This window comes from Monodelphis domestica, chromosome 4 (assembly GCF_027887165.1).
Source record: "Monodelphis domestica isolate mMonDom1 chromosome 4, mMonDom1.pri, whole genome shotgun sequence".
NCBI lineage: Eukaryota > Metazoa > Chordata > Mammalia > Didelphimorphia > Didelphidae > Monodelphis > Monodelphis domestica.
The window spans coordinates 439,544,299-439,616,387 of NC_077230.1; the positions used below are offsets into that span (position 1 = coordinate 439,544,299).

The 72,089-nt window shown below is 40.1% G+C and overlaps 2 protein-coding genes and 1 pseudogene across 3 annotated transcripts; 1 reads left to right on the forward strand and 2 right to left on the reverse strand.

Annotated features, from left to right (window-relative positions):
* Positions 1-15,202: 15,202 nt before the first annotated feature.
* LOC130458844 (olfactory receptor 2L8-like) lies at positions 15,203-20,618 on the reverse strand. Its single transcript, XM_056825795.1, has one exon. It carries the CDS (start codon positions 19,451-19,453, stop codon positions 18,503-18,505), a length of 951 nt encoding a protein of 316 aa, XP_056681773.1. The 5' UTR covers positions 19,454-20,618; the 3' UTR covers positions 15,203-18,502.
* Positions 20,619-34,280: 13,662 nt separating this feature from the next.
* Positions 34,281-45,570, reverse strand: LOC130458846 (olfactory receptor 2AJ1-like; annotated as a pseudogene).
* An 11,015-nt stretch (positions 45,571-56,585) lies between these two features.
* LOC130458845 (Golgi-associated RAB2 interactor protein 5B-like) lies at positions 56,586-60,401 on the forward strand. Of its 2 annotated transcripts, XM_056825797.1 has the most exons (9): positions 56,589-57,926; positions 58,020-58,183; positions 58,383-58,540; positions 58,611-58,824; positions 58,904-58,931; positions 59,014-59,248; positions 59,400-59,455; positions 59,542-59,606; positions 59,692-60,401. In XM_056825797.1, exons 1-9 carry the CDS (start codon positions 57,659-57,661, stop codon positions 60,322-60,324), a joined length of 1,821 nt encoding a protein of 606 aa, XP_056681775.1. In that variant the 5' UTR covers positions 56,589-57,658; the 3' UTR covers positions 60,325-60,401. The 2 variants fall into 2 exon arrangements, with proteins under 2 accessions (XP_056681774.1, XP_056681775.1); XM_056825796.1 differs by having other exon boundaries at positions 56,586-58,183.
* Positions 60,402-72,089: the final 11,688 nt, after the last annotated feature.

Sequence of the window (72,089 nt, forward strand, 5' to 3'; positions counted from 1 at the left end):
AAGATGATGGACATCACTATGGTTACAAAGAAAATGGGAGTGTTCAAACTACACTGACAGGATACAATCAAGCTGGGGAAAAGAATCATAGCTAGAAGCTAGGGTTCAAGAGAAAGGGGGCTGCTTAATAGTTACTAAAGGATGGTTCCTGCCCAGGTCTGACCTTCCTGAGAGAGGTTCTAATACAATAGGGGACGCTACCCAAAACAAAGGATGTCCTTAGCATATGCTTATCTCACCCAACCAGGATTCTCATTTCCCTTCAGGGTAGATTCTCATGGGAATAGGGAACAAGGACAAGTTTTGGGGTCTCCAATCTACAAGCTAAATCTAAAATTGGGGTTCATCAGACCCCACTAGATCACAAATTTGGGATTCCTAAATCCCATGTTGACACCCCCCCCTTTTGGTCAAGACTGAATGTCGCTGACCAACCAAATGGACAAATGGGTACTGCTGTATCAGATTGGACTCCATCCCTAATGGTGGGAAAGCTCGGGGATACCGGTTTGGGGAATTGGCATTTGGGGGCGTTCCCCAATGCCTCCGACACATTGACATTTGAGCCAGAAAGGCAGAAGGCAGGTAGTGTGCCTTTGGAGAGGAGAGTAACTAACAATCAAAATGCGATGCCATTTCCCAAAGTCTTAAGTCTTTCACATCTGGTGGGTCCTGATGATGCCTTCAGCCTCCTCTCTGACTTCTGTCCTCCTGCAGGCTCCTCCTTTGGTGTCAGCCAGCTTCCTCCCTGCTGCAAGTGAAAATTAAGGGAAATCCATAAACACATTCTTTAACAGGACTTGATCTATTTGCTTACTCACTACAAGGATTATCCACGCTGCTAACCTTAAATCTGCCACCCCATCTCTTTATAGTCTAGCAACGTCTTTTCCACACACATTAGAAAATTAGGTCATTTACATGCTTGATCAGAAAGACTGCCTCACTTTACCTAAATAAAAATCCTACAAACTGCAGAAGTATAAAAGCAGAAACAGCATCCACATCACAGGTTATTCAGGACTTGGTCAATCTGGAAATGGCCCTACCTCCTGTTTGTGGCCAAAAATTAATATTTTGTCTACCACCAAGTCATATTCTAACTAGATATTCGATCACCCGAAAATCCAAAACCACATTAGAATGACTTTCATGGCAATTTCAGCTTCAAAACTATTTTTAAAGTCAAACTTAAGTTTCAATATTGAAATGAACTCCAAAAATTCTCATGATTAAAAATGCTTCCAATTTTCCTTAATTTTAAAACCTCCCACACACACCTCCCACACCCCCCTTTGGGGAGGTTGAGATGCTAGGGGTTTTGCAACTGTTTTCATTCACCTTTAACTACTCAACAACCATAACCTTGCTGAAATAGCTTAGGTTTTTTACTTCTATTAACTATTACCTAGTATGAAAAAAAATAATGTGGCAACTGAGTCAGCTAATGTAAAGTCTGTAGATAAAAATTTGTTAAAATAATTCTCCTGACAGTTTGGGGTACACATTTCATTTTCCTGAGTATTTATTCATTGGCAATAAGGACTCATTTACTATTGAACTTCTACCTAAATCTATAGGTAAATGGATTAGCTTTCCCAGTCACAAAGGTTCTTTTCTTATCTCCCTGTTTCCTGCCTTGAGGCTTCAAAATGTATAAAGTTTTCTGGTACTAGGGAGCCATTCAGTGTTCTATCAGAACCTTGTTTATTAAAACTGCTGCTTAAAATCTACTCCTTATGTGCTGGGCCTCCCCCCTTTTGGCACTGACATTTTGCCAGGTTTTCCTTATGACCCAAAACTCTTCTTTTTAAGAAAAGGGACCTCTTTGAATTTGCTTACTCATTCAGAATGGCTAAACATTTCTATCTGCCTCCACAATTTCCATAGTCTACGCCTTGCCTTCCTGAGGCTCCTTTCACCATGTAGAAAATTTGCTATTAACAGAAGAAAAGTGGGAAGTCACTTCAAATGAGGGAGAATTGGCCATGATCAGCATCACCTGTAGAACGTGGCATTAACTCTGCCCTTCCATTCACCCTTGTGACTGTACCAATAACCAATTTCCTCCATAGCTTTTCTTTTTCCCAATTATCTTCCCCTATAATTCACTATTAGATGGCAATTCTCTAACCAGGCTCCAGATTTAAAATATTCATCTTCTGTTACTAACAATTCTTTCTAGGCTCCATCATTCTTCCCAAGTTCTTCTGATGCTACTTTGAGACAAACTAGCACTCTGGAATCTCTGCTGCAACTTCTCCAATGAACAGATGTTAGTTTCAAACCTCTTAACCAGGTAAAATGCTCCGATTTAAACTTTCCTACTTCAACTGGATCTGGGGACTAGCTCTGTCCTTTCCAGGTTCTCTACTGAAAGGGACTTTGCTCCAGGGAAATAGAATGGCCAGTGTTATGTCTGCTACAGAAACATTTCTGAAGTCAATGAAAATGACGAGAAACAAGACTCATCCGTATTCAGCATCTTGGGGCTCCTTCGGATTTCTCGCAGATTCTTCTTCAGGAATTCTCCAGATTCGAGGCTGCAGGACAATCTGGTCCAGGCTTTTGGCTCCTAAGAAACGTCTTGAGGTAAAACTTTAATAGGCTTTAATCACTTCACCCACACTCCAGAGCTGGGGTGGTCAATCCAGGGCATTCCTAGAAGTTTCTTAAAAAGTTTCCCAGGTGAGAAATTCCTTTCTCTCTTAGCTGTCATGTGCCAAAGATCATCAGAAATAATGATCACAAAACCATTAGTTCTCTCCACTCAAAAAGTAAAATTAGTTATCAGTATTCACTGGACTTTAAACAACCACTTTTCTATTGTAATGGTTGCCCTCTGGAAATTTACCTTAAAAACTAAAACCTGTCACATTTTTCTCCAAACACAAAACGTAGGATTACTAAGAAAGCTTAAAATTTATTTTTAACTCTGAAGACCTCTACAATTCCTTTCTTTCTTTTTTTTTTGCTCTAATTTACTTTTGGCTCCAAGTTTCCCTTTCTCTTATCCTTGCCTCAAGCCACTTTGGCCCAAGGCTAAAGCCCCTCCTAGAGGGAAATTTGTTGGGTCAGTTTAAAATGTTCCGGGTTTCCTTACCATTTAAAGCACTGCCTTTTCCCTCAATATTTCTTGTCATTTACAACTCAATAACCCATCAGGTCTGCAGTTGACCATCCTAAAATGAACTTTCTTTACTCCAGAACTCACGCCTACCTCGCTATTGGAAAATAATTAACAACTTGAAAAAAATGTGAAATTCTAGCACTCAAATAAGCAGGTTAATACCTAGAATAAAATGCATATGAAGTAGCCCCCAAAAGACCGAAGATGGAAAAATTACCCCTGTCCCATTTTTAGGGGACAGACCTGGCTTCCCCCCAACAGGCGGTCAAGCTGTTTATGTAGATAAAAATCTGGCAGGAGACAAGGAGGAATTTCAGGAATATCAAAGAGTCAGGGAACTGTACAACCCCAAGATGGACTTCTTGTCCCCAAAATGAAATCCCTGCATTAAGGTCTGTTTATTGTCAAGATAAGAACCTGTATGTGTAACTTGTATCTAGGAACCTATATAACCTGTTTCATAATCTACAACCTGTGCAGTTTTCCATTAGGGAATTCTTCCCCAGCTGGTAGATTCTTTCTTTCTCTCTTTTATTAATAAATCATGGTTCCAATCATCAATATTCTAGGTGTTTGAACCCATTTGTGAAGGGTCCCACTTCACACCTTGTCACCAATATTAACAGCACTTGATCCAAACTAAAACTTTGGGAAGAAAAATGAGACCTTAAAGTTAAGAATTTCTGGACCTCCCTTTGCCTCCTGGCGGATGTTCCCGTGCCCAGATCGCAGCTCCAGGCTCGCCTCTTCAGCTTTGGGGAGGAATTTCATTGTTAACACAACTTTCAGGCATTATTTGCTAGCGTTTAAATCACCAGCATTTGAGGTTATTAGCTAAGTCTTCGCCTAAGAAAGCCATGAGACATATAATACAGGCAAAAACCCACTGAAAAAAATTGCGAAGAAATCCAGAACTTCAGTTCTTCAGCTTCTATGAGAAGCTTTTTTACAAAACTTTATAGCCATTTAAACCTTAAGCCAAGGCATCTCAATTCATAAAGAAACTTTCTTTTAATCCACTTAAAGCAGTTACTCAGACCCTCAATTGAACACTGAGGCTCTCACACTCCAACTTAAGCTTCTCATTCGAAGCTTTCAGCCAACCTTTCACGCCTCTGACCTGTACAATCCTCGCTCTTCCTTCTCTTTCTACCATTCGCAGGTACGTGGTCCATCACGTATGGAACATGAACTCAACAGCGGTCCCATTGGGGGGTTTGCTGGGGCATTCATGGAGACGTGGTTGCCCGTTTGGTTCCTGATTAAAGAGAGGTTCGTTTGCCAAGAGTTTGGCTTACCGGAACGAACTGCCCAGCTGACTCCTGACTGAACTCAATGGGTTCTTGTGTGTCCCTCACGTCGGTGGTCAAGCTGGGTGGAGGTTTAGGCAGCCATAACTTCGGCAGTGGCTGCTCGCCATATGTTAACTTGGAAATAACCCAGAACTATTAACTAGTCAGAAAAACCAAGTCTTGAATCAGGAGAGGGATGAGTCCAAGTTGGCCCTTTACTCAGAGTCGATGCCACAAGCTTTTCAGGGTGCAAACCCTGGACTCTGGGGGTGTTATCCTTACGGAGCGCCACAAGGCTAGATGACGACTCAGAGGAACAAAAGAACTTGGAGAACCTCTATACCATTTGGGAAAATGAGGGGCAGGGAAAGATGATGGACATCACTATAGCTACAAGGAAAATGGGAGTGTTCAAACTACACTGACTGGATACCATCAAGCTTGGGAAAGGAACCCTAGCTAGAAGCTAGGGTGCAAGAGAAGGGGGCTGCTTACAAAGTTACTAAAGGATGGTTCCAGCCCAGGTGTGGATCTTCCTGAGAGAGGTTCTAATATAATAGGGGATGCTACCTAAAACAAAGAAGGTCCTTAGCATATGCTTATCTCACCCAGGGTCATCATTTCCCTTCAGGGTAGATTCTCATGGGAACAGGGAACAAGGACAAGCTTTTGGGGTCTCCAATCCACAAGCTAGTCCTGAAACTTGGGTTTCATCAGATCTCACTAGGCCACAAGGTTGGGGTTCCTAAATTCCATGTTGACAGATCTTGCCTTTGGACAATCTGATGGAGTCATGGTAAGAACATGACTAAATATTCGTATTCTTTGAATCAGGGAGTCTATAATACATACTAAAAACAAAAACACATACAAATGTACCTATAGGCATATATAACATAATTAATATACTAACTATACAGACACACATATATGCAACATAAACACAACATACCCACATACATATATTATATTCCTCAAGGTGGTCAGTTACAAACAGAAGCTCTCTTTTACACCCAAAGTTTTGTGGCAGCATGTTTTATGGTGGCAGAGACCTTTTTAGAGAGAGAAGTGATATCTCTCAGTTAGGGAATGGATAAAAGATTTGGGTAATTCAATATAAAAGTAATCCATTATTGTATGAGAAATGGGGAATGTGCTGAATGTAGAGAAGCATGCAAGGAGGTGCATAATGTGATAAAAAAATGGAATAAACATAATGAAGAACACAACAATTCCAATGGGATGAACAGTAAATCAATTGACACTAATACCAACCTTATCCCCATAGATGTGGTGCTTTGGATGTCAGACCTGGAAAATAATGACTGATTTTTCTTGGATGTTGGTTAAGTTTGATTTACATTTTATTCTTCACTTTGATGCTCTGTAATAAAGAATGGTTCTTTTTTATAACAGAGAGTATGGGTGATAGAAAAATAGCAATAGGTATTAAAACAAAGAAAACAAAAGTATGTTCTTCATTAAAAACCCTCCAAATTTGAACAATGGAGCATAGGAAAACATATTTTTAGAAAAAATGACCTTTACAAAAAATAAATAAATAAATCTTGTTCTCTTACTGTCATTCTAAACTTTAATTCTGTTATTTTTAATTGAAAACATCCTGGGTTTCATTTTCTTGTGAGGGAGGCCGGAAAATGGCCAAACTTGAGGGCCTAACAAGCTGACCTGTCAGAACCGTAAATATACCAAATCCTAGCAGGAAGGCCTAATGAGCTGGTCAGCCTTGAGAAACTTATCAGAACCGTAAATATGCCAAACCTCCAGCTGCAGTAGGTACCAGATAAAGGCCAGGAGGACCCCAATAAATATGTCAAACAACAGGTCAGGGGGACCCCAACAATATAGAATTGTCAAAGCTCCAAGAATAGTAGGAAGCAGATAAGGGCCATATGTGCAGGCAAAATTCCAAGGATGGTAAGGTACCTACAGAAAAGTATAAAAAGCCCAGCCTGTCAGAAGCAACTCGGAACTCTGATGATAGAGCTTCCCACTGATGCGCGTATCAGTTCAATAAATGGCCTTTCTCTGCCAGTTTGCATTGTTCGTGGACTTCCATGGTGGTGGGTGAAATCCTGGACCTTAACACTTGGACACTGGAATTTATTTAATTCATTCTTGAGATCTCCTTTTCCAAGTTGTTTTAATATCTCAGTTAACAGTGCTTTGTCAAATTGACCATCTATTGTCACTGTTTAGATTACTAAACCACCATTAAACTGGGTGTCCAATGGGTCTAAGATGCAATACACGTCCTTGACAAACAAACTTATGTCCAGATTTTAGTTGTAGCCTACTTGCAGCTATAGTTTTAAGTCTATTGACTCATGAAAATGCCTGGTCCACAACATCTGCTCTTACTACACAGCACAGAACCCTGGACTTCAGCACCTACTTTATAAAGAATTACTGAATGGAGAAATAAATTCTCTGCAAATATGGCAGAGTTTAGGATGGGCTAGATCTGTACTTTTATTTAATCTAAAAAATAAGAGGATTTGGTGCCTGGTGGGTCTTCCGAGATCTTAGAATCCTTGAATACATTAACTTTTATTTCCTAGTTTAAATATTACTCTCCAAGACTCAGAACTAATTGGAAGCAGTTTCTTGTATATTTACACTATTTTCTGTTCCTGTCTCTCTATCCTAAGTATCTCTGCCTCTGTCTCTCTTTGTAATCTCTTTCTATGTATCTGTCTCTTTATATCTCTGCGTGTCTCTGGCTCTCTCTGTTTCCAGCTTCGTCCCTCTGGCTCTGAGTTCTCACTGACTCTGGGTCTTGATCTATTTCTGCATCTGTGTTGATCTTTCTCTGCCTTTTCTCACCCCCTCCCCAGCATTTCAAAATACCATCTCTCTTCCCTAGGAATTCCTGAGGCATGAAAGATATTTCCTTTGCATCCCTTAACTGAAGTTTCCACAGTGCAGTAGATTTTTTTTTCTTTCTAAAGGGATGGATTTCTGGCCTCTGATTCTCAGTTCAAGTATCTCTTCCCCCCCCCTCCAGGAATACATTTAAAGATATGTTGGGCTTATGCTACATGGAAGAATCCTTGGATTCATTAAACTTATTTGGGTTTTGAGGATAAAATGGATCCATCGTTTACAATGAGGTAGATGTAGATAACTGGAAAGAGAACATTACATATATAAAAATGGAGATTTGAAACCCGGGCCTCAATTCCCAAAAGTCCTTGGTAGTTCCCAGAATTCCCTATAATCCCACAGGAGATACCCACCTAGGCAAAGAACAAAGTGGTATCTAAACTTACTGTACCACCTACCTCTCTCTCTGCTTCCCATTCTAAGCACACACACCTCTCAAGATGTAGTACGTGAAATTGAATGGGCTTTTCAGCCCTCCACACGTGCTTTCTTATTTTGCATTTTCTTTATATTTCTCAATTCTAATAATCTTTAATATAAAATAAAATATAATACTCATAAAATATAATACTTTTAGCAGAGAAACTAAATTTAACTGTTACACAGAAGAGACAGAAGGCAAAAGATGAAGCCACCTTCTTCCTGTTTCTTTCTCCTGTCCTGAAAAGGCTCCCAATGGACATCTTGGAAAGGGCAGGGATCTGAGAGTCAGAAAACTGCACCTGTGCCATCTTGGGCAAATAATTTCACTTCATTCATACTAAATTTTCTCATTCCTGAATGGTGGCCATTCTTAATTCATGGGGCTGTTCAAGGCTCACATGGCATTTTAGATATAAATAGAGATGCATATTCAAAGTACTTCGTACCCATAAAGCAACAAATTTAAATATTCATTGGGTGGTTTCGTAATTGCTAGTGAAAGTTTTGGTCATCCTGTATTGCAGGTGGACATATTGATATGATCCTTTGGCATTTGACAAAGGATGTGAAGATTTGTTATTGTTTTTCCATTGTGTCATTGCAGCGATAAGTTGGACAGACATGTCTGTGTCTACTGTGTGGATCACTTGCCGGTCCTCATCTGCCCAGAGAACTGAGTGGCATGTTCAAATCTAGACTGTCCAAGATGCACAAAAGAAAGCCTTGATACAGCAGTTTATTGTAACAACCCGATATTTCATACCAATTCTAGTAACATCAACAATAATAACCAGAACCAAAGAATCAAAGTAATTCTCTAAGTTGACTTGCAAGCATTTGGCTTTAGGCAACTTCCACTCAAATGAAGAAGGATAAAATTCAAGAAATCTGGGATGGTCGTTATGAAGCAATAGATTTCAGTAGAATTAGTTCTTTAAATATGAGCTTTTGCTGCTGCTGCTGCTAGAATTAAATTGTGGAAAGGTGGGGTCAAGGACAGCTTTGGGGGTCATGATTCAGGTCCTAACTAGTTCTGTTAGGCTGGGCACTTACAACTTCTGAGTCTATAGTTACTTGGGTAGAAGGTTTGCACTGGTAGAGGGATTTTCCACACCAGAAGACCCCTAAATGATGAAATATTAAGTGTAGACAAGAATAAAAAACATGGCCATCATTATGGTTTTGGAGTTGGAAGACCTAGGTTTGGATCCTGCCTGTCCTCCTTCCCCTCCATGTATGCCACAGATTCTAGTTCCACTAATTGAGTCTGATGTTCTCTATGGTCATATCATCCTATAAACATTAGACTTTCTCCCCCTCATTTGACTAGGACTTTGGGGTGTGATGCTGAAATACCTGGTCAACCGAGTCACGGAGACTTTAGACTTTGACTTGAATATCAGTCAGGGCCTTTGGGCAAATACCACAAACGAATGGATGGAGAGGTCTGTTCCATCCATTCTACTCCATAAAAATGCAAACTGAAGTGATTAGAACTAATTCTTAATAGTGATGAGTAAGTGATAGCTCAGAAGTGGAGAAAAGTCTGTCTGGTGAAAAGAATGTTAGGCAACGTAATAGATCCTCCAAACTAAGTAATTATGTCCGGATACTCTGATGGCCTCCCCTCCTGCAACCCTCCCACACCACACACATGTATGTGGGCACATGCAGAAATAAATGCATGTATGCACAAAAAGGGAGTACACAGACTCCAGTCTCCTGTCCAGCTCAGCAGCTGTTGAAGAAGCAAGCCCTTCCTGATAGTACATCGGTTGCCATCAGCTTCCCTTGCTTTCATGGAAAGGAACTAATGAATTGAAGCCTGGAGTTTTCTCTATTGGGATGTTCAGTGATCATTGTTAGCCTTGAAATTGCTCAGCAGTCGTGGTACAGGGCTTGAAAATCAAATGCAGAATGCCTGTCTCTCTTGGTGTGAAGCTGGGGATTGGCGGTCCAGTGCGAAGAACAGAGCACCTGCATCCATGCCCCAGGTAGGATGGCTCAGAAGATGGCGGACTGCCTTTCTCTCCAAGGTCACCCTAGGATGCCGCCATATTCTGATTGACACTTCTTCTTTTTGCATCTCTGTCTCCCACATCCCACTCCCATATTTTCACACAGGACTGCAGAGCTGCCCATAGCCTCCTCCGTCCCTTGATTTTCTGAGCCCTTGCCCACGTGTGATGTGCCACCACCAAATGTCTCTTTCAAACAATCACAGAGCCCCCACCTGGGAAGGGGCTCTCCAAGCTTCCTCCTTTCTGTATTGCAGGTGGGCCATGGCTACCCTATTCCTGACAGAAGAGTCTGTTCTGTTTTCTGACAAATCTCTGAGAAGGGCTTTACACGGACAATTTTAGTGGCTTTTCAGTCATACCTGGGAATGTGCCCTTTTAAATCTCCGTGAAGGCAGCATCATATGAGGGAGAGAATTGATCCGAAATGGTCAAACCTAAAACCCTGGCTTCAGGCAACTGCTACAGCTAAATACACTTCTCTGACTTCTCCGAGAGCCATTTCTCTCCTTGTTTAACTGGGTGCAAATATGTGGACTTTTTACATTAAAAGACTGTTGAGAGAAAAGTGCTTTGTCTCAGGAAAATGCTCTGTAAATGGGAGCCGTCTTAGTGTTTAGCTGTTGGAGCATATTTTATATATTGTCCTTAATGGAAATGGGGAATGACTTTGTGCAGATATCCCGACCTCCCCCATTTTCTTAGCATAGTGGACTTTGGGTCAGAACGACTTGACTTTTCATTCTATCTTGGATAGTCACTGGTCCTGAGGACCTGGACAAGCAACTTAATCTCGCCTGGACTCAGTTTCTCCATCTGTCAAATAAGAAGGTTGGACTTCATGATTTCAAAAGATTCTTCCTACTCTAAATTACTCATTCCCAGTATCCCCAGCTGTCTCACCTCTACAAATGAGGGCTGCCAAGATGGTGGTACATTGCTCAATTGGTCCTGATGAAACTGAAGGTAGCTGATGTAGGGAAAGGCAGAACCCAAATCATTTATATGTTCTCTGATATAATCAAGTTTGCTGACATCTCTTCTGTAGTGACTATACTACCCAAGTTCTCAGAGACCACCTCAACAACCACCCTGCTTCCCTGCCCCAAATACTGCACCTGGACTCATTTATTTGTACACCTCTGGCTCTGGAAATACAAACACCATATCAGACATACACCACCTTCTCTCTGGAGATAACTGTTGGCTTGCACATTCACCAGGATCAGGCCATGAGGGAATATTGTGACACTCAATCCCTGAAAAATAGTTTTGGAAAGGAATTACTGAACTGACCATAACTTTTAAAAGTTATTTAATTTAATCCCTTCACTGACATATTTTAAGACTGGGGACATCTATGTAGTTCGGTATAAATGGAACCAGCCTAGAGATGGGAGGGTCGCAGGTTCAAATCTGATCTCAGATACTTCCTCGCTGTGTGACCCAGGAAAGTAACTTAACTGACATTGTCTAGACCTTAGAGCTTGTCTGCCTTGGAACTGATACTTAGTATTGATTCTAAGACAGAAGGTAAGAGTTAAGAACATTTTTAAAGACTAATTTCTAGATATGAGAAAGGACTTGGGCAACCATCTTGGCAATCATCATTTGTAGAGGTGAGACAGGCATCAAAACTAGGATCCTGGGGTTGACATATTTAGTGTAGGAAGGAACTTTATAGATCATCAAGGCCAACCTCCTCATTTTACAGATGAGGAAACTGAGGCCAGGTGACATGAAGTTTCTTGCTCATTGTCCAGTGTCCTTAACATTGTGGGCTCCTGGTATAGTGAGGTGAGCAACCTACATGTCTGACCATGAAGATACTTTTATAATTGTCTCATCAAAGGGGAGCTTTTAGAAAGGGAGTTTTAGAATTGGAAGCTTGGGTGGGCTAAAGCCATCTTCAACTGGATTACAACTGAACTGCTACATATCTGGGCACAAGTTATTGTTTTGATGATTGCTTACACTTAAAGTGATGGGAAAATGCTAAAAATGTAGATTCAAATTAAAATAATGCCATTCAGACTTTTTTTTTGAGAGTCTGTTGTAAACTTTTTTGTTTTTTGCTTTTATCATCCTTCACTGGAAAGCTCCTATCTTTTCATTTCAGGAGAGATAGTTTGGCCCAGTAGCAAGAATATCAGAACTCAACATGAAAGACTTGAATCCAGGAGTTGTCCAACCAGCTAAAAATTCCTCTTGTTTCTCAGTTCCTCAGAGAACTCATCAGACCACTAGGGATATTTATAATATATATACACTGTTTACTGTTAGGGGTACTATGGGAAGAAATGGCAAGCCCTCTACTTTTATTATCCATTGAGCTCACTGCTCCCCCAAATCTATTGTGGTTCCAAAACTACTGGGATCTTTTGATCTTGGTCAGTGTCCATGCAAAATTGCACCCACAAAATAACTTCATAGTTTTTTTTTATTCTAAAGAGAAATATTTAATGGAGATGGGTAGAATATAGACTAGAGAATGATGTTTTACCCCATGAATGAATGTGCCCATTTCATTCAAGTGGAGTCACCAAGCATGTAGTCCATTGAGGGAATTATGTACTTAATATACCAAAATATAGCAATAATAATAATAATAATTTTATAGCACCAGTCATCCTTAAATATTCTATAAATATTATAATGTATATTTTAGTAATTATAATATTTTTATAATAAAATTATTCCTTTAAAGAGGATTAAGATGGATTGATTTAAAAAAAAAGAAAATCCATTCTATAGAGAATTGGACCTGTCTGGATGACAAAGGAAGTGGGGGGAGAGAAAGAAAGATACAGAAGACAGATGGAGGCAGAGAAACAGAGAGACAGAGGCAAAAAAGACAGATACATAGACACATAAAGAGACACACAGAGAGAAAAAGAGACAGAAATTCACACATAGAGACACAGAGACAGAAAACAGAGACAGAGATAAAGATAGAAAAATAGAGATGGAGAGACAGATAGAAGAAAAGAAAAACAGAACAAGAAAGAAGTTGAAACAGGACAGAGACAGATACAGACAGATGGAGAAGGACAAGAGTCAGGGTGTGGCCCTTGAGCTAAAATATAGATTTGAAAGGAATAAAACAAATTAGAGCAAAGATTGAGGGGGAGGAAGAGTATTTCTGGCAAAGCTAGTAAAGTTTCAGCTAAGAAGATCATATTTCAAATTTTATCAGATCCCTTTAAAATCTCTATTATTCTTGCAACTCTTCACAATATCCCAACTCTGTTCTCAGTCTTTTTTTTCTGCACTGACTCCTATGCCTGGTATACACTTCTTGTCTCTTTCATGCACTTTATGTGTTTTCAATGCCACCTCTTAGAATCTCAGTTTCCTTGGGAGCTCAACTCAATGTAGCCTTTTGTGTAAGGTCTTTCCTGATCTTCCCAATGGTTAGTACATTTCCCCTTCCCCATCTCTTATTTATGCATTTACTTTGGTTATGTTTATATGAAAGGGTGGAGTCAGAAACTACCTTACATAGATGAGAACATATCTTAATCAATCATAGGCTTTATACTAAGTATGAGAAGTCTTTAAGAACCACTGGATAAAATAAAATGAGACCATACAAAAAGTCTTTTCCAAGAGACTGAAGGATGTCAGTGCTCTCCAGGTTTTGTATAAGACAATCAGCGAGTTTTGAAAACTAGAGTAAATGTGTCCTTCTATCACACTTCTGAGAAGGATTTGCATGGGGATGAATGGAGAGAATCCTTAAGTTGGTCCTGAACTGATCTCTACCCCCTCCTTGCCCCACTTTGGATAGAGGATGAATGTTTGATAGAATTCATTTGTGAATCCATCTGGTCCTGGGGATTTTTTCTTAGGGAGTTCTTTGATGGCTTGTTCAATTTATTTTCTTGATATGGGATTATTTTAATATTCTATTTCTTCTTCTGTTAATATAAGAAATTTATATTTTTGTAAATATTCATCCATTTCACCTAGATTGTCATGTTTATTACCACATAATTGGGCAAAATAGTTCTTTACAATTACCTTAGTTTTCTCTTCCTTAGAGGAGAGAGCACCCTTTTCATCTTGGATACTGTTAATTTGATTCTCTTCTTTCTTTTTTGTATTAGATTAACAAGTACTTTATATATCTTATTTGTTTTTTTTTTCAAAGTAACAGCTTCTAGTCTTATTTATTAGTTCAAAAGTTCTTTTACTTTCAATTTTGTTAATTTCTCCTTTAAGTTTTAGGATTTCCAATTTCATTTTTATCTGGAGATTTTTAAATTTGTCTTTTTTCCTAATTTTTTAAGTTGCAAGCCCAATTCATTGATATCTTCCCTCTCTATTTTGTTGCTATAGGCACTCAGAGATATAAATTTTCCCCTAAATACTGCTTTGGATGTATCCTAGAGAGATTTTGATATGTTGTCTCCTCAATCTCTTTAATGAAGCCCATATTTGTTTCTGTGATTTCTGTTTTGACCAATCAATTTTGAGGAATTAGATTAGTTTCCAATTAATTTTAAATTTGCCTTTCCATGGATCCTCATTAATTATAATTTTATTGCATGATGATCTAAAAATGTTGCATTTATTATTTCTGTTTTTCTGCATATGTTTGCAATATTTCTATTCCCTTGTACATGGTTGATCTTTTGATATGTACCCTGTTCTACTGAGAAGAAGGTATATATTCCTTTATTTCCTTGTCCAGTTTTCTCCAGATATTAGCTCTAATCTGTCTACCATTTCAGTAACTTCCTTTACTTCTTTCTTGTTTATTTTTTGGTTTGATTTATCTAGTTCTAAATGGGGAAAGTTGAGATCCCCCACTAGTATTGTCTTACCATCTAGTTCCTCCTTAAGCTTCTTTAATTTTTCCTTTAGAAATGTAAATGCTATCCCATTTGATGTATACATGTTTAGTAATGACATCACTTCATTGTTTATAGTACCTTTTAGCAAAATGTAATTTTCTTCTTTATCTCTTTTAATCAGATCAATTTCTACTTTAGCTTTGTCTGGTATCATGATTACTACTCCTGCTTTTTTTTATTTTAAATCATGCATATTAAACTCTGCTCCAGCCTTTTGCCTTTAATCTGTGTGTGTCACCCTGCCTCAAATATATTTCTTGTAAACTACATATAGTAGGATTCTGACTTTTAATTTACTCTCTTATTCACTCTGTCTTATGGGTGAGTTCATCTTCTTCATATTCACAGTTATGATTACTAACTATGCATTGCCTCCCATCTTATTTTCCCCTTTTGATCCTGCTCTATTCCCTTTCACTCTATTCCTCTTCACTAGTTATTTTGCTTTTTGTCACCCCCTCCACTTCCCCTTCCCTTCAATTGCATCCCTTTTCCCTTGTATTATTCCCCTACTACTTCTGTGTGGGGTAAGATAGAATTCTATACCCCACTGAGTATACTTGTTTTCCCCTCTCTGAGCCATTTATAATGAGAGTAAAGTTTAAGCATTGCTTGTTACCACCCTTATCCTTCCCTCTCTATAATGATTTTTCATACCTCTTTATGTTATATAGTTTGCCTTATTCTATCTCTCCCTTCCCTTTTCTCTTTGTGCAAGCCTTTTTAACATATTATGCCATTCATATGCATGCATATCCTATCATATATACATATTGTTTCATATCATCACATTTATATATACATCATATCATCATAATCAGATTATTTCCCTATCCTTTTTCCCCCAATTAAATTCCTTCTATTTTCTGTACTACAAAGAATAATTTTTGAGAATGACAGAAATACTATTTCCAAGTAGACATATAAACATTTTGACCTTAATGAGTCCCTTAAATTTTCTCTTTCTAATTTACCTTTTGAGGCTTCTCTTGTATCTTCTTTTAGACTTCAAATTTTTTGTTTAGGTCTGGCTTATTCCTCAGGAATGCTTGGAAATCTTCTATCTTGTTAAATGTCCATTTCCCCCCTGAAAGAATATACTCAGTTTTGTTGGTGACTCTGTGTTGTAAACCCAAATCCTTTCCCTTCCTGAAAATCATATTCCATGCCTTTTGATCCTTTAATATAGAAGTCACTAAGTCCTGTGTAATTCTGATTGTTGCTCCATGGTATTTGAATGGTTTATTTCTGGCTGTTTGAAGTATTTTTCTCCTTGGCTTGATGGCTCTTGAATTTAGCTATTACATTCCTAGAAGCTGTCATTTGAGAATTTCTTTCTGGAAGTGATTTGTGAATTCTTTCAATTTCAATTTTGTTTTCTTGTTTGAGGATCTCTGGGCTATTATCTTTGACAATTGCTTGTAATATTATGTCCAAGAATTTTTTTTCTAGATTATGGCTTTCAATCAGTCCAATAATTCTTAAATTGTACCCTTAGATCTATTTTCTAGGTCAGTTTTTTTTCAATAAGATATTTCATGTTTTCCGCTGTTTTTTTTTCATTCCTTTGATTCTACTTTATTTTTTCTTGATTTCTCATGAAGTCATTAGTTTCAAAATGGTCAATTCTGACTTTTAAGGACTTTTAAGTTTTTGGTTCTCCTTTTTCAGTTGGCCTATTTCTTCTTGCATCATTGTCATTTCTCTTCCCCACATTTCCCCTGCCTCTCTTAATTCGTTTTTGAAGTCTTTTTTTGAGCTCTTCCAGACTCAGCATCCAATCCATATTTTTGTTTTGGACTTTGCATGTGTTTTCTTTGCTTTCAATGTCCCCTTCTATATCTGTACCTTATTCTTTGTCACCATAATTTTTTTTAGAGTTAAGTGCTTTTTTGTTGTTTGCTCATTTTTTCTATCTAAATATAGGTAGGCTCTCTCTCTCTTTTTTTTTTTGAAGTTTGTGTACCCTCTTTAATTTCAGTTCTTCCTTGATGTTATTCTCAGCTAATTTTCCAGGTTGATAGTAGTTTACCTGATGGTCTGAGGGCTGAGAGCTCTGAGAGTCCAGTCCCCCTGCTTATTCAATTGACCTTTGAGATGCTGATAGCTTAAAGATTCTCCTCAGGCTTGTGTGTAAGCTTTTTATCTCACTCTGAACTTGATCAGGTCAGGGGAAAATCAAATTCTAGCCCTAGGCATAGGTTAAAGTTTTTGGTCTCATCATGTTCTTGATCCAGTCAGGCACACCCTTGATTGCTCTTTCCTGGAGCTCTTCCCTTAGTTTTGGGTAAAAATATCAGGGGTGGAGAGGGCTCCCCCTGTGAACTGTGTCCTCATCTCAAACTGTGGATTATGTTCTCATCCCAAACTCAGACTGGGACTCCTGGATTTGCTCTAGGCACACATGAATCATCCACCTTTAGCCCAGATTTCCCTGGACTGAGACCCTGAACTTCTCCATAGGTTTGAAATTTCAAGGGGTGTGGATTTGCTTGGACCAGGAAGGATCTCAGAGTCTGAATGCTATCTTGGGCTTAAGTTTGGAATCTGTGACAACAGATGTGGAGTGAGTGTATATGTTTGTGGGGGGGGGGGGTTCTCTTGGTTTGCTCTTCACTCTTTGCTACAGTCCTTTGCTGGCTCTGCTCTCCTTTCACCCCAGTACCCCAGATGTTGTCTGCCTACCTTTTGGGATTTTTATTTCTTGAAAGTTGTTTCACTCTGTCTCCTTGTTAATTTTTTCTTTCCCTCCTGTATTCATTTTGTGGTGATATTTTAATCTCAGTTGGAGAGGATTCTCATGGTGACTCTGAAGCTGCTTCTCTAGTTACTTCTCCATCTTTACTCCAAAAACATTTCAATGAATATTTCTTAAAAGCCTACTACTTAGGAGAAATTGTGCCATGTGTATCCCACATCTAAAATCTGCTTTATTTTCCATTGATCTAGTTTTACTTACGTCATCCACATGGCACAGTGCCTAAAGCACTGGACCTGGAGTCAAGAAGTCTCATCTTCCTTAGTTCAAGTCTGACCTCAGATACTCACTAGCTGCATAACCCTGAACAAGTCACTTAACCCTGTTGTCCTCCATTTACTCATCTGTAAAATTAGATGCAAACTCTTATGATATATTTGCCAAGCAAATCCCAAATAGAGTCGTAAAGAGTTGGGCACAACTGAATTAACCTCACAGAATTTAATTTCAGCTTCATGCCTTTAGTGTTGTCATGGTTGTAATTCTGGATGAACTAATATTTCATCTCTGAACTTGTCACTCCCTTGCCCAAAGCACTCCAGTCAGTCAAGACTAGCTCTAGTATAAAATAGAAACTGTTCTCTTTGCCATTTAAAAACCTATACAAAATGTGTCCATCTATCCTACAATTTGAAGAGTAGTTCCCACTATTGCCATGTCCTCACACTATCCTCCAACCACACTGGCCCTCTTGCTATTTTCCTCCCATGAGACTGTATCTTATTCCTCCATGCCTAGAATATTCTCTATTCAAGGCTCCTTTCAAGGCTCAGCTTATATGACACTTCCTGCTTGATTCATATCCTTTGAGTTTACAGTCACTGCTTTACTTTGGATACAGCTTACCTAATCTGCAAACATGTTGTACCTACCCATTAGGATTTAAACTCCTTGAAAGATGGGCCTCTTTTTCATTAGCATTCTCTATACTCAGTATGGGATCTAATATATGTTTAGTGCTAAATAAATATTGGTTAATCCATTAATTTCAGGAACACAAATTTTCCTGATGTGGGAATCCTATTGTTGGTAGAATGATAGAGCCTCAGTGATGTCAAATAAGGGAGTCAGATTCCATGATTTCTAGAATTATGTCTATTTCTGTTTCTGTGACTTTATAAGCCAAGATCTTCTTTCTTAGGTAAGGCTTTCCCAAAGACTCTCCTCAGGGCCCCTAAGACCTCCTTATTTCTTAGGCTGTAGATGATGGGGTTAAGCATAGGGGTGAGGATGGTATAAAAGACAGCCAAGTTTTTATCCTCTTCTGGGTAGCGGAAAGCTGGGGGCCTGAGATAAGTATAGGTAAAAGGGGCATAGTAGAAGGTCACCACAGTGAGATGGGTGGAACAGGTGGTGAAAGCTTTCTTCTTCCCTTGTGATGAGTGCATATGGTAGATAGCAAAGAGAACTCGACCATAGGATGTCATAATTCCAATGAATGGGACCAAAAGAAATATGTTGGTGCTAAAGAACACAGTGTACTCATAGGTCTGTGTATCCATACAAGCCAGAGGAAGCATGGCTGGGATGTCACAGAAGAAGTGGTTAATAACTCTGGATTTACAGTAGGGAATACGGAATGCGTACACTGTGTGTGATATGGCATTGGCAGATGAGAAGACCCAAGACCCTGCAATCATAAGCAAGCAAATTCTCTTGCTCATGAGAATAGGATAGTGAAGGGGGCGACAAATGGCCACATAACGGTCATAGGCCATGCCTACTAGGAGTAGAGCTTCAACCCCTCCTGTGAGTAAAAAACAGACACTTTGAAATCCACAACCCACAAAGGAAATGGAATTGTTCCCAGATAGGAAGTTCACAGTCATTTTGGGAACCGTACTGCAAATATACATTAGGTCCATAAGGGAGAGATGACTGAGTAGGAAGTACATAGGAGTATGGAGGTGGCGATCCACACTAATGAGGAGAATCATGATGGAGTTACCTAAGAAGGCAATCAGGAAGATGAGGAAAACAAGAAGGAAGAGAAACAGGCGAGCACTTGTTGGGGGAAACAATCCCAGCAAGAAGAAACCAGTGGTGGTTTGATTCCATTCCTCCATTGGGCTTTCTGGAATTGTTTTCCTGTAAGACAAAATAAGTGAATGACAAGACTATGGGTGGTCAAGGAGAAAAATAATTCATGCTTTATTTTCCAGTTTTCTCTAATCTATTGAATCCAAAAGATTTTCTATTTGTTTGGGCATTAATTTTACTCTGAATACAACCATGTTCCCAATCTTAAGTTAGTTTGACATTGGTGTCAGTAGTGTTACAAGGGAATCACTTTAAAAGACTGATATATATTAATTTAAGGTCGCCAAGGAATCAGCTATGTAATTCCTAAATGAAAAACTCAAGTCAGCCGTCAGCCTTTTTTGGAGTTTAATTACAATCGGAGCAAGAAAGGAATTAGAGATATATATATAGAGAGAAAGGGGAGAGAAGGGAATAGGGCTTAAATACCCCTTCTGTTTAGGCTGGGCCAAAAGGCCCAAGCCCTTAGATAGCTGGGGCAAAGAAAAGAGATCAGTCCCTTTCACTCACGTGTCCAAAATGGAGAAACAGTCTCAGAGGCCCCCACCTTCAGCTTCCTTCAGAGCAAGCTTCCTCAGAGCCCAGGAACCACACCGACCAAAAACTCAATCCTCTTCCCCGAGTCTCCAGACCCTCCTATCTTTAAGGACACCATCCAAGTTGCCTCCCCTCAGTCCTCACATCTACCAATCACTCTTCATCAATTTCCCTGTCAATGGAGGCTCTCGCTTAACCCAGGACCGCCCAGAGGTTTCTGGCTTTTGCACATGTCTGTTGAAGGTCATATTTTCAAATGATTAAATCTTTACTCCTTTGTTCCAGCCCTTTCTAAATCCTGTTAACTTGAGTATGGTAGAGATTGGAATAATTAAATTTTGATCTAGGCTGCAGCCCTTACTCAATCCTATTAGGACTGAATAGGGTGGAGATTGATTCCAAGTATCTCCATTGTATCAATTCTAAATCAATCAAGACTCAAAGAAATTCCTGTTCTATGCTTAAGCATAGGTCAAAGTCTTTTCCATTGTTCAGCAAAGGGTTTCTGTCCTAAAGTAATCTTAAGAAGGGAAGAGAAGGAACCTCCCATGCCAATGGAGTTCCCATTCCAATAGACTATCAGTAAGAAATTTTCCAAGTATGAAATATCCCAATGGTGAAATTTTCAACAATTATAAGTCTAAGGAAATTTGAGGTTTACAGTAGGGAAAGGAGATAGCTATCTATCCTATCTTCATTAACAACATTAGATGTGAGGGAGACCTGGAAATTGTCAGGACAACTCAAAGACTCTTTTTGAATTGTAGTTACTGTCTAAATTTCTCCCTAAAGTCACGGGCATTGAACTAGCAGTGAATGAATACCTGAACTGGTAACTCTGGGAAGCTAAAGGAGCTAGGCTGCACCCTGTCTTCAACCATATTTATCAGATTAAAATAAAGAAAAATAATTGGAGAATATCACAGCAATATGGTTGCTGGAACTTGCTCTGAGGATATAGTTCAACATTTATTTAGTATCATCCTATCATTTCAACTTTGTGCTCTACTTACTGTTCTCCCAGATCCCAAGAAGCATGACTTAATTCAGTGGGCAAAGGGTTGAAACTTTGGAGCCCTGGAATTCTCAGTGCCTTGTAAAGCAAGGAACAGTGCAGCTCGTTAGTCTTCTGGAACATAGTAGTGATCTGTGAGTCTTGAAACTTGGATTATCCTGATCCTCCTTGGCCACTAACTAAACTTGTGACCTTGGACAAATCATTATACTCTCCATAAGATAAAGCAAGTAGACCAGATGTCTCACATGGCCTGTGATTGTTAAAGTACAATTCTTTAAGGTTTCCAAAGCACTCTGTACAAGATATCTTGTGTGATCCTCATAGCAACCGAGGCAACTAGATGTTATCACTATCTTCATTTTACAGAAAAGGAAAATCAACTCAAAAAGTTGCATTGGTCCAAGTATCATGGAGAACTAAGTGTTCAGACATTATTTGATTAATGTTGTTCCTACTCCTAACTCTAGCTCTCTTTCCTCTGCTTACCCTAACTGCCAACAGGGTCCACAGTTCCTTTCATAAGAAAATAAAAGTAGACTTGAAACCATAAAATGTGTAGGAAAGAATTCCCAATCTCATAAGAATTTCTAGGAAAACTGAGAAATAGTGGCCAAAATTAAAATGAGAACTTCATCTTCTACAACATCCCACAATTAACTTGAGAGGAATGTGTGACAGTGAACACACACATCTTTCTCTGTCACTAGACACAGCTCCTCTGGACCCACGAGAGAGCATAAGCAACACCTGCATGAGGTTGTCCTTGGACTGTCACCACCAACATGGCCACCCACCAGCTCACTTTTCTTGGCATCTCTGAAAATGCTGGACTGCTGGAATTAATAAAAAATCTGAATTTTGTTGGTTAAGTAGTTGCTTCCAAGGGATGACAAAAGCTCTGAGAGAAGCTGGTATCAGTGTTAGATACCATAGAGATATCCACACTCTTGTTTGCATATCACTGATATTATCCAGACCACTTTTTATCCCACAGTAGTCTACATTGTCAGGCACCTCCCTGATTCCTTCATGAAATCTGGAGAATTCCCCAGACTCATGGAACACATTTATAAGTCATCTGTTATGTTGAGGGATTGGGGGGATCTGATTAATGTTAAGCTGTATTATATTGATGCTTCTTAGCTTTCATTAATGGTGGTTGATTTTCTGACTCTTAACCCTATCTTTGCAAAGGTTTTATAGGAATTAGGCACCTTTTATTCATTAGGAGGTGATCTAGCCGAATTCAAAGGGAGGAACATAATAGAATCCTTTCCAGATCTTTCTATTCATTTTACCTGTGTTGTCTTGAGAATGATACTTTAAGTGTAAGTAACATGAGGTCTTGGGAGAGCATCCTGGGAAAATAACAATATATGTTATGATAGAATATCTGACCAGGAGCCTAACTGCCCTTCTTAATAATATTATGTTCTAGTTCCATTGTTTCTAGAAATTTTATAAAACAGAAAAGAAAATCAAAACTGCAACAGAACTTTATGGGGGTAAGTATTAATGCCTTTTGCTAAACTGCACACACACAAAACAAATAAACAGAAAGGGAAGTCCTTTAACTGGGGGCAAAATGATAAAAAAAAACCATATATTTGATGAAGGTATTTTTTGATTTGAGATTCTAATGCCAACTTCTTAATCAAGCTTTCCATATACATCAGGACTCTCATTAAATTTCTTCATCTAATAGTTTAGATTACATCTAATTAGACATATAGAAGAAAGTAAAATAAGACATTTTGTTCAAAAAAAAGGAAAAAGGGAATACTGTCAACTTATGTTTCTAAGCCTCACATCTAAGTTACATGCATGGAAATAGTGATTTATGAATTGTTGAGGTAGTGTGTTTTATAAAAGAATATAAAATTTTTCAAAAGAATTATCTAATATGTTACCGAAATTCCCCCGAACGCTTCAGTTGTTTAGTTTGAGAATGGAGACTTTTAATGTTGTAATATTGTAGTTCATGAATGTAATGGAATATTATTGGACCATAAGAAATGGCAAATACAGAAAAGTGAAATACTACTATGTAGTAAGAAATGATAAGCAGGTTAATTTAAAAACAAAACAAAATATGGAAAGATTTACATGAAATTGTAAAGAGAAAAATGAGAATTATTAGGAGAACATTACTTATAGCAAGAGAAATATTTGAAGAATGCCTGTGAATGCCCACCCCAAGAGTACGAATTGATAAACAGACGTATCCATGACTTAGTTTTATAAATACACATTTTTTTGTCATGGGATGTCTTCTCTAGTGTGAGGATGAGAAATGGAGAGAGATACCCCCCCAAAAAAAACCAACCCCTGAATGCCAATAAATTGTAACAAGCAAACTTGAACCCAAAGAAGAAATGAGAATGCATCTTGCTCCTTTCTTTGTACATGGTATTGTGAAGCATGAGATTGGGCTTGATTGATGTATTGAATTGATTTTTGCTCTGGAATGGGGAAGGGGCAAAGTTTAAGATTAAAATTGTACTGACTTTTCTGATATCCTGTATTGGGGAAGTAAATAGAAATAATATTAAAAGAAAGGGTCAATAACATTTAAAAAGGTAATTTCAGTTATTGAAAGTGTATTAATATTGTTGTAAACAAATGTGATTCAATGTGAGCCTCTCTCAAAGATGAATTCTGACATGAATATTCAACAGTATACTATTAAAATATATACATTTTAGAGTAAGGTCAGGTACTTTTTTATGGGTAAATTCTTTTTATTTACCGCATTAATTATAATGTAAAGAAAAATATAGCTTAAAAAGAAACCATGAAAAATAAAAAAAAAAACATTTTCAAAAAATATGCTTTGATTTGCATTCAGCCACCATCAGTTCTTTCTCTGGATGTAGATAACTTTTTTCACTATAAATCACTTGGAATTATCTAAGATCTCTGTATCGCTGAGGATAGCTAAGTCCTTCACAGATGATCATTGTGTAAGCTTGCTGTTATTGTGTACAATGTCCTTCTGTTTCTACTCACTTTACTTTGCATCAGTTGATGTACGTCTTCCCAGGTTTTTCTGAAAGCATCCTGCTTGTCATTACATTGTCATGGTCAATAGTATTACTTTACCCTCCTATCATTGCCATTTTTAATAATATTCCTTTAGGATTCTATATCACAGTTTGTTCAGCCTATTCCCAATTGATGGACTTCCCCTCAATTTCCAATTCTTTTCCATCATGGGCAAATTCTTAATGAAACAGAGATAGAGGATGTTACCAAATAGAAAAGTTTTATTGCATTGAATTAAAAAAAATATTTTACGGAGGCAAAATTAACACACCAAAAAGGATTAATTGGTGGGTTGGGGTGATTTTGTAAGGTTTTCCTATCAGGGCAATGAGGTGCTGTTTGTGAAGGGAGAGAGAACTGAATTCTAAATCAGTTTTAGATATTTAGTAGTTGTCCGAATCTGGACAAATCACTTAACATCTGTCTCCTCTAGTTTCCTCGGTTACCAATTGGGGGAAATAATAGCATCTATCTCCCTAATTGGTTGTGAGGATAAGATAAGATTTCATTTGTAGAGTACTATGCAAACCTCAAAGGACCATAACAATTCTAGCTACTATGTGGAAATGATCAGTGTTGGAAGGATTATGGGAAGATGGGCTCACTATTACATTATGGACTCAGCTGTGAAACGATCCTACCACTCTGCAGAACAAGTTGGTCCTGACTTCTCACTATGGTCTTGGGGTCAAAACTGAACATGTAACTTGGAATCAAGAAAGTGACTAAAATGTCCATTCCTTATGACCAAGAGATACTGTTGTTAGGCATATATCCGAGGGACGTCAATGACCAAAAATTAGTAGAAAAAAGAAGAGAGAAGAGAAGATTATCTCACATTCAGCAAACTATTCACATTAGTTTTCTTTTCTGTATTAGAAAAGCAATGGAAATAAAGAACAAAATAATGCTTCTCAGTGAATGAATAGGAAAAAATAAAGAAGACCATTATAGAAAATTCCTTTAAAAATGGAATGTTTTTGGAATTTAGGGAATATGGTCTAAAATGAATAGAGACCAGCAGTGGAAACATGAGAAATGGTACAACTATAAGTAAAAAGAATCAGTAAAATGAATTGATGACAATAATGAAAGTAGGAAAAAAAACCCCAGAATCATCCAATAACGTCACCTGGAGATGCTAGGTGATATACTGGCTAGAGTGCTAAACCTAGAGTCAGGAAAACTCATCTTACTGAGTTCAAATCTTACCTCAGACACTTACTAGCTGTGTGAATCTGGGAAGGTCACTTAATTCTGTTTGCCTCAGTTTCCTCATCTGTAAAAGAAGCTATAGAAGGAAATGGTAAACCACTCTAGTAACTTTGCCAAGAAAACCCCAAATGGGGTCAGAAAGTGTTAGACAAGGCTGCAATGACTGAACTACAATAAATAACAATACATGCAAAGTTCTTTATACACCTGAAAGCACTTTCTACTGGTTGGTTATGATGAGAATTCCAATTTGATACAGTTATATGATGATGGCCAAACGTATTCCTAAAAAAGAAAGGAAGAAAGCTACCTCCTTAGCTTCTTTGAAGAGGAAGGACATTGCATATAATGTCAGACTTTTGCAGAATATTGGTTAGTTTTCTGACTTTTTTTCATCATGAATGGTTCTCTGGGAGGTGAGAGCAGGAAAAGTAGAGGCTATAAAAACAGAAATATCAATAGGATTTATTTTTAAGTGCCAATATATAATCTGTTTATATTAAGAAAATAGCAAATTTGAATAAAGGAAAATATCTTTAGGAAATTTTTAGAAGAAAATCACAGATGTGTTAGCCCATTCTGTCTGTCCTTAGGTACTGCTTGAGTAATTTATTTCATTAGGTCTGGGCCTTCTTCATTATGGACATCACCTTCACAGAAGCAAATGTTAATCCTTGACCCCTGCTTTATTACTCTTCAAGATGGAGTTGCTTCTTCTGTTGGCAACCATGTGAGTCCATCTTCATTACTTCTCATATTATGATTTGACTAGAAATGCTACAGCCCTTGAGAAGCTCCTCTCTAGACCCATTCAAGTCTTAGCAATGCCCTAGGCACATTGGATTTCTCACTGATTGGGTCTCCTCACTGTCAACACCTCACATTCACCTCTTAATTTGTTTCCATTGACTGGTTTTCAGAGACATCAGTCTGGTGATTGCAAGTGGAAAATCTATATCAGATTGCTTACTGTCTCAGGAACGGGGGAATGTTGGAGAGGAATGAGGGTGGGGATGAAAGAAAATTTGGAACTCAATTAAGATACGAATGTTCAAAATTGATTTTACACATAACTGGGGGAAAATACAATATTATTAAAAGTGTTGAAAATGCTTTGTGACCACACCATGGCAATGGCTATTCTGGCTTAGAACATAACGTGGCTCTGCAGCTCTTTCATAATCCGGTACTGTGGAACCAGATTTAGAATAAAATTGCTTTCTTAACCCTAAAAAAGATTTAAGTAATATTAAGATATTATACCGGCTCAGGTCACAACTTCTAGTTGGCATTACTGGCATGATGTGGCAGCCTGCTTATGCCCACAGGTTTAAGGCTAACTCCCAAAGTGAATTAAGTTGGCAGTATTATCAATGTGCAATTAAAATACCTAACTAATAAGTGCTTAATGGACTTGAATGAATACATATCCATATGCATGTGTAAATGAATGAATGAATGAATGAATGAATGAATGAATGAATGAATGAATGAATGAATGGCTTTAATGATAAGAAAGCTGATTCACCAGAAGGGATGGGGAAGCTGAGCAATATTCACACTCTCATTCACTTAATCTAAGCATCATAGACCATCATTTGAGGGATTCCATGGATCATCTAATCCATGGATCCATTTCATTTTTATTCAGTTTTTTTATTTTATGTTTTGATTGTCCTTGGCCACAATATTCATTAGAAGTCCATTTCCAGCATCCTCACACTAAGATAGCAAATAGTTCTCTCTTGATCTATCTCTGCCTCTTCCTTTTTCAATTTCTTTATCTCTGCTTCTCTCTGTCTCCTGGTCTTCATTTCCATATGATTTCTGGGATGAAACAAATAGTCTTTGTTGCCCCCGTTATATATGAGTGATGAAAGAATTCTTTTTGTATCCCTTGCTTTAAGTTTCTACATTATAATGGAATTTTTTTCTTTGCTGAGGGGATGGACTTCTGGCCTGCATCCACAGCTTATTCATTTTCACTCAGAATATTCTAGGCTTTGGTTACAAAACAAAATCTTGGAGTTTCTTAGTTATTTGCTGTGCAAATTTTAAGCCTAATCATTCTTTATAGTAACTTTGATCTGAATAAAGTAAGGGGGGGGGGCTATGGATGGCAAGGGAGATTCAGAATTAAGGAACTAATACCTGAAACCTATTCTCTATTTCTCTCTTTAGCAGCAAAAATGAACTCAATGGAGATCCCATAAAGGGCTGAAAACCTGGACTAGAACCCAGGCTTGACCATGACCTACCTCGATAATCTCAAGCAAAGTCTTTCCACTCTCTCACATTCAGTTTCCTCATTTATGAGAGGTTCTTTTTTTATTCTTGAAACTTTATTCTTCTTTAAATCCAGTTATTCTATAAGTATTAGACATGATTATTTTCGACAGGATCTTGGTGTGAACTACCTGGAGCATCTTGCTCATCTAATTCTGCCTGCCCAGGAAGAGCAAGCAGGTTTTGTGAATCGATTATTCTCCTTGAATTAATAGATTTGTACAGTCTATCTAAGTTAATCCTCAAAGTTGAACTGACCAAAAGAACTTGCTTATTCACATTGATGAGTAGATTTTGTCTCAGAAATATAGAATCCATTTGGTTAGAATGTTAGTCATCCCAGTTGTTAGAATTCAATTGGTCAGTTTGGGCAGCCTTTTGTCACTTTCCCCTTCTTTGCTCCATCTTCTCTAGGCACACATTCAGGAGGTACACATAGATGCTGAAATATCTCCTACTCAACAGCATCTGGAGAAAAGATCCCTTCCTCATCCTTCCTTTGTCTTTATCTCAAATCCCCTTTGCCTTCATACAGACCAGAGCCACAGTAAGGAATTAATACTTTAATCATGATATTTTCTCTTCTTTTCCTACACATTCCCAGCCCTAGTGAAAGTAAATATGATTTTCAAAGTGAATTATGTTATGACAACCCCCCCACACACACACACCCTTTTGGAAGAAGAGTTGGGGAAGAACTTGCCAAGATCAGAATTTCCTTATATTACTGTTATGAATTTGAGTGTCCAGTGAGATCCACGAAGCAACCATGGTCAGTTCTAGAACCAGGGCAGCTCAGAACATGTTCTCCACCATAGAGTATCTGACGATGCTCTTCTCAGACATATGGTGACTTCCATTACCTCCACCCAATCCATTCCTATATCCATGCACATATAGACACAAATACACACACAGACCTTGGAGATCAGACTTAAACACAGGAAAATCTAAATCTTTTTATCTTTGTTCCATCATCTCTGGCAGGGTAAAAATCACCCTCTCACCTTGTGTGAAGGCTTCTAGTCCTTTTCAAAGTTCATCTGGATCTGCCTTCAAGCTCATCTTTTCTCTCCATACTCCTCAGAGCACCAACATGTACATTATATGTAATTACCTACCACCTATCTCTCTGCCTCTATAGCAATCATGGATTCTTGGTTTAGGGAGGGCTTTTAAAAGGTTACCTCCTCCTGCTTGTAAGGAGAACCATGCCTACTCTTTCCTTGGCAAAGGAGAATCCATTATCCTCCTGAAAAAGAGATGACAGACTTCTGTGATTACATGATCTCTCGCATTCATATCTGGGGGTTGTCCTTTTTTCTGATCAAAGTTTCAAGGAAGATAGGATGGCATGATGGGGAGAATAGACTGCAAATGACAATGAAACTGAAACTTTAGCCCCATCTTTGCCACTTATTAGAGTCTTAAAGCCTTGCCTTTTCAGAGACTCAATTCCTTCATCGGTAAAACGAATTCTAATACTTGGTCTGTTACCATCAAAGGACTAGTTGAGAGAAGAATTATCTTCCTACTGGAAAGTGCTAATAAGGCAAGGATTAGGGTGTTGGACTTGGAATCAGAAAGACTAGAACTGGAATCTTGCTTGTGACACTTTCTAGCTCTATGACTCTGGGCAAGTCCCTTAGATCAGAGTCAGTTTCCTCATTCTTGAGGACCAAATGGAATCTTATAGTTATAAAAGACTTGATCAGTTGGAGTGCTTTATATATGCTAGTTCATTACTTAAATATAAGCAGTATTTAGCTCCTGAAGTATCTCCTATGATTGAATCCTCAATGGAAATAGGGAATGGCTTTGCATGGACCCTCCTACATGGTCCCCTGCAGATAGAGCATGTGGAGTAAGAAAGACCTGTATTTTAATCTAGGCTATGACACTTTCTGCACTTACTATTAAATGTGTCTTTCTCTAAGTCAACTACCTGCACTGGGCCTCAGTTTCCTCATCTTTAAAACAAATTTAGATTTGATCTCAAATGTTCCTCTTAACTCTAAAGATATGACCTCTGATCTAAGTTTTGATATCCTCACCTCTACACATGACGCTGATGTGCAGCTTCTTTGGATGCCATTATTTAGCTGGTCATGATGCAATTTCTGAGGTTGTCTTCTGCAGGGAAAGGCAGAACTGGAATTCTATATATGTTCTCTGACATTATCAATTTTGCTGACATCTCCTATTTCTGTAGTCACTGTGCTCTCCAAATCTTCATGGCCCTCCTCTATAGCCATCCCCTCATCGTTCCCCAAATATTGCATCTGAATTTGTTCATTTGGGCATTTCTTTAATCCTGGACCCACAGACATGCTATCATCTTCTCTCCAGAGATCACTGTTGGCTTGCATATTCACCAAGAACAGACCAAGAGGGAATTCACTGAGATTGAATAATAGGATGAGGAAAGAATTTCTCATTTTAATCCTTAATTTAAAATGTATACAGGTTGATTTCCATAGAAGATAAGGAACTTCCTCAGCTTAACATTGGGGACCCATGGTGGTCATGAGTATAACCTCCTTGTCTGGAAGTGAGCAGTTTTATAGTCTTTTTCTCATAGGGAAAACAAGGGATTTTTTAAATTGGAAGATCTTTTTCTGTTCAGGAGAGAAAGCTTTGTTCAAGCTGATGTCCTTAGGATATAGATTTTGTAGCTAGGTGAAAAGGTGTATACAATTTAATAAATTTGGAGATATAGCTATGAATTCCTTTCTATACTGGCTGAAGGAGTTCACAGTTCCACCAATTACATTTACATAACCTCCCAAAGCACCTCTGGAATTTGTCAAGTGCCTTTTCTTGCAACTTTTCCAACCTTATGGATATGATTCGGAATCTCATATTTCCTTTAATTTGCATTTCTCTAATTATAAGTGATTGAAGCATTTTTGATACGGCTATTGATAGTTGAAAATTTTCTTCTAAAATAGCCTTTTCAAATCCTTTTATGGTTTATCAATTGGAAGATAGCTCTCATTCTAATAAGAATTTATTCATTTCCTATATGTGTTAGTATTGGGACAGTTATCAGAAAAACTTTCTGCAAATACTTTTCCCATTCACACACTTTCCTTCTGATTTTTACTGCATTGATTTTGTTTATGTAAAAAGCTTGTAGATTTAATTTAATAAAAATCATTTATTTGTTTTCTTAGACCCTCTCAGTCACTTCTTTTACTGTGAAAACTTTGTTTCCTTAGATCTGAAAGACATCTTTTTTTGCTCCTATAATTTATTTGAAATTCCATCCTTTATGTCTAATTAATAAAACCACTTGACACTTATCTTTGCATTTGATATGACATGTCAGAATGTACTAATTTCACTAGACAACTTTCCAGTTTTATTAGATGCTTCTTTAAAAAAAATGAGTTATATCTGCTAAGCTAGGATCATTGGATTTATCAAACATAATGCTACTGTACTCATTCATTACTTCCATATATTTTCTAAGAAATCTGTTCAATTGGTATATTCCTCGATTTCCTTTATAGTTGTAGTTTTCTTGGCAAAGATATTGGAGTAGCTTGTTTTTTTTTTCCTTTTTTTAGTCCAGTTTTATTAGATGCTTCTTTAAAAAAAATGAGTTATATCTGCTAAGCTAGGATCATTGGATTTATCAAACATAATGCTACTGTACTCATTCATTACTTCCATATATTTTCTAAGAAATCTGTTCAATTGGTATATTCCTCGATTTCCTTTATAGTTGTAGTTTTCTTGGCAAAGATATTGGAGTAGCTTGTTTTTTTTTTCCTTTTTTTAGTCCAGTTTTATTAGATGCTTCTTTAAAAAAAATGAGTTATATCTGCTAAGCTAGGATCATTGGATTTATCAAACATAATGCTACTGTACTCATTCATTACTTCCATATATTTTCTAAGAAATCTGTTCAATTGGTATATTCCTCGATTTCCTTTATAGTTGTAGTTTTCTTGGCAAAGATATTGGAGTAGCTTGTTTTTTTTTTTCCTTTTTTGAGTTCATTTTAGAGATGAGAAAACTGAGGGAAAGAGGATTAAGTGACTTGCCCAGGGTCAAATAGTGACTGAGGCCAAATTTGAATTCATGATGATGAGCTTTCTTAACTCCAGGCTCAGTAATTAATCACTGAATCACCTTGGTACCTTCTTTATTTCTTATATAATACCAAATTGTTTTGATCATTACTGTGTTTAAATAAGGTCAGTAGACTTCATTTTCTCCCATTTTTTGCACTTTGCCTCTGGAGATTCTTGGCCTTCTGTACCTCCAGATGAATTTTGCTATCTTTTTCTTCTAGCTCTATAAGGTAGTTTTTTGGCAGCTTAATCCAGTGGTTTAATTGGGATTATAAGAGCCATTTGTGATGACATTAAATAAGCATATTAGTTGAGATAGTAAAGGTATCTTTATTATATTTGCTCATCCCATCATGAGCAGTCAATATTTCTCCAATTTCAGATTCTGTTTTTATTTGTGTAATGAGTGTTTGGTGGTTTTAGCCTCTCAATTCCTAAAAAAATTATCACTCAATTTTGTTCATTCATTCAATAACTATATTAAATACCTATCATGTGCCACCCATTGTGCTAAATGCTGTGAATATGCTAAACACTCTTTTTAGAGGCAAAAGATAGTACCTGCCCTCAAGGAACTTACAATCTAATTGGGAGATAAAATTCAAATAAATGTACCTAAAGGCAACTATGTCCATGTTAAATAGAAAATAACTAAAAGAAGGAAATCAATGGCATTAAGAGAAGTTGAGAGAAGCTTTGTGTAGAATGTGGGATTTCATGAGAGGTCAATAGTCAAAGCAGAGGAGGGAAGAGTATTTCCGAAGGGGGAGAACAAGAGAAAATGCCAGAGTCAAGAGGTAGAGCATCTTATTTGTGGAGCAGCTAAGAACCCAGTGTCACTAGATCAAAGACTATGTACTGTCATCTTTTCAGGCTATTGTGCTTCCACTCCTACCACAGAGATGTGAGAGGTTGCATGGACCTTAGCAGTCATCAAATATGACTCACATCCCAAAGAAACCCTCAGTAACACATATCTAAGTTGTGTTATTAGTCCAGCCTCCATGTGAAAATGACAGGATGGAGGTAAAGTCACCACTCAAAGCAGCCCATTCCAATTTGGAGTATTCTATTTTTCAGATGTGGGCAGCTAGATGTTATAGTGGATAGTCTTGGACTTGAAGTCAGGGAAACACCTTTTTGAGTTCAAGTCTGGCCTCAGAAACTAGCCATGTAATCCTGAGCAAGTCATTGAACCCTTTTTTGCCTCAGTTTCCTCAGTTGTAAAATGACCTGGAGAAGGAAATGGCAAACTACTCTAGTATCTCTGCCAAGAAATCCCCAAATGGATGCATGAAGGGTCAGATATGACTGAAAGGACTAGAGGGATTATCCTTGGTAAAGATTAAAGCTACCTCATCAGGTGGGATGGAGTAAAGGAGGAGATAATTGGAAAAGATATATGAGTGCTATAAGATGAAAAAGAGGAGAGAAGAGGGACCTCCTTGCCTCAATTTTGTTTTCTGCAAAATATGAGAGAACACTCTCAGCTGAGAAGGTTGGAGAAAGGAGAATAATTAGAGGTTTAAGAATGGTTGTAAGAGTTTGAAAGAGGCACTGTGGAGAGTAGAATAGTGAGTTGATTAGTCAGATGTAGTTGGATTTCCTAGAGGCCAGCAGAGACTCAGTTGAGATTGTGAGTCATCAGTGAATAGTTGACCTAGTTCAAATGGTTACATGATTATCTTTAGTTTTGTTCAGCAGAATGTATGTAGGATTAAAGGCAGTAAATTATGGGAGTGCTTAGAGGCTGAGTCTAATTAGTGAAATGGTAAGACAGTGAGGGACTCCTCCAAAAGGAGTGCAATGTATGCTGTGTACCAAGCATATTAAAGAATAAATCTAAAAATGATTGACAACTCCAAAAGAGATCATGTTCTATTAAAAGAAAACAAAGAAATAGGCGGGTAATGTAGGAAGAATGAGAAGCAGAAGGTCGATATACTAAAGGATACATTGGTAAAATCCAGATACATACATGTGTATATACATATGGATATAACTCTAGATAGGATGTTAGCATTTTGTATAGGTTCCTTATGAAATATTTATGATATATCATGCACAAAAATGTATAGATATAAAATGTTAGATATGGGTTATATTCTGGATCAGTAAGGAGATGAACTCATGTATCCCCCAATAATTCAGAATCGAAATTGTTTTTATTCTGTCTTTCAAAGTGAAAACTTCAGATAATTTGAAACCAGACCAACACAGGTGACATTTCTACATATTCAGGGTAAAACTATTTCCTTTTGTCAGAGGAAAAGAGGGATCTCTCCTCTCTGTGTGTATGAAATATGGAAGAAAGGAGAAATAAGATAAAAATGTCAAGGACCATTAGTTGGGCATGATGGGATAATTGAACTTGATGGTGTTAGGAAAACAGATCTACTCAAGTATAATTATCTGTCTCTGTCTTTGACATCCCTCTCCCTCTCTCTCTCTCTCTGTGTCTCTGTCTGTCTCACTCTCTTTCTCTCTCTTCCCCCTCTGTCTGAGAGTAATTCCTACTAAGCCTGGAGAAGTTGGATTTCAGATAGTTGGCCAGTGAGGAATTCATGGAGTATTTCAATTTATGATACCAAGAACAATGCAGTCTGATAGTACCTTTGATGCAACCATGACAATGAAAGTTCATGCCAGAAATTACACAAAGCCTTTAGATCATCTACAATATTATTTTACTCTCTACATATTTAGTGTCAACCAAAAAATGCATGAATTCTACTTAGGATATTTCCATACATTTCTAATAGTTTATACATTGTCATTACATCTAATTTTTAATTGATATTAATTTCTGTGAATCAGAGCATTTCCTAAAACCTTCTTCATGTCACATAAGACATCTTTATTTCTGAGGCTATAGATCATAGGGTTGAGCATGGGAATGAGGATTGTATATAAGACAGCCAAGATCTTATCCTGGCCTGGAGTATGATAGGACTTTGGCCTCATGTATGTGACGATAAATGGCCCATAGTACATGACAACCACAGTCAGATGGGAGGAACAAGTGGAGAAGGCTTTTTTCTGGGCCTCCATAGATTTAATGTGAAGCACAGTATGGAGAATCTGACCATAAGAGGCAACAATGATGAAAAAAGGAATTAGGAGGAAGAATACAGCACTCACATAGACTCCTCCCTTCATAATGTGATGTGTCAACACAGGAGAGTTTTGTAAATCTTGAAATTTCTCAGACTTGTGAATGTTAAAAATTTTCCCCAATGGAGAATTCTCAATTGGAACAATTCCCTACTGGGAACATTCCACATTTTGACTGAAAACTCCCCAGGATCAGAAATGGGATGACCTCTACTCCACCCATACTTAAGACTGCTTTAGGGGAGAAAACTCCTTGCTAAACAATGAAAGTACTTGGACCCATGCTTATGATGAGGCAGGGAGTTCTTTGAGTCATGCCTGTTTTTAGAATTGATACAATGGGATGCTAGGTACCTATAAAGGTCAGGTAACATGCAAACTTGCTAGGAGCAAAGATGTGAAAAATCACTTAGAGGTTTTCTCTTGAGGGGATTAGTCGACTAAGCTGTATTTTCTCTGGTTCAGATTTACTGAGGGGATTAATCAACCCAGCAGTGTTTTTAGAATGGGCTGTCCTTTGGAAAACGTCTACTGTGATTGGTAGATGTAAGGACTTAGGGGAGGTGACATAGGAGAAAACCCCCTATATAAGAAAAAGCAGAATCTCTTGGAGGAGAATCCTTTTGGGGAAATCTCTTATGAGGATCACTTGAGAGGAATCCTTTTGGAAAATCTCTCTTGAGAGAGGCTCTTGAGAAGGGAAGCTCTTGCAGGACAATCTCTAAGGAGGTCTCGCTGGAGCTCCTCTGACAGGACTCTGTCCCTCTGGAGGCTCTTGAGAGAGGCCTTTTAACCCGTCTCTGGCTGGAAGGCTCTTTGAGGAAGACTCTGGCTGGAACTCTCCCTGAGGAGACTCTGTCACTAGAATCCTTGCTTAGACAGACCTTGTGGTGAGTGATAAAAGACTGACTGACTGATCTCTCTCTCTCTTAGGACTCAGGTCTAAGCCATGTTGGCTTAAGGCCCTTCATTCATATTTCCTTTTTCTCTCTTTTCTTTAATTCCTCATTGTATTATTAAATTCTCTATAAAACCCAGTTGACTTGGGTATATTCATAATTGGGAATATTTCCCTGTCGACCACCTTATATTTGACTTAAAAACAAGACACTGTAATGAAAATATATTTTCTGAGGTCAAATTTACTTACCCACTCTTATATATATCTTCCACTATTTTAACTCTTACAGTTTAATGGCATCAACTCTTATATTTACTACAATTTATATCTTCTACTATTTTACTCACTACAGTTTATGACCTCAACTCTTTTAACTGCCACAGTTTATGGCAGACAACAATTTTAAATCTTAGAGTTTCAACATGGCTGGAACTTCACAAAAAAAATGGTCAATGGCCCTTGTGCCACAAAAGGGGAGGTGCAGTGCATAAGTTGTGTGAATTGTAGAGTTGATGGTTCCCACAAGCCATCATGAAGCATCCATAATGACACTGATCCGATGGCTCATGAGAACGGGATAACGCAATGGGTGGCAGATGGCTACATAGTGATCATACAACATTACTGCAAGAAGGCATTCAGCACCCAGGAAGATAAGGGAGAAGAAAACCTGGAACCCACAACCTGTAAATGTGATAGACTTCCTGCCAGATATGAAGTTGTTTGCCATCTTGGGAAAGATGTTCGAGATGTGCAAAATGTCCATGAAAGAGATGACTGAGTAGGAGCCAGATGTCAAGGTGGATAAGGAGTATCAATATTGAGTTCCCCATTATTGCCATCATAAAAATGATGAGAATAAGTGTTAAGAATAGTAATCCATATTTGTTTCAATCCAATAGTCCTAATAGGATGAAATCTTTAGAAAAAGTATGATTCTTTTCTTCCAATATCAATATCATTTCACCTTTCCACACAAATCCCCAAATGGAAATTTTAGAAAAGGAATATTGGGTAAATCCAAAGTCCAGGATTGAGTCTGTGGCTTAAAAAAAATTGTCACAAATGGTTTAATTGATTTTGGCCAATAAGTTGCAATTCAGAAAATTAAACAAATTATTTCTTCAGTTAACTGAGTTCTTGAATGATCTAGTTATTGACAAAAGGACTGAAAAATTCAGTCAAAATGACTCATCTGGGTTTTTGTGTAACCTGCTAATGGTGGTTACAAAAAGAGATTTTTCCTTTGTGGGCTGGGACTCAAGAGGGAGTGAGGAGTCTGAGAATATGAGTGAAGAATGAGAGACACAGACAAGTCAAAGTAATTGACAGGGCAGGCGTGATCCCTATGACATTCTCCAAGTAGGAGAATGGGAGAAGTTTGCAGACCCGTGGAAGTAAGGATTCTGAGATAGAAAGTACGTGGTCAAGAGAGGCCTTAGTAAAGAGACAGTTGGGAAGCTTTTAGATTGCTGGAACCAGAGAGGGAATCACTCCTTTACCCCAGGCTTTACTGGGAATTACCAGGATCAATGACCACGTAACAAAGCATGGATCATTCAGATTGGATGGCGAGGTGAAGGTGACACCTTGATGGGCGTGTAGATTTCCACCTGCGCTTTCGACTCCGAGCCAAAATGTTCATGAGTTTGTCTTAGGCAACAGCCATGTGGCCGGGTCAAGATTCCACTCACAAATATCAGAGTATCACCTTGTGTCTGGAGACACAGTAACCATACAATCATTTATATTTCATAGATGTGAATATGCTTGGAATGCTACATATCCCCTTTTGTTTTAAAAATCAAATGAAGTGAAAGGTGAGTGATATAAAATGTAACGAAATTTGGGAGTAAAATTAAAAATAGAAAAATCATGTAGCATCATCAATTGATAATTCAAGTGATTCAAAGTAAACATCCAAAATATGTAGCCAAACCTCTGGCTGTGAAAAGTAATTGTGATTGTCAACAATAATAACAATTTCACTCTCAACTTATTAATAATATTGTAGAGATACAAATGATCTCAATGCTTAGTAATGAAAATCGAGGATAAAAGTCTCATCAAAGTTTAAAGTAATGATAAAAATAATAAGAAAATGATCTTCCCTCGAATTATCCTGAATTATTGAGGTAGCAGTCCCATAGATCATAGGACAGGTGCATTAGCAGATAGTGCCCACACACAGTTAGGATTAGAAGAAGGTGCCAGAGCTTTCATAGCCAAAGAAAAGATGACTGTATGTGGATATGAAGGGGAATTTCCCTTCTCTCCCTTGTCCTGATTATGCATTTTAGGGATATACCCTCCCAGATGCCTGCCACATGGCAATACGGTTGGACTTTGATACTCGAGCCACTTGCGAAGGAGGGTGTCAAACACTGTGTCCCAGTACCTCCAACCTCAGCAGCCCACATATATCCATCTCTGATGGAATATATGTTTGTGTGTGGCTTTGGCTGTCTGGCCCATTGAGGTGTCCTCTGCATTCCCTTTTCATGCAATCAGTGATGGTCTCCCAGGATAGTCACCTACAACTTACCAAATGCTGTCATGTTCTCATAATCGCACACTGTTGGGTACATATCAAGAGAAAAAGTTTTGCACCTTCATTGCTCAGGATCAGTGTGTTAAAAGTACTTGAAATATATTTCAAAATGTAAGAAAAGAAAAACAATGGAGGAGAAACAAAGTATTCAGAGAAAATAAAGTGAGAGCATCAAAATTGCTCAATAGAATGAAAAGTGATATAAAATGGTATAAAAATGTTCTTAAAATACTTTCTCTCTAATCCCCTTTTTGTTGTTTTTGAATCACATACCAAATATATTCACATCTTTTACATTTTCCAAACAGCAGTGCAAACATCAATTCAAGTATCAAAATGACCATAAACGTTACATTTTGATTTGTTGTTGAGATAACATGCATGAAGCTACTGAAGGGACCTTGCACCTTCTGGCTGCATGTTTCTTATATGAGCCTTATTTAAATCTCTGCTTCTGGGTAAATGAACCATTCAATAGAATAACCAAGAATATACCATTACCAATGTCTGCAAAATTCATTCCACCAAACCAATGTTTGGATTAACAGAAGCTTTATTTGCTTTCTATGTAGAAGCAATTTCTACAGCTTCTTGTTCATATGGAGTTTGATGTGACTTATTTTTCCTAGTTGTCAATGAATAATATTCAATGTGCTTTTTCTACAAGCTTATTAGAGCCTGCTCATTTTTTCCTATTTTCAATACATACTCCTGAGGGAATACTTTGCCCTTGCTCCATGTATGTGTGCAATAACCTATTCCACCCAGGAGGGTCAACCATCGGCGCGTCCACAGAGATTGTCCAACCTGGAGCCCTCAGTTTACTGCTGAGGCTTTGCTTTCATATACCAGAACGTCTTCCAGTACTTGAAGTGTAAGCTAATAGACCCCAAATCCAGCGGCCTGCCTGAATTCTGGGACTGGAGTTAGAGAGCAAGAAAGAGTTCCCATAAAGATATTCCCCAAGAAGATGGAGTTCCATGACTAATGATCAATAATGATATTAACATTTAACTACAGCAATGGCAGTTGGCACATAATGTCTACATAGGCATTGCCAGGAACATAATCTACACATGGATGTAGATGATCAATTTTCAATAAATTGGGTTCCTAATTAGAATTTCAAAGTGCATTTTGCCTGACATCTCATCCCTTTTCTAAGAGTGACATCAGGACCATCGGTCCAATAAACAGCCCTGTGCAGCATCTCCTGCACTAAACATCATTTTTGTGGTCAGGGTTACTAGGTCTGTGCTGGGAATGAAACATTTCTATCTCCTTCTCTTTGGAGTGTCATACTGATGTCGGTACCCTTGTTACTAGTAGCATTTCTTACAATACAAGTAGGAGTTTTACAATGCACACACAATAAATTCCCTCATGACATATATATAACACAGACATCCAAAATGAAAGGTATACGTTAGTGTCTAAACAATCATAGCTGTTTTGATTTTGATCCCATGATAAAGTCTTTGGAGTGTGGGATCCACCTGATGTCATAGATATGTACGAGTGGGGTTTAGTCCATACAAGTTAACATGCTTGATGTTGGTTTAGGTATAAAGGACCAATAGAGGTCAGCATGACAAGTGTCCATCAGTGGAATAATAGTCAATGTCACTAAAAGCAGTGTCATGTCAGTCTTTGGTGTGGTTATAGTCACCAGTGATGGTTTCTTCCAGCATGCCTGTTAAGCAATCAGCTGGCATTGTTGATGTTCCTCCTCTGCTTCTCTTCCTGCTCCCCTGCCACATGGCATGACGTGCTTGGTGGGTGACCAGGTGTTTTCACTCTCTGTAAACATACAAACAAAACCTCGACCCACAGTTATCATCCTGTTGGGTCCCTGACAGTCTTAATGTCCTGGTGATATTCAGCCCAATCCCTGTATGTCATACAATGCAACGTTTATCATGACATGGGAATTCTGATTTAATAATATCAGCTCATATTCCATCTGGGGTGTAGGAGAGATGGATAGTTAGTAATACCATGTCCACCCCTTTTTTCTTTTTAAAAGGTTCAATGCCATTTCCAATAACATAGACTATTGAATAAGGTTGATTCCAATGAAGACTTACTCTTTTTGCAAATATAATGTGAACCCTATAAGGTAACTATCATACCTACATTTTGGACAATAGCCACAATTTGTGCTTCAGTTGGACAGTATTCCATGTACTGTCAGAACTTTTCGAATTCTATCGTTTGATATTAGAACATATTTGGGTAACATGGAACAATCCAATAAAATAATTGCAAGTTACACATTGTACAAATACCATTTGAAGTGTTCAGGTACGTGATCGACCTAGATCTTACAACAAACACCCATACACTAGCACAATAGAATATTTGTAAGCAAATGAATGATAGTTTTCTCTAGATAGATTGTCTTACATAGAAGTACATTTGTGTGGATATTGCATTAGACCTGAGTAGGAAGCATTGTTATTGACTTTGCAGCCCATGTGCTGCTTTTTCTGTTGTCTGGCCTCTGTGCCATGTTGTGGACGGTGCCAGAGACATCTGCCTTGTTCTTTCTGTGCAGACTTTCTTTCAGCTGGATGCTTTCAGTTTTCCTCCACGGACTTCTGGTATCTGAGAAGATAAACAGAAAATCTCGACCCCAAATGAAAACCTTATTGGGTCTTATTACATTAGAAAGTGGCTGAAAATAAATCCTTCTCGTGTTTGAAGTTTGGGGCTTATCCATTCCTTTGAGCCCTTTTTGTAATTGCTTGCATTTAAGCCACGGTTTACCTATTTCAGGCCATGTATTGCTGTTACAGGCACTGTTGTTCCAAAGGTGTTTTGGAATAGTTAAATATGCACCATTATCTAAAAGATCTCTAATAAGTTTGCATACTTCATCATTTTGAGCTTAATCCCATACATCAGGAGACTGATTATCTCCCATCACATGTCAGCTTTCCAATTGTTTACCACAGGAGCATGTTGTAATGCCTCCCTTAGTCCACAATGTCCAGTTCAGACACCTGTTTGAGGTGCACGAGTGACATGATAACATTCACAAGATTTTGCATTGGTAGCCAATTTCACTTGTGTGCATAAAATATGGAAGAATACTGGACTTGGCACTCTGATGCGTCACAGAGTGCAAGTGATTTGTGCCTGCTAAAAGCAGTGTCCTCCAGGCCATTTGCCTTTGATAAGGTTTTCACCTTGACTTTGCAAGATAGTACATATGGGTGTTTAATATTCACCTTTTAAATCAATAATCATAAAAACATCATACCATAAATCACATTTGATTTTACCAGTTTGTGCTGTGATCTTAAGCATTTGCCTATCTGCATGTAATTTTGCTTTTTATAAGAATTTATTCTGTGCAATCATTAATATTGCAGTACTGTCTTATGCAGTAAAAGTATACACAGTCTTATCGAGCAGTTGCATGGATGTTATTATTTTTAAACTATTACTTCTAAATTTATAACTGAAAAGATTTTGATAATATGAATGGAATTATCATTTTTGCCTACAAGTTTTGTAAGATTCCATTGCCAACATAGATATTCTGCAAGTAATATTTGAGCTTGTATCTTAGTCATTGGTTTTAGACTGATACAATGATCAGGATCAATATATGCCATTGGAGTAAGTGGTAGTGTTGCCAATTCTAAACCACACATAAGTCACTGTTACTGGTTAATGAATTAATTATTAACCTTAATAATTAACTACTGATTAATAATTTGAATCCTTCCAGCACTGTTTTTACTCTGATGCCTTGCAATGCTGAGAATGTGTCTCATATTTAGAATTGATGCTATATTATTTTGAGATTGAATAATTATAAATAATTTGCTTTTTGGATAAAGTTGCAATGATGTGCCTTACATACGGTTTTTGAACTTCATTCAGGTTTTTAAATAATGGTTGCTAATTTTTATCCTTGCTGACCTTATGTCCTGTTTAAAAGAGAATAGTTCCTTCATATTTAAAATTTGAAGATATTAGAAATTTCTCTAGAGCATATACCAATTCATGCTTGTTATTTAACCAATTGAACTGAGTATTAAATTTCCTTTTCATAATATTCAATACTTGTCTTAAAAACTTGTAACCTGAGGTGTAGGAGTATTGCCCTCCATGTGGTAGGATCAATTTATGAAACTGCTGGATTAACTTTTCTTTCCAGATCCAAATAGTTTTGGCAGTAAGTCACATGGTTGCAAGAGTCCATGTAGATTTACCTCTAAAAGCCTTGAAAAAATAGTGTTTATACCTTGGTATTTAACCTACAGTTACACTATAATTTATATTAAAATATTATTACAGATAAAATATCTCTTGTAGCATATGACAAAAGTCAGAGAAAGACTTTTAACTTTCTAACTTTGCTTTTCAAGAAGTACAATCAGACATTCCTATATAATTTTTCCATGTCCAATCCAAATTAAGATGATTTAGCTTTTAAATTTTACCTCATAGTAATACCATTTTTTAGTAAAGATCTGTTTGAAAGACACATCAGGTCTATACCTTTACATTTAAACAATAGTCCTCCTGCATTCTCTGGCCTTGCTTCAAAAAGCTTGTTCCTTTTAGATATGCTAAAATAGTAGAGAGGTTTGCTGATAAAAAAGTCTTTTGCTCTCGCAAAATATCTGTTTGCTTTCTAGGTAAGGCACACACGTGCTCTCCTTTTTAAACTGGTCTTCCTTTAGGTTCTTGAGAAATAGTTTTCATGCTTTGATATGATCTTATAGTCCTTTTGTGAGGGATTATCTCCTCAAAGCACTCTTTAACCTTAAGCTGCTAGCCCAATGTGATGAAAGGTTTGCTCTAAGTGTAAGCATTGCTTATTAAGCTTTCCCAATTTACCTGTGCCAGGTAACGTTTGATAGATAACACAGGGTTATGGCACATGAGTTTCCTTTATGATTTTTGGCTTGTTTCTTGCACAACTTTGGAAACAAGCAATTTTTAGGTAAAGAAATTTCTTGCAATAAACTTATATTTAGTTGAAAAGAATGGTTTGGCCGTAGGACTTGTCGGTTTTAGTCTTATCTAGCGCCATATCTTTAGCTAGAAGCTTGATTAACATAGTGAATGACTCTGCTTTGAATTTCTCTAGAAGTCAGTATTTCAATGGCCATAGCCTGAATTAAATTGGAGTCTGCACTATTCGAATCATCTCTAAGATTTGTAGGAGAAACATTTGTACCTGCTTATTTCTATAAATTTAAAATGATCATAATGCTACATTAAGCATGGGTGGAGGCAGGGGTTGACATTGAATATTTCTGTCTGTTTCTGCAGCAACAGACAGTGAAAAGATAGCAAGGATAGATAAGTCAGTTAAAGGAAGTGAGTTAAGTGTATTGTTAGTATCGTTAGTGAAAGGAAGGGCAAAAGACTGAGAGAGAAGTCAATCCTCCACATTTAATGCAGTATTCTCATTAGAATCCATCTGCTGTTCACCCCAGGTAATATTTTTCTTAATTTCCAATCATCTGATGTAAAAAATTTGCTGATAAATAGCCTTAATCAGCTCTCTAATGCTGAGGGCTTCCACTAGTTTTGCATGCTATGGCACAAGTTAGAAATCCTGCTTCTTTTATGTAGGGGCTATCTGTAGCCTCCTTAATGCTCCTTTGGCCAGCAGAGTGCTATGGGGGAGGGGGTAGGATGCATAAGAAAAGAAGCCTTAAAGGATGAAGGTGGCTGGAGAGAGCTAAAAGCCTTCGAGGAAGTAACATCCTCTAGAATTGGTAAAGCTTTTTCTACCTTATCATCAGAATGCTGAAATGGCTTTGTGTTCCAAATGATTTGTGATATTTTCTGTCCCTCTTTCTGATACTGCCCCATTTTGTCACCAATCAGATCCCATCCCTGCACATTCAGCACTCTCTTTGCTGGAAATTCGGGATATGCTTTCATTATTAGCTTAATCAACGCTTTTATCTTAGCTTCAGAGATCTTCACACCTTTCTTTTCAGTCAGTGACATTAACAATCTGATATAACAGGAATATGATGAGGCTGAATGACCCAAGGTTCTAAAATATTTCTTCAATAAGAAATTTGAAATAAAAGGCGGTTCTTACCCTCAGATGCCACCTGCAGGGTCCGTCTTTTTGACTCCTTACCTCGAGTTGTGCGCACTCGAATGCCTGTAAGAAAGGATTATTACTCCCACTTCTGGGGTGCCATGTGTGGGGTCCCAGATCTGCAGGGCCCACAAGGGAAGGGGTTTTCCTTTGTGGTAGGGACCCGAGGAGAGGCAGGGAATCTGAGAACCAGGGTGAAGAATGACAGACACTGACAAATCAGTGCTTAAATAGGGCAGGCAAACCCCTATGATATTCTCCTTGGAAGGAAAATATGAGAGTCAATATGAGAGCGAATGCAAGCTGAGAGGGGCTAGAGCCTCGGGAGAGGAGGTTTACTAGAGAGAGAGAGAGAGAGAGAGAGAGAGAGAAAGAGAGAGAGAGAGAGAGAGAGAGAGAGAGAGAGAGAGAGAGAGAGAGAGAGAGAGAGAGAGAGAGAGAGAGAGACAGAGACAGAGACAGAGAGAGAGAGACAGAGAGAGAGAGAGACAGAGAGAGAGAGAGAGACAGAGAGAGAGACAGAGAGAGACAGAGACAGAGAGAGACAGAGACAGAGAGAGAGAGAGACAGAGAGAGAGAGAGAGAGAGAGAGAGAGACAGAGACAGAGACAGAGAGAGAGAGAGACAGAGAGAGAGAGAGAGACAGAGAGAGAGACAGAGAGAAAGAGAGACAGAGAGAGAGAGAGACAGAGAGAGAGAGAGAGAGAGAGAGAGTGTGAATTTTAAAAGTCTCCATCTTGGTCTAGCACCCAAAAATTGTGCACACCCACCTACACGGGCATGCGCTAGTCAATGACTAATCAGAAATAATTAACTGCCCACCTGGGCTGTCCTAAGCCAAGCTAGAGCCAACCATTGGATTTGTGAGACACAGGAAGTGAGGTAGGGAACAGCCTCTGGAATTCGCGGAACTTCCTGTGGAGAGAGCTAGAGGGGAGTTGGTGTTAGGAGCTTGGAGAGAGAGGACGCCCGCAGACAGCTTTCCTTCAGATCGGTCACGTGAGTTAAGGACTGGTTCTTTCCACCTGGGCCTTTAGGCCTAAACTCCCTCTGCCTTGGTCAGAGGTTGAGTAGCCCCTTTTCCCTTTTCTCTTCTCTCCTCCTCTCCCTCTCCTTTTCCCTACTCCCGTTGTGATTAAACCTCCATAAACTCCATTCTGACTTGAGTGTTCATTTTAGGAATTTCATAAGTAAATTCCTTGGCGGCCATTGTTCAATATTACATAAATCCTGTAGCCACATTTTAGCCATTACAATATTATAACCCTCTCCCAGAGACCTAATTTCCCCATTACAGTTTGGCTAACCACTACGGGAAAAAGAACTTTCAGTCTTCTGATTTCTTTTCTGATCTTAAATTCAGTTTTAATAGCTAGTACCTAGAAAGCAGCCCCGCCGCTTCCTGCCTGCAGCCTGCAGCCCTGATCATCCTCACCTGGTACCTGGTCCCGGCCTTGCCCACCCCCGCAGCCGCTCCAGCTCCTGAACCTTATCAGTCTTCTGATCTCCTTACTATCACCTGGGAGAAATCCCACCCCGGCTACCCCCTCTGGCTCTTGGCCCTGCCTTAGTGCTTGGAAGGTTTCTAGAACCTCAATAAATTTCCTGAATTTTCTTGCCTTTTCAACCCACTTATTGCTCACTCCGTCAGCCCTGTTACCAAATACCTTGGCTTAAAGACACAGCTGCCAGAACAGGTGAGTATAAAACACCTTTTCTCTTTTCCCTTTACCCCTTAAGTTAAATTGGGGTCAACAGGATTTTTTTTTTCCTTCTCCTCTTTGTCTCTCATTTCCGTCTCCTTTTACTTTAAGGAGGTGGCTCAGTAGAGAGAGGCAGGCCAGGCTTACCTAATCAACTAAGCAACGAGGAACCTCAGGAGAAGGAGCTCTTAGGAGCTCCTAGCCCGCAAAAAACAGCTGAATACAGCTAAGGAGCTAACTTAAAACCCATTTTTTTTCTCTGTTTCCAGGCCTTTCTAGTCTTAAAAATTTAAGTGGGCTTTGCTCAAGGAAGATAGCACATGGTCCTAGAGGCTTTAGCCTGAGGGCCAAAGAAGATTGCTGGGACCCACCCACATACACTTTGTAAAGAAGGAGAATTTACAATACAATAGGCCCTTAGCCTGTATCTCAGAGCCACCTACTGTAAAAAGAAAAAGCCTGTGGAAAGTTTGCTGCTTTGCCCTGCTCCCCACTTGCTTTGTGAAATTACAAAATATACATATAAAAATGACTACTATATTCTTTGACAATTATACGGCAGCTGAAGGAGGGGCATTGAGGAATGAAGGATACCTCCAAATTTTTATATTAATAGGTACTGTCATTTTTGTAATCCTCAATACTATATTTAGAGATGAAAAAATAAAAAAAATTGAGGATAAAATGCAAGCCCAATTAGAAGATCTAAAAAGTCTCTTACAAGATCAAGTGGAAAACAACCACTCTACCAGAAACAGACCTGTTTCTGAACCTTTGAATGAGGAAATTTCCTTCCCTGAAATAGAGATGGAAAGCACCCTCCCTATAGCCCAGTTAACAGACTGCTTCTCTCGTACAGTGCAAATCTTGTCTGAATTTAATCCCCAAAACCCTCCCCCTGCAATCCCAGCTTCTCATGTTCCTTCTCCTACAGAAAACCAAATTCCAATGCAAGAGAAATCTTGTCCTCCTAGAGAAACCCGTTCTTGTCAAACTGACCCACAGGTGCAAAATTCAACTAGAGGCCTGTTTCCTCTAAGAGAAGTACCTGAAATAGGACGAAACGGGGATGTGGTGACTTTAAGACATAGGATACCGTTTACTCCCCAAGAAATAAATGAATTTACACGAAATATCCCCACATATGAACAAGATCCTTTTCTAGTAACAAAAAAGATGGGAGACATATTTTTTCAGTATAATCCGTCTTACAAGGACGTTGAGAGCTTACTACAGGCTTTTTTAAGTGAACGTGAAAAAAATAAAATAATTGCTCATGTCAACAAAACCAGGGGGCGTAATGCAGCACATTGGCCATCTCAGGATCCCGAATGGGACTATAACAATCCTGATGATTATCTACAACTATACCGTTGTAGAGAGGCCATCCTCACGTCCATGAAGGAATGTGCAGACAATACAGATAAGTGGATGGAACTGGAAAAAATTAAGCAAAAGGCCGAAGAAACCCCCTCCAGATTTATGGACAGAATTATCGAGTTTGGGGACAGATACTTAGATTGGGACTTAACTAAAGAGAGTAGTATAAGACAAGTTAGAAGAATCTTTGTAAACAATTCTTGCAAAGCAATTAAAAATTACTTCAAAACACAATGCCCAAGATGGTCAGATATGGACCTTGAAGAATTGCGAAAAACAGCTATATATGTTTTAAAGGGAAACGAAGAAAAGGAGATAGAAAATAATGATGACATGGAGGAAATGAAGAAAAAAATGAAATATTTAATAGATAGGATAACTAAATTAGAAAGTGGGCATGATAATGAACCAACGACAATTGCCCCTCTCCAGAAATCCAATTATCAATCCATTACTTGCCACTTCTGTGAGAAGAAGGGCCACAAAATGATGGAATGTAGAACCTTTCTTAAGATGTTTGGAAGGAATACACAGTTTAATAATAGTTTTAGAAATAATAACTATAATGAATATAGAAATAAGAACTTTAGAAACCAGAACTATAGAAATAGGAATTGGGAAATTAATGACAATGCTCAAATTGAAGAAAATTTTAATGATAATACTCAACAATATATGAGAAATGGCGCTCGTCCAAAAACTACTCGAGGTACTAATGACCCTCAGAGAGGTGCCCTTCAGGGGGGTGCCCAAGGAATATCCCAAAAACAATGATGGTGCCCGGGGGGGGCTGGGGCACAGGAATCAGAGGATACAACCTTTGATTTCCCGGACCCTGATGTCCTACTACCCGTTGTCCCTATCCACTGCCCTCCCCATACTAATGAACCCCATGTTACCTTAAAGGTGGGTAACACCTATTATGATTGTCTATTAGACACCGGAGCTTCCTGGTCTGTATTAAAGAGAAAACCTGATTTACAATGTTATTCTATTGGCTCAGAGAATGTAATGGGAGTATCAGGAATAACCCAAAGAGTTAAAAGACTTCCTCCTAGAATAGTGTCTGTAGGACCCCTAGAGGTACAACACTCTTTCCTTTTGATGCCTGACTCCCCTTTAAATTTGCTGGGGAGGGACCTTCTATGCAAACTCAGAGCCACAATAACCTGCTCCCCAGATGGCTCATTATCATTAGAAGTACCAGAGGAATCTTTAAAATTACTCCCTGTACTTCTCTCGGAAAACCAGGACGCAAAAGAGCCTTCCATTTTCGAAATACCTAAAGATATACCTGAGTCTCTTTGGGCCACATCTTCTTCTGATGTAGGATTACTTAAATCTGCTGTTCCTGTGCAGATAAAAACTAAATCTAGCCCACCTCCTTCTATCCCTCAGTATCCCCTCTCAAAGGAGGCAATTGAGGGTATTACACCAGTTATTAACTCATTAATAGAACAGGGAATAATAATCCCTTGCAAATCTGAATACAACACGCCCATCCTACCAATTAAAAAACCAAAAAAAGGGCCCGATGGCAAGCACATCTATAGATTTATACAGGATCTAAGGGCAGTAAATAATCACGTTATAAAAAGACACTCCGTAGTTTCTAACATACATACTATTATTTCATCTATTCCTAGCACAGCTACATACTTTACAGTAGTAGACTTGTGTTCAGCCTTTTTTTCCATACCAATACATGAAAACTCCAGACATATTTTTGCCTTCACCTGGAAGGGCTCACATTATACCTGGTGTCGGCTGCCACAGGGTTATGTTGAAAGTCCGAGCTTATTTGAGCAAATTTTGAGCCAAGACACAGACAATATAACATTTAAAAATAGCAAATTAATCAAATATGTAGATGATCTACTCTTGGCTTCAACAGATGCAAAAACATGTCAAGAAGATAGCAAACACCTTCTTTTGGAATTGCACAAAAGAGGTCATAAGATCTCGAAGGACAAAGTCCAGTGGTGTCTCCCCAAAGTAGAATATTTGGGGTTCATTCTGACAGCTGGTGCCCGCTCTATTTCTCCCAAGCGAATTGAGAATATTCAAAAATTGAGTGCTCCTACTACTAAAAAACAGTTAAGAGCAATTCTGGGAGCAACAGGGTTTTGCAGACAATGGATTCCTTGTTATGGGGAAATTACTAAACCTCTTATAGCACTAACAAGGGATGCAGTCCCTGAACCCCTCAAATTAGAGCCTGAACACCTGTCAGTTCTATCAGAGCTAAAAAAGGCTATCTTATCTGCCCCTGCTCTAGGCATCCCAGATTACAACAAGCCATTTACTTTGTATGTACATGAACGAAGAGGAGTAGCCTCTGGTGTTTTAACTCAGACTTTGGGACCTTCTCAGCGTCCAATTGCTTATTATTCAGCCCAACTAGACCCAGTAGCAGCAGGAGCACCACCATGCCTTAGAGGAGTAGCTGCTACAGCCTTACTAGTAACAAAAACCGTTGATTTAGTATTGGGATGTCCATTAACAATAATGTGCCCACATGAGATTGAAGCATTATTGGTAAAACATAGAACACAGGCATTCTCGGATCAGAGAATTACAAGGTATGAAATAACCTTATTAAATAGTGAAAATATTACCTTGAAACGCTGTTCAACTCTTAACCCTGCCACCTTGCTTCCAGATTTACCTACTTCAGGAGAACCATTACATAACTGTGAAACATTAGTGTCCATGGCAGAAAAGCCTCGAGATAATCTCTTGGACACTCCCTTAGACAATGCAGATCTGATCTTATTTACCGATGGTTCCTCTTTTATGAGGGATGGCATACGTTACACTGGAGCTGCCGTAGTCTCAGAATTTGCCACTGAATGGTCAGCTTCACTACCTTCTAACATTAGCGCTCAAGGAGCAGAGCTCATAGCTCTGAAACATGCCTGTATAATTGCCAAGGATAAAAAGGCAACAATTTATACGGATTCTAGATATGCTTTTGGCATTTGTCACTCAGTCGGGATGCTATGGCTCCAAAGAGGATTTTTAACCTCAGCTGGAAAATCCATAGCTAATGCAGAAATTATTAATGAAGTTCTTTCTGCTCTCAAACTGCCTAAAGCCTTAGCTGTAGTTCATTGCTCTGCCCATACAGGTGGCTCTGACCCTGTCTCTAGAGGAAATGACCGAGCAGATGCCGCTGCAAAACTAGCAGCCATAGAAGGACCTGGATTAATTTTAACATTAACAACCACTGATAATTTAAATTTATCACTCTCCTATAATGAAAAGGAAGTGGAAAAATGGAAACAAAAATTTAAAGCAAAACAGATTAATGGAGTATGGGTGTCATCTGAAGGAAAACCCCTGCTCCCTAGAAGTTTCTATCACCAAATTTGCCAATCTGTTCATAATAATGGTCATTTTGGCACCCAGGGCATCGTGGACTCTGTTAAGAGAGTATGGATAGCCCCTGGTATAACTACCATAGCCTCTAAAGTGTGTTCATCCTGCCCTACCTGCCAGGCATATAACCAACATGCCTTTCGTGGTAAAGCCTTTGGTGGACGTCCTCTGGCTTACACACCTTTTGAGCACCTGCAGATAGATTTTATAACGATGCCAAAGGCTGGACAATATAAATTTTGTTTGGTCATAGCAGACCAACTGACCAGATGGCCAGAAGCATTTCCTACAGCCCGAGCCACAGCAGCTTTTGTTGCTAAGGTGCTTTTAAAAGAAATTATTCCTCGCTTTGGCCTACCAGCACGTATTGACTCCGATAGAGGGAGTCATTTTACCGATTCTGTTTTAAATCAAATATATTCTTGCTTGGGAATAACTCCCAAATTCCATGTTCCATATCACCCCCAGAGTTCAGGCCAAGTTGAGAGGATGAACAAAGAACTTAAAACTATGATTGGAAAATTATGCACTGAGACCCATTTAAAATGGCCTGAAATTCTCCCTCTGGCCCTATTTTATCTTAGAAGCAGGCCTAGAGGAGACTTACATATTTCACCATTTGAGATGCTTTTTGGACATCCGCCTATACAGGCTAAGCCTTTCTCCCCGGCTTATACATCGCTATTAGGGGGAGATATTACTATTGCTTCCTATATACAGGAATTACAGCACAAACTGCGTGAGCTACATGAATCCGGAGCTGCAGTACAAGCTGGACCACTAGACTTCTCACTTCACGACCTGAACCCAGGAGACAACGTGTATATAAAGAATTTCAAGCGTACTGGAGCAACTGAACCTTCATGGGAAGGACCATTCCAAATATTGTTAACTACTCCAACATCTATAAAGGTTGGAGAAAAGGACTCTTGGATTCACTGTTCTCATGTAAAGAGAGCATCTTCTGTTGAGACTGATTGACTCTATCCTATACATGCATTGGAGATAACTACCCATTGACAAGTGGAAATGTTTTATTCTGCTTTTGACACATTGAATTCCTAAATTTAGTTTTTTTCCTTTTTTCCTTTTTTTTCTCTTTTCCTTATTTTATTATTATTATTATTTTTACATTATTTTATTTTTTTCCCTTTTTCTCATTTCTATGTACTTAAGGTACATATGATCAATATTAATTTTTATTCTACAATATTAGTTTAAATATATATACTTGCTGTTATTATTAATACGCACCCAAACAGCTTTAGACTATGGGAACCTGCCAGTTATTGATAATTGTTGTGGGACTATGATTAATGTTTGTGTCTGATTCTAGGAATGAGATCAAACAAGGAGCACAGAGATAACCTGGATAATGCCAAAAGAGCTCACAGGTCTAAAAATCAAAAGACCAATCCAGGTAGGATTAATGCATTTCTAAGCCAATACTAAGGACTTGAACCTAGTGTGAGACTCGGGGTTGCGACACTTGACAGACGTTAAGATGTAGGCCTTCCCTGTATCCACACTCTTCGTGAAAGTACCTACAGACAAGTACCTAAGGTTGGCTACCGTCCTGGCTCCATCCATCCCTGAGAACGAAGGTAAAATCAGACGAGGGAATGACACTTCCCTAGATACTTAAAAAAAAAAAAAATCTGGTCCTCTTTTTTCTCTCCTATAGTATGGCAACTTCCTGTAGCCTTGGCTGCAAATGGGGAAGTAAAATATGCTACATTCTGTCCTACAGACTTGTGGGATTAGAAATTACTTAACTGGACCCTAATACAGGGGCCTGTGGAAAAATTTAAAAAAAAAAATTTTTTTTTATTCTTGCTTTCTCAAATTTTGTATACATAGATTTTTTTTTGAATTTTGATACTGAATTTGAATTCTTCTTTAATATAAATATGCATATAAAAAGGGTTTATATATTTTTCCCTTAATTTTTTCCCTTTTTCTTCTTTTGATTTTGATTTTTGATTTTATTTTCATATTTTTTTGTTTTTCTTTTGAATTAACTCACACACCCCCACAACTAAAACTTGAATCCTCAGCTGGACTCAGTGTTTTTTTCAACACTTTCTTCAGGGGGGATTGTATTTCATAAAATCCAAGATTTAAATTTTGTTCGAGAGAAATCTTCAGAGAAGAAGCTTGCTAACTAACTGAATCCAGAGAATGAACTGTTTGCAGAAAGATATCTAAACCTTTTCACTACAGGAAGATCCAGAATGAACCTTGGGGTGTGGTTGATTGAACATTTTTGAATGTACACTCTTATGCCAAAGGGGACTGCCCCCTAATTGGCTTTTGTCAATGCGCCCAGCAAAACATTGGTTTTTGCTGTCTTTCTCTCTCCTCTATTTCCCCATATTTACAACTATTATAATTGTCCTCTTAGTGAAAAAAATTTGTATACACTTATAGTTAGAAATTTTTGGGGTGCAGTATGCTTATGTTTAGTGATCAATTGGGGAGACTAGTCTCCCAATCATCATCAGGGGGGATTGTGAATTTTAAAAGTCTCCATCTTGGTCTAGCACCCAAAAATTGTGCACACCCACCTACACGGGCATGCGCTAGTCAATGACTAATCAGAAATAATTAACTGCCCACCTGGGCTGTCCTAAGCCAAGCTAGAGCCAACCATTGGATTTGTGAGACACAGGAAGTGAGGTAGGGAACAGCCTCTGGAATTCGCGGAACTTCCTGTGGAGAGAGCTAGAGGGGAGTTGGTGTTAGGAGCTTGGAGAGAGAGGACGCCCGCAGACAGCTTTCCTTCAGATCGGTCACGTGAGTTAAGGACTGGTTCTTTCCACCTGGGCCTTTAGGCCTAAACTCCCTCTACCTTGGTCAGAGGTTGAGTAGCCCCTTTTCCCTTTTCTCTTCTCTCCTTCTCTCCCTCTCCTTTTCCCTACTCCCGTTGTGATTAAACCTCCATAAACTCCATTCTGACTTGAGTGTTCATTTTAGGAATTTCATAAGTAAATTCCTTGGCGGCCATTGTTCAATATTACATAAATCCTGTAGCCACATTTTAGCCATTACAATATTATAACCCTCTCCCAGAGACCTAATTTCCCCATTACAAGAGAGAGAGAGAGAGAGAGAGAGAGAGAGAGAGAGAGAGAGAGAGAGAGAGAGAGAGGTTCCTAGAGCAGAGTGAAGATCCAAGAGAAAATTCATGGGGCCGCCTTCTGTTTTTATTGCAGGCTGTGAGTGGGTAGCACTTGCAAGCACTTAGCAATCACGATACAAAGCATAGATAATTCAGATTGGATGGTGAGGTGAAGGTGACACCTTTATGGGTGTGTACATATCAACCCGCACTTTCGACTCCGAGCCAAAATGCTCATGAGTTTGTCTTAGGCAACAGCCCTGTGGCCGGGTCAAGATTCCACTCATAATTATCAGAGTATTACCTTGTGTCTAAAGACACAGTAATCATACAATCATTTAAACTTCATCGATGTGAATATGCTTGGAATGCTACATGAAGTTGTTATTAAACTGTGTATTCCTTCCAATCATCTTAAGGAAGGTTCTACATTCCATCATTTTGTGGCTCTTCTTCTCACAGAAGTGGCAGGTTACTGATTTATTTGTGAATTCCCACAAAGGGGCTGGGGTCTCTCCCTTTTTTTTTTCAATTGTCTCTTTAACATTTCAATTTCTTTCTTTAAATCTTCCACTAACGTATTGCCTTCCTCAGGTCTTTTTACACGACCTTTATAAACATAGGTTGCTACTCTCCTCAACTCTTCAAGGTTCATAGAGTCCCAATTAGGACAGCTAGTTTTAAAGTAGTCTTTTACCACTGAACAACAATTCTCAACGAATTGCCTACGTATTTGTCTAATGTCTCTTTCTCCGGATAAATCAAGGTCCAAGTATGTATTCCCTACGTCAATAAGACTGTCCATAAACTGGGAGGGTGTTTCATCAATATCTTGTCGGGTTCTTTCAAATTTTGACCATTTTTTAAGGTCTATCAGAGCAAACTCTCATGGCTGTCAGTAGTGCTTCTCTGGCCTGGTTTAGTTTTGTGTGATCTAGTTCAACATTGGGGTTCCAATGTGGATCTTCAGTTGGCTATTAATGTACTTTTTTTACCTCGTTTTTTATTAGCCAGAGAGATGATATTATTTTTCTCTCTCTTTGTCAAAAATGCTTCTAATAAATTCTCAACATCCATCCAAGTGGGGTCAAAAGTTCTGAATATGTTCTCTAATTATTTTATAATTAATATTGGTTCTTCCTCAAATGATGGCATATCTTCCTTCAATTTATTTAAGTCCTCAGGTCTAAAAGGTGTATGATGTCTTACAGATATCAAGTTTCCATTTTTATTAAAAGTGGGTACTTCCCTTAAAGGAAATAATCTATCTGAATTATTTGGTACTCCTGTTTCTAGGCTTCGAGCTCCATTCTCAGTGGGGTAAGTATGAGAAATAGAAGATTCGGGCACACTAAGGGAGAGGGTTTGTTGTTGTCCCATAGTGCCAGAAACATCAGAGGTAGGAAGGATCTGAGAATTGAATTGAGCAGGGTGGGAAGGAGGAGCCAAGGGAGAAGTGTGAAAGGATACAGAGGTATTAGGTTTGGAGGAATCAGTAAGGTGTAAAGTGGAGGCATTAGGATCAGAAGTATGGGTAGAGTGTGAACTTAGAGTGGATTGTGTAATGTCGGAAGCGTGGGTGGGGTGTGTACTTAGAGTTGAGGGTGTGAGGTCAGAAGCATGAGCAGTGGGAGGAGTGAGTTGGTTAGAAGTAGGGTTTTCTGAGGCCGGTGGGGCAGGGGGAGGGGTGGGTTGGTCAAGAGCAGAGGGTTCTAAGGTAGAGTTAGCAGGAGGAGCAGTGGGTTGGCTAGGAGGGTTAATGTCCAGAGCAAGTTGGGACAGAGATTATTCTGATAATGTTCTTAACTCTCTTTTAATGTTTCTCATGAAAGCTACAATCTCTCCCTGACTTTCCTCTATAAGCTCAAGCCGAGTATTTAGTTCTGCATTTTGTTGAGTAGTAGAAGCAACATTCGGTTGGTTTGACTGAGAAGTGGGTTTTTTAAGGAAATACACTATTACAGCTTTAACAATCAAAATCCCAAGGGGGAATACTGTGTTGATTATATTTTGCCATAAGTCCCATGGTATGAGAAATTTCAGAGAGACAAAGAATGCGAATTTTACAAGCTTGGTCATGGAGCTGAATAGCCAGTTGTTAAGTATGTTGTGAACTGGCTGTAACCACATATTTCTAAAGTAAACACTTGGGAAAAAGGACAAGGCCAAAAGCTTCCCCAAGTTTTTCTAGTTCTAATTTAGGCAGTTGCTAGCCAGGACCTTAGGGCCCTGTTGCTAAGATCTACAACAGCTTAATTTAAGGAGAATCAAAAAGATTTTGTACTCACCCTTTCTTGCAGCTGTATTTTTGAAGCCAAGTTAAAAAAGAAAACAAAACTGACTGATAGGGCAAGTAATAAAGCAAAGAGAGAAAGGAAAAAGATTTCACAGAAACTTTTTGAGGGTTTTCTCACCAACCTCGTGGTCAGCCATAAACTGTAATGATTAAAATAGTGGAAGACATAAATTGTTGTAGAGAGAAGAGTGGATGAGTAAATTGTGACCGCAGAAAATATGGTTTCAAGACAGTTTCTTGTTTTAAAATCAAATATATAAGGTGGTTGCCAGGGAAATATTCCCAATTATGAAATATACCCAACTCAACTGGGTTTTATAGAGATTTTAATTCATACAATGAGGAATTAAAGAAAGAGAGAAAAAGGAAATAATGAGAAAAGGATGGACTGGCCCAGGGCACCCCTGGCCAACCCGGGCCTTAAGCCCTAAGAGAAAGATCAGTCAGTCCTTAATCACTCACCACAAGATTTGTTCAAGCAAGGAATCTAGTGACACCAGGCCAGCTTCATCTCAGCTGACTTCACCAGCTCAATCCTGAATCTGAATGTCTCTGAATGTCTCTGAGCTCCTTTTTCAAGGGAATTTTGTCCTCTGTCACCTCCCCTAAGTTCTTCCATCTACCAATCACAGTAGACGTTTTTCAAAGGACAGACCATTCTTAGTTCACACCTAAGAAGGCTTAAATTTTTTACTAAGTTCACACCCGAAAACTTCTGAGTAAGTTTCTCACCTCTTTGCTCCTTGTAAGTTCACAAGTTGCCCGACCCTTATAGGTACTTAGCCCCCTTTTGTATTAGATCCAAAAACAGGCACAGCTTGAGAACTTTTTGTCTTAGTCTAAGTATGGGTTTAAGTGCTTTTCATTGTTCAGCAAAGAGTTTACAACTTTATCTCCCCCTAAGGCCTGCTTAAGGATGGTGAAGTAGAGTTCTCACATTCCTGATCAAGTACCTTCACTGCCCAAATGGGGAATGGTCTTAACCCAACCTCATGAAGTAGGGCCTGAGAATGTTTAAGGTTCACACCCCTCTAGGGTAAGCCGAGGGTTCCAGGGCTCCAGATCCACTCTAACCCTCTCACTGTCCAGGACCACTCAGGGAGAGTCAGGCCCAGAGCATGGAGATCATGCTGGGCCAAAGGCACCTCAGGGAGAGCAACAGCCTGTGGCCCGGCTCTCCAGAGTCCCTTTATAGGGGGCCCTGGTGGCTCCTGGAGGTTCCTCTGAAAAGTTGAAGGGGGCCTGGGGAGACTGCAACAGCCTCAAGCTACAGCCCTGCTCAAAGACTTCAGAGCTTTCCCCAGAGCCCCTGCCTAGAATGGGGGCTGCCTGTCCTTCCCTCTCCAGAGCTAGCTGAGCAGCGGGCCTTGGGCTTTGGTTCTGAGTTTTGCAGAAAAGGCCCCGGGGTGCCTCCTGATCGGGTGCCCCCCCAAACCCTCCCCACCCGCTTTGTGGCCAGGGGCTGGAGAGGGCCTTCCTCCGGGGTGCTGCCCCCTTCTTCCTTGTCCTGCCTTGCATGGGACCCAGGGAATGCTGCCAGCTGGCCCCCCCTGACCCTCCTGACCCATGCATGAGGTCACAATGGGGGCCTCCTGGCTGTGTTACGCCTGGGAGGCTGCCCCTTCTTAGCTCAGCTGTCCCAGAGAGCCATAGCCAGTCTGCCCTCCCCGCAGAGAGTATCCTGGCCCTCCTCCAGCAGCCCCCTCCACCCCCACCCCAGAGCCCTGATCTTCAGGCGCACCGAGACTCCCTGAGCCCAATGAAACCCCGGAAACCCTCACCAGGTGGGGCCCCGGCCTGGGGGGCTGCAGGGATGCAGGGGAGCCCGCAGGGGCTGGCCAGCCCCCAGCTCCGGCCTGCTTCCTCCCTGCTCGCAGTTGTTCTGCCCGGAGAGCTCCACCTGCCGGAAGAGGAAGTGGAAGCGGAACTGTCCTTCCCGCTGTGCTTCCCCAAGCCTGGCCCGCTGCAGAGAGCCGTGGCGGAGGGCAACTACCCGCCCCTCGGGCCGTTCACGGCCATGTTTGAGAGCGACTTTGTCCAGGTGACCCCAGGCAGGCCGGTGGGCCCGGCTGGGGGAGGACGGAGGAGGGCTGGGAGGCGGCGGGGGGCCAGTGAGGGGGTGGCAGGGGGCTGTGGGGGCGGGGGCTGTGGGGGATGGCAGGGGTGGTGGGGGGAGGGGCGGTGGGGGGCGGCAGGCGGAGGTCAGGGTGCTCCCGGCTGCCCCGCCCCGCCCTCCCCAGGTCACCAACAAGGGGGAGCCTGTCTTCCTGCACAAGAAGGAGAACCCGGTGACCATGGCGGTGGCCTCCTCCTTCCCGGGGCTCCTGCTCCCGGACCTCGTCCTGCTGGCCCGGCCCGTCCAAAGCAAGAAGCAGCCTCCGCGGCTGGAGCTCACCAGGTGACCGGGCGGCCCGGCCCTGCCTGCCCCCTCTCTGTGCCGGGCCCGGCTCACCCCGTGCTCCCCACAGGCTGCTGCCGGCACACCTGGTCCGCCTGTTTGTCCACAGCGAGGCCGGATGGAGGCTGAAGCTCCACCTGGCCTCCGGCCGCAGTTTCTACCTGAGGCTGGTGGCCGAGCCGGCCGAGGGCTGCCTCCTGTTCAACCTCTGGCGCTTCCTGATCTTCCTGATGCAGGGGCCCATCCCGGCCTGGGCCCGGAGCCCCGAGGAGCAGGCCGCCCAGGTGAGGGCCGCCCGGAGCCCCCTCTGACGCCGGGAGGCGGCGCGGGCGGCCCGTGACCCCCACTCTTCCTCTCCCCCAGGACGAGAGCGCCCCGATGTCCGCAGCGGGTGAGAAAACCCTCCTCCTGCCTCCTGCCCCGGCGCCTCCGCCTGGCTCTGGGTTTCTGAGGCCCTTCTGGTCCCTCCACAGAGGCCCCCCCCAAACGGAAGGAGGTGGCCTTCCCGCCCCAGTACCCCGTCCCGAGGACCAAGGAGAGCCCGGGCTGGACCGGGGACAAAGGACTGCACAACCCCGGGAAGCTCTCCCAACTGATGGACCAGCAGACCACCCCGGCCCTCCCGGAAGTGATGTTGAGAGCGGAAGCCGCCCCCATGCCCTTCGGGTCCCAGCAGAAGCTCCCAGTCCTGAAAGAAGAGGAGCGGAAGTGGGCGTGGCCCCGAGCATGCTGAGGGAGGGGGGAGGGGAGGGGAGGAAGGGGCGGGGGCGGGGGCGGGGGCGGGCACAAGGGCCTGGAGGAGAGGGAGGGCTGGTCCTGGACACCCAGCAGGCCAGAGTGTGGTGGGTTGCTTCCTTAGATCAGAGCCCAGACTTTTCTGGAGGAGCACCCCGGGGAGCCTAGTGGAAGTGGAAGGTAAAGGACGCCCCCCTCCCCCCTGCTCCCCTGCTCTCTGGCTCGGGGCTCTTCCAGAGGCCTAACCCGGTCCCGAATCCCCCCAGGGCAGCCGAGCATCACTGTCTGGACCCTCTTCAGACGTATTTCCAGCACTCTAAGCCGGTCCAAGGTACTAGGGAGGCTGGGACTGACTGTCAGGCCAGCTGGGCCCGGCCCAGAGGCCCGGCGTGACTCCTCCCCCCTGCCCTTGCCAGGCTGCCTCACCAGTGGAGACTTCCTCTTCAGGGCCCTCCAGGTCCCCGTCGTGCTCTGCTCTTGTCCAGACCTTGTCCTCCTGGCTGGGCTCCCGTGAGGTTTCCAAGAGCTCGGCTTCCTCAGGGACACTGCAGAGCTCCGATTTCTCCATGCTCAGTGACCTATTCGAGCCCCAAGAGAGCCCCCAAGAGCAGCCACAGCCCCAAGAGCACCGCCAAGAGCAGCCACAGCCCCAAGAGGGCCCCCAAGAGCGGCCACCCTCCCAAGAGCACCCCCGGGAGCTGGGCAATGCCAACAGGCTTCAGCTTCCCCAAGAGCAGCCGCAGCCCCAAGAGCTCCCCCAAGAGCAGCCACAGCCCCAAGAGGGCTCCCAAAAGAGGCCACCCTCCCAAGAGGACCCCCAAGACCAGGGCAATACCAACAAGCTGCAGCTTCCCCAAGAGCAGCCACAGCCCCAAAAGTTCCCCACAGAGCAGCCCAAGGACAAACCCAGGGACAGGCCGGAGCCCACCCAAGCCTCAGAGCCCTCCGCCAGTGTCAAGACTCTGAGGAAAGCCATCAAGAAGCCACAGAGCTGGCTCACCAGAGCATGGCGAGAATGCCTGAAGGTGGTCTGCACCTGCACCAACTAATCCCCTGCCCTGTGATAACTGACAATTAAAATGTTTGGGAGCAAGGGAAATATATATATCAATTATGACCGCTGAAATATGTTTTCTACTGTGACTTGGTTTTATATAAATATAAGATGGTTGGCAGGGAATATATTCCCAATTTATGAATATGCCCAAGCCAACTGGGTTTTATAGAGAAATTTAATTTATAATACACTGATTAATCAATAGAAAAAGAGAGAAAGTAAGAAAGGAATGAATGAATAAATCAGTCAGTTGGTTTTATCACTCACCCAAGATCTTTCTAGATAAGGCTTCTCATGCCAACCTCAGGCTTGTTACAAGGGAATCACTTTAAAAGACTGATATATATTAATTTAAGGTTGCCAAGGAATCAGCTATGTAATTCCTAATTGAAAAACTCAAATGAGCCGTCAGCCTTTTTTGGAGTTTAATTACAATAGGAGCAAGAAAGGAATTAGAGATATATAGAGAGAGAGGAAGGGGAGAGAAGGGAATAGGGCTTAAATACCCCTTCTGTTTAGGCTGGGCCAAAGGCCCAAGCCCTTAGATAGCTGGGGCAAAGAAAAGAGATCAGTCCCTATTACTCACGTGTCCAAAATGGAGAAACAGTCTCAGAGGCCCCCACCTTCAGCTTCCTTCAGAGCAAGCTTCTAAGAGCCCAGGAACCACACCGACCAAAACCTCAACCCTCTCCAGCTTCAGACCCTCCTATCTTTAAGGAAACCATCCAAGTTCCTCCTCCCAGTTCTCCCATCTACCAATCCCTGTTCATCAATTTCCCTGTGCCAATGGAGGCTCTAGCTTAACCCAGGACCGCCCAGAGGTTTCTGGCTTTTGCACATGTCTGTTGGAGGTCATATTTTCAAATGATTAAATCTTTACTCCTTTGCTACAGCCCTTTCTAAATCCTGTTAACTTGAGTATGGTAGAGATTGGAATAATTAAATTTTGATCTAGGCTGCAGCCCTTACTATAACCATTATCATAATTTCTATAGTTATTATTTCTAAAACCATTATTAAACTGTGTATTCCTTCCAAACATCTTAAGAAAGGTTCTACATTCCATCATTTTGTGGCCCTTCTTCTCACAGAAGTGGCAAGTAATGGATTGATAATTGGATTTCTGGAGAGGGGCAATTGTCGTTGGTTCATTATCATGCCCACTTTCTAATTTAGTTATCCTATCTATTACACATCTCATTTTTTTCTTCATTTCCTCCATGTCATCATTATTCTCTTTCTCCTTTTCTTTGTTTCCCTTAAAAACATATATAGCTGTTTTTCGCAATTCTTCAAGGTCCATATCTGACCATCTTGGGCATTGTGTTTTAAAATAATTTTTAATTACTTTGCAAGAATTGTTTACAAAGATTCTTCTAACTTGTCTTAAACTATTCTCTTTATTTAAGTCCCAATCTAAGTATCTGTCCCCAAACTCGATAATTCTGTCCATAAATCTGGAGGGTGTTTCGTTTTCCTTTTGCTTAATTTTTTCCAGTTCCATCCACTTTTCTGTACTGTCCGCACATTCCTTCATGGCCGTGAGGATGGCCTCTCTACAACGGTATAGTTGTAGATAGTCCTCAGGATTATTATAGTCCCATTCGGGATCCTGAGATGGCCAATGTGCTGCATTACGCCCCCGGGTTTTGTTGACATGAGCAATTATTTTATTTTTTTCACGTTCACTTAAAAAAGCCTGTAGTAAGCTCTCAACGTCCTTGTAAGACGGATTATACTGAAAAAACATGTCTCCCATCTTTTTTGTTACTAGAAAAGGATCTTGTTCATATGTGGGGATATTTCGTGTAAATTCATTTATTTCTTGGGGAGTAAACGGTATCCTATGTCTTAAAGTCACCACATCCCCATTTCGTCCCATTTCAGGTACTTCTCTTAGAGGAAACAGGCCTCTAGTTGGATTTTGCACCTGTGGGTCAGTTTGACAAGGACAGGTTTCTCTAGGAGGACAAGATCTCCCTTGCATTGGAATTTGGTTTTCTGTAGGAGAAGGAACATGAGAAGCTGGGATTGCAGGGGAAGGGTTTTGGGGATTAAATTCAGACAAGATTTGCACTACACGAGAGAAACAGTCTGTTAACTGGGCTATAGGGAAGGTGTTTTCCATCTCTATTTCAGGGAAGGAAATTTCCTCATTCAAAGGTTCAGAAACAGGTCTGTTTCTGGTAGAGTGGGTGTTTGCCCATTGATCCTGTAAGAAACATTTTAGATCTTCTAATTGGGCTTGCATTTTATCCTCAATTTTTCCTATTTTATCTTCCATATCTCCCATTTTATCCTCAATATTTCCTATTTTATTCTCAATATTTCCTATTTTATCCTCAAGTTTTTCTATTTTATTCTCAATATTTCCTATTTTATCCTCAATTTTTTTATTGTATCCTCAATTTTTTCTATTTTATCCTCAATTTTTTCTATTTTATCCTCAATATTTTCTATTTTATCCTCAATATTTTCTATTTTATCCTCATTTTTTTCTATTTTATCCTCAACATTTTCTATTTTATCCTCAATATTTTCTATTTTATCCTCATTTTGTTTTATTTTATCCTCAATATTTTTTATTTTTTCATCTCTAAATATAGTATTGAGGAGTACAAAAATGACAGTACCTATTAATATAAAAATTTGGAGGTATCCTTCATTCCTCAATGCCCCTACTTCTTTAGCTGCCATATAATTGTCAAAGAATGTAGTACTCATTTTTATATGTATATTTTGTAATTTCACAAAACACGTGGGGAGCAGGGCAAAGCAACAAACTTTCCACAGGGTTTTTTTTTTTTTTCTAATCCAGGAAGTTGTTCCTTAAGGGAAAGGATATTTAGAAACAGTTCTTCCAGCCAGGACTTTAGAGTCCTGTTGCTGAGATTTAAAACAGCTGTTTTCTGTCTATCAGAGTCACACAGCTGGGAAGTATCTGAGGTCCGATTTGAACCCAGGACCTTCTGTCTCTAGGCCTGGCTCTCAATCCGCTGAGCTACCCAGCTGTCCCTTAAGATTAAAGGGAAGAAAAAGAAAAAACTGCTGATTCCAATTTAACTTAAGGAGAAAAGAGAAAAAGTTTTTTATACTCACGTGTTCTAGCAGCTGTGTCTTTAAGCCAAGTTTTTTGTTAAAAAAAAAGGACTAAGTGATGAGACGGTATAGTAAAAAAGGCAAGGAATTTCAAAAGTTATTTGAGAGGATCCTTTAGACTCCCGTGTGGTCAGCCACAATGTTACAAGGGAATCACTTTAAAAGACTGATATATATTAATTTAAGGTCGCCAAGGAATCAGCTATGTAATTCCTAATTGAAAAACTCAAGTCAGCCATCAGCCTTTTTTGGAGTTTAATTACAATAGGAGCAAGAAAGGAATTAGAGATATATAGAGAGAGAGAAAGGGGAGAGAAGGGAATAGGGCTTAAATACCCCTTCTGTTTAGGCTGGGCCAAAAGGCCCAAGCCCTTAGATAGCTGGGGCAAAGAAAAGAGATCAGTCCCTATTACTCACGTGTCCAAAATGGAGAAACAGTCTCAGAGGCCCCCACCTTCAGCTTCCTTCAGAGCAAGCTTCCTCAGAGCCCAGGAACCACACCGACCAAAAACTCAATCCTCTCTCTCTAAGGACACCATCCAAGTTGCCTCCCCTCAGTCCTCACATCTACCAATCACTCTTCATCAATTTCCCTGTCAATGGAGGCTCTCGCTTAACCCAGGACCGCCCAGAGGTTTCTGGCTTTTGCACATGTCTGTTGAAGGTCATATTTTCAAATGATTAAATCTATACTCCTTTGCTACAGCCCTTTCTAAATCCTGTTAACTTGAGTATGGTAGAGATTGGAATAATTAAATTTTGATCTAGGCTGCAGCCCTTACTCAATCCTATTAGGACTGAATAGGGTGGAGTATCTCCATTGTATCAATTCTAAAATCAATCAAGACTCAAAGAAATTCCTGTTCTATGCTTAAGCATAGGTCAAAGTCCTTTCCATTGTTCAGCAAAGGGTTTCTGTCCTAAAGTAATCTTAAGAAGGGAAGAGAAGGAACCTCCCATGCCAATGGAGTTCCCATTCCAATAGACTATCAGTAAGAAATTTTCCAAGTATGAAATATCCCAATGGTGAAATTTTCAACAATTATAAGTCTAAGGAAATTTGAGGTTTACAGGCTCCACCTTCAAGAGAGCCTCCTTTCAAGAAATGTTTCCAGAGAATTCTCCTCCTTCAGAGCCAGCCTTCTCTCCTGGTCCTCCCACAGAACAACCTCCTCAGTCCTCCTTCAGAGCCACCTCGCTCAGAGCAAAACCTCTCCTTAGAGCAAAACCTCTCAGAGCAAAAAACTCTCCTCCGGCCCCCTCCTGTCCTCAGACCCTGCTATCTTTGACACCATCTAAGTCCCCTCCCCTCAGTTCTCACATCTACCAATCTCTGTCGATGTCTCCCCTGTGCCAATTGTGGCTCTAGCTTAACCCAGGACCACCCAGAGGTCTGTTTCCTTTGCACATGTCTGTTGTAGGTCATATTCTCAAATAATTAAATCTTGATCTATGCTGCAGCCCTTCCTAAATACTGTTAGACTGAGAAGGGTGGAGATTGTAAGTTCCAAGACCTGGTTCTGTCATTCCAAGTATCTCTATTGGATCAATTCTAAAATCAATCATGACTCAAAGAACTTCCTGTTCTATGCTTAAGCATAGGTCAAAGCCCTTTCCATTGTTTAGCAAAAGGTTTCTGTCCTAAAGTAGCCTTAAGTAGGGAGGAGAAGGACCCTCCCATGCCAAGGGTTTTCACATTCCAATAGAGTTCTTACTATCAGTAGGAAATTTTTTTGAAGTATGAAATTTCCCAATGGTGAAATTTCCAACATTCATAAGTCTAAGAAATTTTAAGTTTTACAACTGCTGGCACAGCGTACCCCAGGCACAAACACCCCAAAAAGTCTTCCTCCCCCACCCCTGCCAAGGCCTCCCCCGAGCAGCCTCCTGGGAACCCAAAGAGCAAGAGCTCCACCTCACCCTTCTCCTTACAGCCCAGCAGAGCCTCCTCCTCCCCTTTCACCAAGGCCTTACTCCACTCTGGCCTCGTGAAGCCTGGCCAGCCTGGAGAACTCTCTGCCCATTGGCTTTAGGCCTACCTGAAGGACCGCCTCCAGGAGTGCTGGTAAGAGTCGAGCCCAGGCATCCATCCCACCCCCACGGCATTTCAGTTTCCCCCTCTTCGGTTCTCACTTGTCTCTGACACCAAATACCTCTTCCCAAATCCCCAGCACATCAAGGTTCCTCTCTGCCTCTCTCCCTCCCCAGTGCACCCTAGCTCAGACCCAGGACTCATAGTCACTGAGTCCATAGTAGGAACTGGAATTAAGGCAATGAGTGATCATGGTCCCAGGATGCCAAGTCTCCATCCTTTTGTCCCCTTGGAGACTCTGTTTTCTTATTTATTCTAAGACAGAAGAGTAACAAGGGCTGGGCAATGGGGGTGAAGGGACTTGCCCACAGTCACCCATCTAGGAAGTGTCTGAGACCATATTGGAATCCAGGACCTCCCAAGTCACTGTGCTACCTAACCATCCTGACAGACACCCAGGCTTTAAACCCCATTAGGACCCAGGTATCCAGGTCCCCAGGCCTTTACTCCCTTCCAGTGTCCAGAGTCTTGGCCTTCCTGAAGGACCTGGGCATCCAGACCCGCTCCCTCTCCCTCTCCTCTCCATATAGGTTCCTTGGTGTTGGGGAAATGCCTCCTCTCCCTGTCAGCTCACTGGAAGAAAAGAATCAGATACTCATTTGGAACTGCTGAGGGGCTCGTGGCCCCTGGATTCACCTATTAAAAGGCTGTGAATGAGCACAAAGGAGAGGCCCATGCGTGTGTCTCCTCCCACTCCCACCAGTGTGTGTGTGTGTGTGTGAGACCGAGAGAGAAAGTCACATTTCCCAGAAGCACCAGAGGCAGCTCCACTGACCTGGGTCATTTGGAGCAGCAATAAGAACAGCAGTCCAGAGTCCATTGGTTGGAACTTGTGTAGGCATGACTTAGACAGAACAGGGGACACGACAAGCAGATTAGGGGAGCACAGAACAGCCTGCCTATTAGACCTAGAAAGGTCTCGTGTTTCAAATGACGAGAGAATTGGTTTGCAAACTGTAAGGACTGAATACTCTTTTGTAGCAGTCCAGGCCATATATATAATTAAGATGTAAGGATTGCGTGTGGACACATGGCCATTCCTGTGCATGGCAATGAACTCCCATCCCAGCATTGCTAAGGTTAAGGCACGAAACTTAGATCCCTTTGTCTTATCCACCCTGGGATAAACTCCACCTTTACCTTGTTCCAATCTACCAATCAATACACTCTGTATTCCTGATTATGCATTCCGCATCTTTGCATATCAAAGACATTAAAAGCAGCAGCCCACGGGCACCTCCCTCTCTCTCTTGGATCTCAGGCCTTGCCCAACACTGTCTCTCTCTCTCCTCCTCTTCTCTCTCACCTGGGACCTGGCCTTTGGCCAGGCACTTTCCTTTTCCAGTGCTAATACCTAGCTCTTTCTAATTCATCCTATTATCTACACCTTATTCTCTCAGCCATAGGGTTCCTGCTTGGCAACTAGCCCAAGGAACCTAGGCTAATTTCTCAGCTAAGCTTTAGCATTCCTCTGACCTGAGTGGTGTTAATTGTGGACTCCTGGATGGTTCTTTCCTTTGAGATTTTCAGTGGTGGGAGGGGTGCTGTGGGCTCCATCAAAATCAATCCAGCATGCTTTCTGACTTAATTCGTCTCGCCCCCTCGGAATTCAAACTACTCTCCTTTCTCTCTTCTTGAGCCATTCGAGGGCGAGTGCCTCATCTTTCTTCCCAGATATTATATATTTTATAAGGTTTATTGGAAAGGGTAGACAGCCATTCCTCTAAGTAACCTGACCACGTGGGCCCTAGCCTGCAAGCCTCTTCCTCCTTCCCTTCACCTGTTCCCGGCTTCTTCCTAACTCCTTCTCTTCTCAGTTCTCTCCCTCTCAAGCCCCAAAGCCTCGACTTTTCTTGACCTACCCTAGCATGTAGAGGGACCGAACCTGGCACAACTGTATTATCTCAGGAATGTTTGATGGACGGGTCAAGTGACTCAGAAGGGGGAGGGAATGAACTTCCTTGACACAAAACATACAAGAAGACAAGTCATTCCCCAAATGATAAATGGTCAAAGAAGGTCAGTGTTACAAGGGAATCACTTTAAAAGACTGATATATATTAATTTAAGGTCGCCAAGGAATCAGCTATGTAATTCCTAAATGAAAAACTCAAGTCAGCCGTCAGCCTTTTTTGGAGTTTAATTACAATAGGAGCAAGAAAGGAATTAGAGATATATATAGAGAGAGGAAGGGGAGAGAAGGGAATAGGGCTTAAATACCCCTTCTGTTTAGGCTGGGCCAAAAGGCCCAAGCCCTTAGATAGCTGGGGCAAAGAAAAGAGATCAGTCCCTATTACTCACGTGTCCAAAATGGAGAAACAGTCTCAGAGGCCCCCACCTTCAGCTTTCTTCAGAGCAAGCTTCCTCAGAGCCCAGGAACCACACCGACCAAAAACTCAACCCCCCCTTCCTCGAGTCTCCAGACCCTCCTATCTTTAAGGAAACCATCCAAGTTGCCTCCCCTCAGTCCTCACATCTACCAATCACTCTTCATCAATTTCCCTGTCAATGGAGGCTCTCGCTTAACCCAGGACCGCCCAGAGGTTTCTGGCTTTTGCACATGTCTGTTGAAGGTCATATTTTTCAAATGATTAAATCTTTACTCCTTTGTTACAGCCCTTTCTAAATCCTGTTAACTTGAGTAGGGTAGAGATTGGAATAATTAAATTTTGATCTAGGCTGCAGCCCTTACTCAATCCTATTAGGACTGAATAGGGTGGAGTATCTCCATTGTATCAATTCTAAAATCAATCAAGACTCAAAGAAATTCCTGTTCTATAGGTCAAAGTCCTTTCCATTGTTCAGCAAAAGGTTTCTGTCCTAAAGTAATCTTAAGAAGGGAAGAGAAGGAACCTCCCATGCCAATGGGATTCCCATTCCAATAGACTATCAGTAAGAAATTTTCCAAGTATGAAATATCCCAATGGTGAAATTACCAACATTTATAAGTCTAAGGAAATTTGAGGTTTACATCAGGGAGGTCTGGAAGAACTCCAAGTGATCTAGAATCATGGGGAAAACTGTTCCTCAATCACTGCTGATTAGAGAAATGCACATTAAGACACCTCTGAGGTATCACCTCACACTTAACAGAAATGACAAACACTGGAGGGAGTAATGGAAAAATAGGTAAACTAAGGAACTGCTGATGAAGGTGCCAACAGATCTAACCAATTTGGAGAACAGTTTGAAACCAGGCCCAAAGGGCCATCAAACAGCATATCCTTTGACCCAGTGATACCACTCCTGGGTCTGTATCCCAAAGACATCAGAGAGAATGGAAAAAGAAAACAACCCATGTGGACACAAATATTTCTAGCAGCTCTTTTTGTGGTAGCAAAGAACTGGAAACTGAAGGGGTGTCCATCAACTTGGGAATGGCTGAACAAATTGTGGTAAATGATGGTGATGGAATCACTTTGTGGGTTTTAAAATTTTTTTTTACCTTCTGCCTTAGAAGAGATACTCTATCTAGCATGTTTCTTTGCTTCTGTCCTTGCACTTATAAGATGGAGCTAGTGCATTTCATCAGCTAACTGCTTCACAGAGTGTTAAATTTATTAAGATTAGCAAAGTTTCGAGCTAGATAGCACAGTAGATAGAGTCAAGCCTAGACTAGGCTGGAGGTCCTAGGTTCAAATCTGGCCTCAGACACTTCCTAGCTATGTGACCCTGGGCAAGTCACTTCATCCTGTAAGAAAACACTCTGAGGACAGATAATATACCAGAGGTGAAAGCGGGGAGAGGCAAAGATGGGCACCTCAAAATTTGGGGTACTTGAGGTTACAGAGAACCTCCCCAAAAAAACCCATACTCTCTTCCGGGGCCTCTCACTCTTACAAAGATATCTGACTGCGTTATTTAACTAAAGATGAATTTAATAACAAGTTTGGATTGGGAAGGTATCACGGTAGAGGGAATAGGGATTTCCCTATACTTTGTCACAGATTGGGTTTGAGTCTCTCTCAGCTTTTGAACTGAGGTCAGGCCTCGCAGGCTGGTGGAGGGTTTCTTTTATTCCTGTCTAAGCTAATCTATGCTAGGTTTCTTAAGTTCAAAGACTTTAGCAATAGACAGCAAGAGGAAGAAAATAGTCTGACTTTCAGAGCTGGTTGGGCCTGTCTCTTCAGGCTAGCACCCCTAAAGACCGGCCTTAAGTTCAAGCTGCTCCCCTTAAATCCCTTTGCTTGATGACACGATCCATAGGAATCCAGGTAGAGCACACAGTTGGGAAAAATCTACGAATAGAGGTACTTCTACCCCGAGACAAGGAGAAAGCATTCTTTCTAGTCCAATGGCCAGGAAAGAGTCCCCTCAAGAGCAACTGTCACTCTCCAAGTCTCCCCCAACCCCCACCAACTGCCTTCGCTGTCAATATCTTCACTCTAACATTCCAACTTCTGTCTGCTCCACCTCAGTGACAGAAATGCCAAAGCTTAATTCAGTTTTCCTTTCCACAATCCCCTTTTTTTTTTGTGACTGTCCCAAGGTCACTTATATTTATTATGCTTACCAAGCTACTAAATCTACTTTCTACCTACTCCCCCCCCCAACAATAAACTTCCCTTTATATCTATTCTATGCTAATCTTATCTAATCTAAGGAATTTTATGCAGGAAAGTTTTGGGTAAGGGGATAGTTTGGGGGTTTTACAATAAATTCAGTACAATAAATGTTTGAACAAAACCATTACAAAGAAACTTGAATTGCAATGCTAATATTACTTATTCTTGCAAAGTTAAACTAGTACAAACATTTTTCCTGTTTTATTTATCTATAATTATTTGCAAACTATTTTATCTCTATATCTTTCCATTAAACACAATTTCAGAATCAGCTTTACAATAAACAATTAAAAGTGCACTATCTGCAAATGTAGCTTAAATCTATTCCTAAGTATAACTGTGTATGCTATGCTTAATTTAACTTACTCCTAATCTATTCCCTACTTATTATAACTATTCTCTAAGTCCTTAGTCTATAACCTAATCTTATGTACAATGTATATACATGCTATGTTACATATTTATAGGCCCTCCCACTACATTACTAACCTACTTATAGTATATATATTATTTACAGAGATTATTTACATATAGTACAATAATATACATTGTTCCCGTATCCTGATGTCAGTCAAATAGAAATATCTATTGATCTTTCGATTTGCCCAAGACCTTATGGAACTAACTAACTAACTATATATATATTTTTTTTTTCATAAATGCAATTTCAGACACTCATTTATTTACACAAGGTCTCCTAATATATGTCAGTTTGTGATTTTGTGATTTATATCTAATAGTGTCGTGTGGAATGGATATTTATTAAGTTTCTTCCACTTCTCATGTTGACTGATGGATCTCTTCTTTCTTCTAAGTATGTAGTGTTGCATGCTATTTCTCTAATATGTGAAATTAATTTTGTTTTATGCTTTCAACACACTCAGTCTTACATATAAGTCCAGTTTTACGTCTGTCCTTTTCTTGTATAAACAAATGTGCAAAGTTCAAAGTCTTAGCTGTCCTTTTCAGGTTTTTTTCTCTTTGTTTCTTCTTTCTGGCAGCTTTTCTTGTTGCTTTTGTCTAATTATCTTCTTCTTCTATGACTGTTACAGTGATGTTGGATTTTTCTGGTTTTATGTGGGAAGAGTGGAACCATGAGTCTTTCCCTGCAGTTTTTATAGCTGTCAGGGTAGTAAGCAATACGTTGTGTGGTCCAAACAATTTTATGTCTGTAGCCAGTTTTCTATTGAAATTTTTTGTGTATACTTTGTCTCCTGGTTTAATGTTGTGCAAACTGTAATCCAGGGGTACTGTTTGTTGTATCAAGCCCATTTAGTGCAACTCTGCTATTCTTGTTTGTACAGCTTGTATATATTTTGTTAACAATCTCCTCCTATCATTGCAATGTATGCTGGTTTACAAGTCTTTCTTTGTCAAATTCCATGTCTGTATAGCATATCAAATGGAGAGATGGGCAAATCTCCATTGGGTCTTGTTCAAAGATGGAACAGAACTAATGGTAGAATGTCTGTCCATTTTAAGTGTTTCTGCACAAAATTTTCCTATTAATGTTTTGATGTCTTTATTTAATCTCTCCACTTGCCCTGAACTTTGGGGATGATACAGTGTGTGGCATGTTGCTTGTATTCCTAGATTTTTATCAATTTCATTTAATATTGATTGAGTAAAGTGACTTCCATGGTCTGAGTCCAATTTTGTGGGAATCACAAATCCAGGTATGATTTCTTTTAATAGGATTTTGACCACAAAAGCTGAGTTATTCTTTTTGGCAAGAAAAACTTCTGGCCATCTAGTCAGTCTGTCTATGATCACAAGGCAATACTTAAATCCTTTGTTTTTCGGCATATTGATAAAATCTATCTGTATGCATTCAAATGCAGTATATGCTAAGGGATGACCTCCTAACCCTTTGGTCTTATAAACTCCTTGATTGAACTACATACAAATTTTACATTTTTGACAAACTCTTATGGCATATGAGGATATTCCTGGTGCAGTCCAAAATCGTCTCGCTGAATCGATCACGGCTTGGGTTCCAGA

What these genes read in the sequence shown, in the direction of transcription:
- LOC130458844 (XM_056825795.1), bottom strand. Translation starts at nt 19,453, where the DNA reads ATGGAGGAATGGAATCAAACCACCACTGGTTTCTTCTTGCTGGGATTG.
- LOC130458845 (XM_056825796.1), top strand. Translation starts at nt 57,659, where the DNA reads ATGGGACCCAGGGAATGCTGCCAGCTGGCCCCCCCTGACCCTCCTGAC. An exon ending in TTGAGAGCGACTTTGTCCAG is followed by an intron (nt 58,184 to 58,382) that starts GTGACCCCAGGC and finishes CGCCCTCCCCAG; the next exon opens with GTCACCAACAAGGGGGAGCC. An exon ending in CTGAAAGAAGAGGAGCGGAA is followed by an intron (nt 59,249 to 59,399) that starts GTGGGCGTGGCC and finishes TTGCTTCCTTAG; the next exon opens with ATCAGAGCCCAGACTTTTCT.